The 72,089-nt window shown below is 43.6% G+C and overlaps 2 protein-coding genes across 2 annotated transcripts in view; one reads left to right on the forward strand and one right to left on the reverse strand.

The window, feature by feature from the left end:
• Positions 1-3,838: 3,838 nt before the first annotated feature.
• ESCO1 (establishment of sister chromatid cohesion N-acetyltransferase 1) lies at positions 3,839-27,718 on the forward strand. Its single transcript, XM_066579636.1, has 10 exons — positions 3,839-4,059; positions 5,578-7,310; positions 10,629-10,725; positions 11,172-11,223; positions 14,499-14,622; positions 18,349-18,480; positions 19,613-19,702; positions 22,054-22,197; positions 23,972-24,159; positions 25,246-27,718. The coding sequence occupies exons 2-10, from the start codon at positions 5,580-5,582 to the stop codon at positions 25,394-25,396; spliced, it is 2,709 nt and encodes a 902-aa protein (XP_066435733.1). The 5' UTR covers positions 3,839-4,059; positions 5,578-5,579; the 3' UTR covers positions 25,397-27,718.
• Positions 27,719-41,424: 13,706 nt separating this feature from the next.
• The window catches only part of GREB1L (GREB1 like retinoic acid receptor coactivator), a 134,303-nt gene continuing 103,638 nt past the window's right edge, over positions 41,425-72,089 (reverse strand). The window contains exons 18-33 of the mRNA XM_066579637.1: positions 71,508-71,641; positions 70,420-70,759; positions 67,369-67,484; positions 67,036-67,280; positions 66,271-66,824; positions 65,938-66,040; positions 61,597-61,755; positions 57,633-57,760; positions 56,784-56,945; positions 56,359-56,566; positions 56,105-56,276; positions 55,266-55,493; positions 53,374-53,515; positions 45,341-45,541; positions 45,002-45,140; positions 41,425-44,867 (exon numbers count right to left, since the gene is read on the reverse strand). Coding sequence (XP_066435734.1) covers positions 44,704-44,867; positions 45,002-45,140; positions 45,341-45,541; positions 53,374-53,515; positions 55,266-55,493; positions 56,105-56,276; positions 56,359-56,566; positions 56,784-56,945; positions 57,633-57,760; positions 61,597-61,755; positions 65,938-66,040; positions 66,271-66,824; positions 67,036-67,280; positions 67,369-67,484; positions 70,420-70,759; positions 71,508-71,641 — 3,195 coding nt within the window. The 3' untranslated portion in view covers positions 41,425-44,703. The remainder of the gene's footprint in view (positions 44,868-45,001; positions 45,141-45,340; positions 45,542-53,373; positions 53,516-55,265; positions 55,494-56,104; positions 56,277-56,358; positions 56,567-56,783; positions 56,946-57,632; positions 57,761-61,596; positions 61,756-65,937; positions 66,041-66,270; positions 66,825-67,035; positions 67,281-67,368; positions 67,485-70,419; positions 70,760-71,507; positions 71,642-72,089) is intronic.

A 72,089-nucleotide genomic window follows, 5' to 3' on the forward strand; every position in this document is an offset into this window, starting at 1 on the left:
TTTTCAGAACATTTTTATGCTGAAAAAGCCCCCTCAAGCTAGACTAGACTAGCTAAAAAAAAAAAATCACAGCCGGCGCTCGATCACTCACAGCCATTCAGTAAATGACATCACTGCACGGCTGTAATTGGTTCATCGAGCGCAGGCTCTGATTGGCTGTTGCTTGATCCAATCACAGAGCTTACTTGCTGATGGCTGGGGAATTCAAAACCTCGTTTAGCAGAGAGAAGCCAGCAGGGAGGATTACAGAGCAGCTTGCCACACCGCCGGGGAGACCATCACATGGCGGACAAAGACGCCGGCTGCGAAGTGAGTATTGCATTTTTGTTTTTTTTACCCAGTCTAGCTAGCCTTATACTTGAGGAACCTAATTTTCCCATTTTTGGGGGGTAAAATTAGGTGCCTTGGTTTATACTCGGGTCCACTTATGCTCGAGTATATACAGTAATTAAAAATAGGTTTTAAAATTCTGATTTAGAGGCCATTTTACACTGGGATGGAAAACTACTTCCAGATATTTTGAATAGAGAACGTGTAGAGAAGTTAGCTATTCTCATTAGCTGTGGGGAAGAAGATCAATTGATAGGAGTACCTCAGCTTGAAAATAGTATGGGGATCACTCAAGCCAAAGCTGTATTCTCTGAAGTAGAAGAGTAAGGGGCAGTTGGAAAAATCGAGGCGATGTGTTTTGATACCACTGCTGTAGACACAGGTCGTATCAGAGGAATATGTGCTCTGTTAGGACAAATGTTTGGGAAAAATCTTTTATACCTGTCATGTCATCACCACATTTCAGAAGTCTTCTCAAAGGCAGTATTTGATTGCAAAATTGGCTCTACCACTGGCCCTAAACCAGATATTTTTAAAAAGCTTCAAGCTAAGTGGTCTAAGATAGACAAAAAGAAATACAAAAGTGGTATTGAGGATAAATCTATTAAAAACAAAATAAAAGATCCTGAAGAGATTTCAAGCTTTCTTTTAGAACTAAAACCGCAGCCACCCTGGGATGACTATAAAGAATTTCTCGAATTCGGTTTAATTGTTTCGGGATGTACTACTGAGGAAGACATTTCTTTCAGGGTTCCTGGTGCCATTCATCATGCTAGGTGGATGGCCAAAGCCATTTATTCCCTAAAAATGTATATTTTAAGTGATCAGTTACCTTTGAATGATGTGAAAAAGAATGGAATAGGCCAAATCTGTTTATTATTATTTACGTGAAAGCTTGGTTTAATGCCCCCAACCAAGATTTGAAATTGTAAAAATTGCTTATAAATTCTAAAAAAAAATGATAAAGGGGTATCAGAGAAAGCAATAGGCGAATGTATAAATCACCTGGGGTATCTAAATTCAGAACAAGTGGCATTTGGTTTTTTGGATGAAACTTCTTTTTGGAAGAAGTTAGGAAAAAATGGCTTTGAAATGATTATCTTTTCGAGAGCCGGAGGTTGAAAATAAATGACAGAAATGTAAGAGCACAATTCAGCCTTGAAGAAGCTCATTCGCTGTTGATCATGGAAATACATTTTTTTATTTCTCCTCAAACTTTTGATTTCTTTAAACAGTTCAAAGTTGCAACTTTTTTCTTGGAAAGTGATCCGGGTGTTTGGTTTGAAAACCCTGCTTACTTGAATGATAGTAGACATGGCCTATTCTGGGCATAAGGACGCAATGATTTTTGGTGGATTTTCATCTCCATTATTCAAAACCCATAACTTTTTTTTTTTACATTGACGTGGCCGTATAAGGCTTTATCTACAGTAAGAAATCCTAATGTAAAAACCAAAAATAATAATACATCACCTAAGAAGCGCTGTCCAGCTTCGGCACGGGTCTCTTCTTCACGTCTGGCACTTGTCTTCAGTCTTCTGCTAGCCCTTCCTGGATTGGAGGATCAAAATCCCCGCCTCTAGGAAGGGCTGGCTGTGATTGGTTCACGAACACGGTGGCTCAGCCAATCAAAGCCAGTGCTCGATGAACCAATCAAAGCCAGTGCTCGATGAACCAATCACAGCCATTCAATAAATGAATGACTGGCTGGCTATGATTGGTTCATTGAGCACGGGCTCTGATTGGCTTAACCCCTGTCGCTGATGAACAAATCACAGCCAGCCCTTCCTGAAGGCGGGGATTTTGATCCTCCAATCCAGGAAGGACTAACTGAAAACGAGTGCCAAACGTGAAGAAGAGACCCGCGCCAGAGACGGACAGCACTTCTTAGGTGATGCATTATTTTTTTATTTTTTTTTTACTGCAGCTAGGGCTTACATTTCAACCCCCCCCCCCCCCCCCAAAAAAAAAACAAAACGCGCAGGTGGTGCTATAGGGTCATGCAACTTTGAAGCGCCACAAAATCGCGTTATCGCCACAAGAAAACGCAGCAATATAGCACAAACCACCGTGTGGATGCGGCCTCACATACATGCTTTTGTAGCCCGTGTGAATGAGGCCTAAAATTGGGCGGGTGTCGTCTGAGACTGGGGAATTAGATTGTGTGCTCCACTGGCAACAACCTCTGGAAAGTGCTATGGAATGTGGTGGGGTATGAGAGATGGAAGAGTATTAACCATTTCCAATCAACTGTCTGACCTCTGAAGATATTATGATTTAAGACTGTACAGCTCCGATGTTGGAAGACGTCTGTCGGGATTCTCTTACTGTATATTGCCAGCCTCTCTGCTGTTGGAGCCTATCCAATGTGTCACCTCATGCAGTACTGGCTTTAGCCAGCATATAGCACCATTGAATAATGGCAGAAAAAGACTAAGCCCTCTAGGAAAACCAGAATACAAATTGGATTGGAAAGGGTTAATAAGGCTACATTCACACTAGTGCAAAATTTGCACGAATATGAACCCCATTCTTTTGAACGCAGTGATACACATCAGCGATGCTGCGAGGCAAAGCAAAACTCACGGCATCTCCTATTTTCTCCCCGTTTCCCAGGAACGCATTGCCCATTAATTGCAATGGGGCCGTAAAAATCACTGCACGCCGTATGATACGATATTCCCCATTGAAATCAATAGATAACACTTGTCACTCCTCTGACGCGCGTGAAACAACCGCCGGAGGATCGCAATCTCAGAGACGTGATGCGATGCATTCTTGCCGGAAAAAAAAAACCGCCTTGCATCCGCGGTTAAATCGTATGCTCACGAGTGCAATATGGCGCTGTAGGTAGCGTAAGGCGGGCTTACATGGGTGAATTGGATTCCGGCGGTGACCCTGTGTACCTATCACTGTACCGCGGAGGCTCACAGACGCTCATTCGCAGTACAGTTTTTCTTTTGTATTTCCCGCGCCGTTGCTTAGCGATTGGTACCTGCAGCCCGTACCAATGCTAGTTACATATAGGCTCCAGTAACATCAATGCAGGGCGGCCGTGCAAATTCCATCGCAAAATAAAGCAGGCTGCGATATTTCTTCCGCTCGTGGAATCCGCGAGTGTGGAGGAAAACCTGAAACTACACGCCTGTCAATGCCCGTGTTTTAGCGCAGAATCCGCAATACAAATCGTCTGCTGTGCGCCCGGCCTGACCATGCTGTTCCCTTTCTCCCCACCACACTCCTGTGATAACTGGCGCTGTCCCCCTCCTCCCCACCTGTTGGTGATGGCCTCCTCCCATCTTCCAGGCTCCGCTTACCTCCTATGCCTCCCCCACAAGCTTCTCACTAACTCCCTCCCGTCTTTCCCGCACAATAACAACCTGTAGCGACAACTTGGAAGTCACATCCTGGAGACTGACGTGAAAAATGAGGTCTGAAAACGAGGCTTGGAACGCAATAAGGGGCGGGGACATGCAGCAAGTAGTTCACTACGCATGCGCCACACGGCTTGTCTGACGCTTTACTGCTCCGCCCGGGAAGTTTCTCCCGTGTGCCTGGAGCCGGTGATGGTCCGGTGTGTATAAGTGCTCGCCGTATATCGCTGCTCCGTCGGCACGGCTATCCGGTGCTTCTCTGGCCGTTACAAGTCACGGGGCTGTTACTACAGGCAGGAATAGCGGCCTGATGAGAAAAGAGAACGGACAGCTCGTGCACTCCCCCTTCAGGCCGGTAAGCGTCACTGCTGGCGAGCTGACTGCTCTGCACTAGCTGTATATCCTGGCTGACAAGTTATATATACATGTACCTGCTGTGCGGTGCCTGCTGGGTGCAGAGGGTGGCTAGAGGTCACAGTCAGTGTGGGGGCGCTGTGCAGCCCCTCTATGTGCCCGGGTTACCCATGGGAGCCCTTATCGGACTGCGTGCGCTACTTAGAACTGTCCCATGCAGATTTCCCCTAAATCCGTTCAGCAAGTGCTGAAGTAGGGGCCGCGGATGCAGGGTGGGTGCCGCTCCTCCAGTCATTGCAGTGACAGTAGTTAAAAATTGCCGAATATGAGCCATCTTTGGCGCTGTCATTGAAATGAATGGAGTGGCTGCGCACAGCTGCGGCTGGGGCAGAGGGGATAACTTTTTTTGATACAGTCCCTTTAATAAGTCGGCATCAGGCTTTATACACGGGGGTGATTTTTGTCTCGTTTTGCAGCTGTGAAAATCGCAGCCATAAAATGGGACAAAACTATTGATTTCGATGGTTTCGTTCTCACAAGCTGTAGGTTTTTTTCTACGTACGAGAAAGATGGGGCAGGATCTCTCGTCTGGATTTTTCTTTTTTTTTTTTTTTTTTTTTATTTAAATTGTGATAACTTTTGGTTTTTGGTACAGTCCCTTTAATAAATCAGCATCAGGCCTCACTCTGGGCCCGGAGTTTGTTGTGACAGATGATGTCATCAGGTGCCCGCTGCAGTGTCACTTTCCTGAACTCCTGGCATCATCGTACTATGGATGTCAGCGCCCATGCCAGGGCAATGAGTGGTGACCGTTTCTTATTTTAATACAGGGGTTCCTAATTTAATCCTAGCAAGGCATCTTCTACGTGCCATGAGCAGTAAGGACATGGGAGTGAGGAGCGCCTACTGGACCGCAGATTCCCGCTAGCAGCGCCTCTCATCTGTACAATAGTTTACGGATGTAGAAGAGATGCCGGCAGCTCCTGAAGAGGAGAGGCATGCCTGACCGCTCTGAAGTCTGAGCCCAGCTCGACGCTCCAGAGCTTCTGCGCTCAGCCTCTTGACTGCGTGTCGCACTCTAGAATCTTAGAAACCAATGTAGCTCCGCAGTCATTTAACTCTTTAAAACCTGGAATAAGATTTCTACACTTGGTTGCGAGTTGCAGATTTGTTGGGATCAGGCATTTGGCTGAGCATAGAAATGAGATAGATTTGAGCCCTTTAACACCGGCCGATTTTCTGCCAGGTATAATCACCAATTAATGCTTCTGCAAGTTGCTGAATATGCATATTTTTTCGGTGCTACATACGAAGAAGCATTTGCTCGTTTGTCAGATGATCGGGTGGACAAGCGTTCATTCATTTCATCTTGTTAGTTTGTCATGTTAAACATCTAGCTGTTTTGCTGCAGGCAGCTCCGTAGATTGCGTAGTGGCCCAGATTGGTACTGCAGCTGGTAGTGATATAGCGGCCATATAGGTGATGGTGAACAATAATTGTATTTTTTTTCCTCTTGCAGTAATGACCTCAAAAAAGAGAAAGTCTCCTTTACCAGAAACCCCCGTAAAGCGCCAGAAACTGAACAAAGAAACGAAAGGTGGTCCTGCAACTTCTAAAAAGAGAAATGTGGTTACAAGCAAGTCAGCACAGAGTAAAAAGAAGTCGGCATTGCCTACAAATAAAGCCATAAAGAAATCTCAGTCCTCTCAATCAGAAGTGGGACGACAAAGGAAAAATGCAAATGTGAAAGTCACCAAGAAATGTCATGAGAAGAATGTGCCTGCTAAGCAAAAAGCTCTACCCAAAGTCGTGGCGGCTCCTAAAAGGGGCACCCCAAAATCTCTCAATAATGCTTCAAAAGCCACAAAGAAGAATCCGCCAACAAGTGGGCGCAAAACGGCGGCCAGAGGAACGCCCATACAAAGTAAAACGCGTAAAATAGTGAAATGCTCTGCCAAAAGCCAATCTGCAAAACTTACAAAGAATGAGACTGCAAAGAAAACCTCGAGTAAACAGTCTAAACCAGCAAATAAAGCCGCCAAGAAAATAGACAAAACGGTACAACGCAAGGAGAAGAAACCATCAACACCTTGTAGGAACAAACTAACTGCTGTGAAGCCTAAAAGGACGGCGTCGTCCATAAGAACATCGGAGAAAAACAAAAAAACGGGCAGTAAGACAGACGCAGGTTGTACAACGGAGACGAAGACGTCTAGTACTCGAAGGGCAAATCAAAAGCAATCAGGAGCAGTAAAGCCGAAAACTCCTATACTAGACAGAAAAAAGGCCGGAAGTGCCCAGACCAAGGTCACTAAGTCAGTGTTAAGAACGAGAGTGAAAAAAGAGGTAAAAACTAAGAGTCCTGAAGATGTTGATAGAAACTGCCCGCACCATCAAACGACGCAATCCGAGACGGGCGCCAATGGCACCGTCAAAAACGGAACCCAAGATTGCGATCAATCCGGTGGAGCGCTGCATTCACCACCGGGCAAGAAAATATCCAAGAAACCCACAGGAACTTCTCTTACTGTGCTTTCAAAGCACAAAAAGGATAGCAATAAACCTGTGGTCAAGACGGCAAGTAGAGCGAAAAAGCAAAAGGTCCTCAAAGTAGGGTCGGAGAAGAATAATCTAGATGTCCCAACTGAAAATGATCCAAAGTCCAAGCGGATCAGTATCCTGGATCTGTGCAATGAAATAGCTGGGGAAATAGAATCCGATACGGTAGAAGTTATGAAAGAGGTACCTGCCGCGCCAAATAATCCCATCGGGGACAATGCAGTTGAGAAGAAGGAAGACCGGCCAACGGAGATCCCATCACCCCCTTCTTCTGAGCAGAGCCCCATAAAGCAGTCTAAACGATTCTTTCCGAGTAGAAAACCACTGCAGATTAAATGTAAGATTGACCAGAATAAAAGTCCAATAAGTAAAAAATCCAAATGGAATAAAATAAAGTTAAAAAAGAACTTTGCCCAAAATAATACCCTCAAAAGTCACACTGTACTTCCTAACCTTGAATCCATTAAAGCCAAAGCCCAGCAGCCAGTGACTGATGCTTCAAACGCTCCCAAGGTGATAAATAAGCCTGATGCATTGATGGACATTAAACAAAGTGAACCTGTGTTATCGGAAAACGTCAAAAGTAATCCAGTCCAGTCGGTGGAGGGGGAGAGTGAGTCAAGGAAGCCATCTACAGAAAATGGCCTGCTGGAGAACCATATAAAACATGAGCTCGAAATGGCACTTGATGAGGTAATTTTACAGCCTGTACGCTGCATTCCTGCAGTTTGTCAGATTGGTGTATTATCAGATGTGTGTTAGTCTGAATACCAATCATGTTAACTGCATTTTAACTGATTTGAAAGTTTTAACGATCATTTTGCATAAAGTGTTAATGGACAGTAATGCCCATTAACACTTTTAGCATCTTCATTTGCTTGTAAAAGGGTCTCCAGGAGCTGTTTGCAGAGCCCAGCATTGTTCTCCTTGGGGCTGCCAGCAGCATACAATGTAATCTCCCAGCTCCCACTGAGAACACAGCGTGTGGTCTGTTGAGAGATACTTTATCACTCTGCGGCTGAACGATGGATTTTAAGTTCACCTTAAAATCATTATTCAGATGAAAAGTGCACGATGGTAGAGTTTACACGCAACGATTATCGCTCATTTGCAGTCGCTTGAACGAATTTTGAGCAATAATCTTTGCATGTAAATGGGTCTTTAATTCAAGGTCTGCATACGGCCCCACTATGTCTATGAAGACATGCACATTGACGTTATTTTCTCACAGAGTGGTGGTCCGTGTGAAAATACTCATCGCATGTCCAATTCCAGGACAAGAAATGGCACATTGACGTCCTTAGCATGTCCTATTTCTATGTAAATCAGACAGCTGTCCGTGCGCTGTCCAATATGTGTTGCGTCCAAGACTTTTGCGTGCAACTCACATTCATAGCTCATGTTCACCTAGCCTTATCTACAAGGGCAGAGTGTGGGCAAGCTGCATCTTTTTAAACCCCTATCCTTTTGTGGTAAATAAAACTACCCTAAGGCTGGGTTCCCACGGGACGCTTTCCCACCGAAAATCTTGTTGTTTTGCTGCAGCGAAAAAACTTGAGATTTCTGCGGGATAAGCGCAGCTTCAAAACCAGCCACACTTAGCCGCTGGTTCTGGAGCGGCTTCACCACATGCTTTTCTGTTGCAGCCGGCTCTCCCATAGAGAGGAGCGAGGCCGCAACAGGAAAAAAAAAAAGAATTGACATGCTGCGTCCTGGGAATCCGTGGACTATATTTTGACAAATCTCGTCCACATGGCTGGCTAATCCCGGGATTAGCGGCCGTAGGCGGATCAGCCGCAGCGAAACTCCGCTGGAAGTTCCGTAGCAAATCCACCCTGTATGAACCTAGCCTAAATCTGGCAGTAGCTTCTCCTCCTGTCTCTGCAATGCAAGCTATTATTGGCATGGAAGAGAATGCCATGCTTGAAGGGGTTTTCCAGGGAAAATACCATTGATGACCGATCATCAGGATAGGTCATTATTAGTGGATCGGCTGGGGTCTGTCACTCAGGACCCTGACCGATTATCTGATTGTGCGCCCATTGACAGTGCCGCAATTACACGGGTCGGAGCAGAAGCACGGCTCCCACTGATTTCAATGGGGGCTCTGCATACAGTTACAAGTGCTAGCCGCTACACAGGTTGGATCAGAGACTTCAGCTTCGACCTCTGTGTAATTGTGTGCCAGCTGACAGCGCCACAATCAGCTGATCGGTTGAGGTTCCGAGTGACGGACCCCAGCCGATCAACTATTGATAATCTACCCTGAGGATAGATCACCAATAGTATGTTCCCCCAGAAAACCCCTTTAAAGGGATTGTCTGGGCACAAAATGGGAATTCTGAAAATGATGAAATGTAGGAGGTACAGCTAAGTATCAGTAACCTGTAACTTTTATCTGCCGCTCTGGACCCTCTTCTTCATCCCATGCAGCCGCCGATCTGCCGCTGTGTTCACAGGCATCACTTCCACAGTAAACACAAGTGATCATTACAGCATAGAGCTTGTTTAGCGCCAGCACTGTAGCTCCGCCCACAACTCGCAGGGCCTACAACTTACTAGCGTCAACCTTCCTGTCACTTAGTGTGCCATGGAGCTTGCTGAATCAGGCAGACAGGAACTTCTGGCACTCTGAGCTGCACATGAGCAATACAGCGCAGTCGTTCCCCCCCCCCCCCGTGTCCTCCCATCATGCACTGCTCACAGAAGTAGAAATGTAGACAAGATGTCAGGAAGTGGAAATATTTTTCTGGTGGAGGGTCATGTGACAGATAGAAAATGAAGAAAGTAGCAAGACCGGGTACAGTGAACCCATTACAAAATGACTTAACCCTTTCCAATCCACTGTCTGACATCTTCAGACATTCTGATTGAAGCCTGTACAGCTCTGATGTCGGAAGACGTCCGGCAGGGTATTCTTTCTGTATATTACTGGCCGCTCTGTAGTCGGGGGCCTCTCCAGCTTGTCCCATACTGCAGTACTGGCTCTAGCCAGCAGATGGTGCCATTGTATAATGGCAGAAAGAGAAAACCCCCTAGGAAACCCTGAATCCAAAATTGGATTGCAAAGGGTTAATACGATGATGTACATTAGACTTTATAATGTTAGTCTGTGCCTGGAATACACCTTTTAACAGATTTTCCATGGAGAATGAGTCCTGCAATAAAGACCTGTGTACAAAGCCTATAAAGTATAGAGCGGGCTATGCTGACGCACACTGTTTAGTACTACAATTGGTTACACTAGTGTGTGTGCATGTGTATATAATATATGCCAAACATCCCATACGTTGAGGCTTGCTTGTTAAACATGCAGTGAGTTAAGTTTCACATGCTGCAGTGGTTCCTATGAACAACCGTTCGTGCAAACTAGTTGGCGTTGGTGGTGGGTGGTGGTGGTGGGGGTACATCCGCTACTTGTATGAGTAGATGAAGCCCCAAAAAGATGCCATGAAAAGCAAATGAGTTTAGAACGTGTTCAGTTGCCGGCAGTATTTACAGTGGACGTCGATTGGGAATGAACCTTAGTTTTAAAGGGCCTTTTGCCGTCATCTATAGATATACCGCACTGATGGAGCTTTCAGCTTATCTGCTATGGCGCTTACTTAAAGGCTTTTTATACCTTCACTCACTCTTCTTTTTTTTAATCCATGTATTCATACAGAAATCTAATCTTAGTAATTGGAAGTCATTACAGATTCTTCTCCTTTGCGCTTGCGGTATATTTATATATGCTGGAAGACTCCTTTTCTTGCAAAATCCTGTTGGCACAAATGAATCGGGCATGGAAAACTCAACATGCCCAATGCTTCCTCCAGCTCCTGACATCATCTGTAGGGTGGAAGGGGGATGCAAAGCCCCAATGGACATAAGAGTCCGCCAGTCCTACAGAAGTCGGTGTGTTTGGATGACTTTTCTTGTATGTGTATGAAGGTCTTTTATTCTTTTGCATGTTAGTCTGAACATGGTAGACAAGTCAGTCTTATGTTGATCATCTTTTCTTTGATTTAGGGATTTAGGTTACATTTGGATTCAAGCCCCGAAAATTCCCCAGTGAAGAAGTCCCAGATGTCTTCTCCACCAGTGACCAAAGCATCAGACCAGCAAAGTGAGTAATCAGCAGGTCTGTGAATATGTACAAATGTGGGAAGTTCTCCAGTGTCAGCCCAACTAGGCATAGGGATCATAATATGGAAGGCTGAAAAAAGATATAAGTCCATCCAGCTCAGCTTATAACCCCTCCCACTTCACCCAATGTTCATCCAGAGGAAGGCAAAAAAAAGGACAATGCGGTAGAAGCCAATTTTCCCCATTGAATCTGGCAATTGGAATAATCATCGGCCCTTCTGAAGTAATTAGTGATAATGTATAATATATTGTGTCGCTCAAGAAAGACGAGTGACTGATTCTATATAGTGATAGGAAATTTGGGGGGGTGACTAATATCTGATACTTGGTTTATTGATTCCAAATGGCACTGAATGTTGTTCTGTCTTAACAATAAATATTAAAACGACTGAATTGGTGAACTGCGGCCATTGAAATCTATTTTAGGTAGCGATTCCAAGCAGCTGACACACCAGATGGCGGTATCTGCTGAGAAAGGGTAAGTGCTGAGACTGTGTTTACCATGGATGTGCTGCATTCATGGTGCGCGGGTGTTAACTGCCGGAGTGGCATTGTAGCCGGACGTTGCTCACAGATTCTTCCTACTGAGCACATTATTATTAGCGCTACATCAGAGATAGAAAAATATATATATACACACGCACACTGCAGTGTCAAAAATTATTAGTTTCATGTAAACATGCCTTGTTTTGATCTTTTTTGCAGTTTTTGTTATTGTAAATGTGTTATTGTGAAATGAATTTGTTTTGAAGTAACCTCAGCACTCGGGTGAGCGCTGCGGCAACATCAGTGCATACCAAGCACAGCGCTATACTTTGTATCGTGGCTGTGCTTGGTATTGCAGCTCGATTCCACTCATGGAACTGACCGATAACTGTGATGTCCCATTTCTGAGAAGAGGCCATGACGCTCACACAAGTCCTGTGGTATCTTCAGACAGCTGATCAGTGGGGGTTCTAAAAGGAGACCACCACCAATCTGATATTGGGTCATCAATATCTTAGTCCCAAAAAAAACTTTAAGGTAAGTAGAATGGAGAAACCACCACAGATGCTGCTTGCAAGCTCATAGTCACTTTTTACTGTGTTTGAGCTACAGAAATCACATCTCCACTGCTCACTCTTGCTGTACACTGTACATGAGAGAAAAATGGGGGGAGGGAAATTACAGGATACAAGTTGTAATGGTCAGATATAGTATTCCTCATGTGCATGCATGGCCTGCATTTCATGAGGGGGGGGGGGGGAATTTGGGATTTTTTTTTTTTTTTTTTTGGGCTTTTAATGTGTCAAACAAGTTGGACCTGTGGGGTCCTAGCATGGGCTCTTTACTGATTTCTCAGGCGAGAGGTAGTCCATAACTCATACCCCTTCAGATGGGTATGAGTTATGGAATCCTTCATGTATTCAGAGGTTGTGGTAACCATTTCTTAAGTGGTGAGCAATAGTACATACACTGTTTACCACTCCACTGAGGGGAGGGGATCCTCTTCAAGAACATGATATGTTAAAATATAATTCAAATAATATTTGAAACTTACTGCAACAAATTAATGATGTACTCCCCTCACCCCCCACCTTCTCCACAAACGTGTACACAAACACACACAGCTATCGATAATTTCATTATTTACATTTTTACCAGGGGGTTTCAAAATGTTCCTGCATGGTGGGCCTAATGTAGTTTTGATTTTGAACTAATTTAGACAAAATGGCAATCAAATCCTATCCAATCATTAGCTTCTCTCCAATACAGACCAGAAAACGAGAGCTTGCTGATGGATTGGTGTGTAAATATCCACTACTGCTACTTAAAGAGTAACTGCACTTTTTAAAAACTTAGTCAAAACTTTTAGCTCTGTAGGTGTCCAGGTACTGAAAGCCCACCTGCTAATCGCTGAAATACATAGACTTGCATAGACAGGAGCTGACAGAAAACTAAGACAGCGGAAGGGGCAGAGTGCTCAGATGAGCGCTGCGGCCCCCCTCGTTTCAGCGGTGGTCTTTGAACCTGGACCCAATAATCAAAAATTTTGGCATGTCGCTCTGACATGTCAAAAGCTTTTAAAAAGTGCAGTTATTCTTTATGCAGAGATCGGCGATTAAGAAAGTCTTAAAGTGCCCATACACATTAGATGAAGGCTGGTTGAAGCGGACAGGGTTGGCCATCCTTCTGTTGTATATGTGGATGTCTTCATTCTACCCCAAACGCAGCTTTTAGGGGAAGAAGGCTCAGTCATGCTTATTTCAACAATCCTGATGCTTTTGTTTTCAAGGGAGATAAGCCACTGCCTATCATTTCTGATAGCGTTTTAAATGGCCCAGTTGAAGGTCCCAAATGGCCCCCTGAGATGAGATTATAGGGTGCCGTCCAAGTGTCCTGGCATCCAGGAGCCTTTTGAGGGCCAGGGCATGTCTGCGGCATGTTTCAATACAGTGTTTCCCAACTCTGGTCTTCAAGACCCCCAACAGGTCATGTTTTCAGGATTTCCTCAGTGTTGCACAGGTGATGTAATTATTGTCGATGCCTCAGACATTGCCACAGGTGTTCTTACAATAGGATATCCTAAAAATGTGACCTGTTGGGGTCCGTGAGGACTGGAGTTGAGAAACACTGCCTTAATGGGGAAATGCAAAAGTAAAAAAAAAAAATGTTAAAGGGGTTGTCCCGCGAAAGCAAGTGGGGTTCAGCACTTCTGTATGGCCATATTAATGCACTTTGTAATATACATCGTGCATTAAATATGAGCCAAACAGAAGTTATTCACTTACCTGCTCCGTTGTTAGCGTCCTCGTTTCCATGGAGCCATCTAATTTCAGCGTCTAATCTCCCGATTAGACGCGCTTGCGCAGTCCGGTCTTCTCCCTTCTGAATGGGGCCGCTCGTGCTGGAGAGCTGCTCCTCGTAGCTCCGCCCCGTCACGTGTGCCGATTCCAGCCAATCAGGAGGCTGGCATCGGCAATGGAACGCACAGAGCCCACGGTGCACCATGGGAGAAGACCTGCGGTCCACCGTGGGTGAAGATCCCGGCGGCCATCTTCGCAAGGTAAGTAAGAAGTCACCGGAGCGCGGGGATTCGGGTAAGTACTATCCGTTTTTTTGGGGTTTTTTTAAACCCCTGCATCGGGTTTGTCTCGTGCCGAACGGGGGGGGGCTATTGAAAAAAAAAAAAAAACCTTTTCGGCTCGGGACAACCCCTTTAAGGGAGTTTGAGTGGGTGTTTTGTTTTTTTTTAATAAAGGATATTAAAAGCCTTAAAAATAAAAAATGCCCATCCTTACCAAAAGATGGCACCTTTGCATTTTTTTCATTCCATTTAGAAACTTTTTCAGTACATTAAATATTACCATTGACAGGAGAGTTAATTAAAAATACTGCATAAATTGCTGAGTTTTAGTACAAATTACAACCTATTTGGTTTTGTGCTAATGCTCTTTATTGCAATTGTATGGATATACTGTAAACAGTGTGGTGATGCAGTTTGAATCAAATACTTTGGAACCATAAGTAGTACCATTGAGTAATACAACTCGTCCCGCAAGAGAAGAAGCTCTCGGACAGCTGCGTCTGTAGAAAAATAACAGTTATGATTTGTTGAAAGTGGGGAGGAAAACAAAAAGAAGAAAAAACTGCCATGTTAAGGGGTTAATGTTTTATGGAAATGAGAAATAACTTGTGTTCTAGGGATTTCAGAACACATTTGGTTACTAAACGTGGTGAATGAATTGCTGATAATAAGAATTATTCCCACAGGATTCCAGTAGGAAGCAATGTGACCGCTGAAAAATCAAACCACGTGCCGTCCGATGGCCATGTTCAGAAAGAAATCCGGAAGCTAAAAGAAGCTGAGAAGAATAGTAGTAATCAGCCAATCATAGTGAGTATTCTGATAACCTGAGTGACTGCAGTATCCCGTAGGCCACCCCACCCCATCACATCACTCATCCAGGAAGCTCAGATAGAAGGAAGTCTTCATTGGCTCCTATATTCTTGTCTGTGATATAGAGTGGAAATGGATGTAGGGATGTTTTTGTTTTTTTTTTGTTTTTTTTTGTTTACCATAACAAAATTACATCTTCAAGTAAAATACCATGTTTCTATCTTGTCCCCACATTCTTCCCTTATGTAGGAGGCAGGGACAGCTAAACCTCTTGGCTTCCTGACCATGTGTGATTATGATATGGGATCACCTGTCTGTTCCATGCAATATCCCCATCATTAAAAAAAAGACCCCATACAAATCAATTTCGCAATTTTTGTGCTCATGTGTCCACCGCTGTTTCCTTCAGTAACTTATCTTCGGCGCTGCAGACTGCGTCCACGTAAGTTGGTGTCCTCTGACGACACATCCCACTGAAATGTAAGCATCAGAACCGTGCAGACAGTCGCTTCTGTTGAATACAAGCAGCTTGGTCCGTCCATTGGCAGTGCTTCACAAGATTGAAATACTGTACTTGCTCTTCTCTCCAAGAGTATATAGAGGTCTGTAGGCACATGGAGGCCAGGAAAGGAGTTGGCTAACATGCAGGCATGAGCTATGCATAGACTACATTAAGGGAGATCTACAGAAGGGTTCTGTCCATGTGGGCTTAACCCCTTAAGGACATGGCCTCTTTTGGCTATGAGGACCAAACGCTTTTTAGTATTTTTCAATCTCCATTTTTCAAAAGCCATAAACTTTTTATTTCTCCGTGGACGCGGCCGTATAAGGGCTTGTATTTTGCGTGGCGAGCTGTAGTTTTTATCGGTGCCACTTTTGGGTACATAGACTATATCGTAAAACTTCTATTTTTTTTTTAATGATAACAGGGAGAGAAAACGTATCAATTCTGCCATAGATTTTTTTATTTATTTATTTATTTATTTTTTACAGCATTAATCATGCAGCATACATGACACACAAAAATTTGTCTGCGGGTCAGTACGGTTACAACGATTTTTTAAGGTTTTTACACTTTTTTTCAATAAAAAGCCATTTTATTTTTTTTTGGAAATCATTTTTTTTTTTTTTTTTTCTCTTGTAACTTTTTTTATTTTTCTATGTACGGCGCTCTATAAGGGCTTATTTTTTGCGAAACGAGCTGTAGTTTTTGTTGGTTCCATTTTGGGGAATGTACGGCTTTTTTGATCACTTTTATTGCATTTTTTTGTGAGGCAAAATGCTAAAAATTAGCATTTTGCCTCTGTTTTTTAGCTTTTTTTTTTTTTACGCTTTTTGCCGTACAAAATAAAAAGTGTGTTCAACTATTTGTACACGTCGTTACGGACGCGTCAATACCCAATATGTGGGGTTTTAATTTTTTTTTACGCTAATATTAGAAAAAGCCTAAAAGGGGGTTTTTTCCTTACATTTTTCTCTTTTTTACATTTTTCTTCTTTTTTTTTCTTTTTTTTTACATAATTTGAGTCCCTCTGAGGGACTTACATCACTGTACCGATGATCGCTGTCATAAGGCATGGCAGAGCTACCGACCTCTGTTCAATCTACCTTGAACCGGCTACCTGACCCATGCAGAGATTGAACACTCAACCTGCAGGTCGTGAGTGGGAACTTAGCACTCTGCACCACACGGGACTACAGCTGCTACTTTGATGTCTCTAACCTGTGCCAGTCTGTGCATGCTGTACAGAATACAACTTAAACTCATCACTCTCATCCACAAAGCTCTCCACAGTGCTGCACCTCCCTATATCTCCTCCTCCCTGTCTACTACCCTACCCATGCTCACTGTTCTGTTATTGACCTTAGCTTATAGGGAATCTATCAGCTTCTTTTAGCCCTATGAATTAAGCTTATGGGCTGCAAGTCCGAGCATCTAAGTTTTACACTTGCCTTACCCTTTGTTCCTCCAGGGTCAGCCCTTGAAGCAACTGCTGAATCCATCCAGTGGTGCGCTAAGTACTTTTTCCATTCGGATAGTTGAATGGAAGGACTACTTGGCTCGCTGCTCAATGCACTACAAGCGGTGGCTTTGAATGCTGACATCGGAGAAATGGATGGGAAGGTCAGTATAAAACTTACATCCCTGGCTTCATCGGGTGTTGGCAAACTCCCTTCCTGGCCTCCATGTGCCTACAGACCTCTATATACTCTTGGAGAGAAGAGCAAGTACTGTATTTGGTAGTTGTGAAGCACTGCTGATGGATGGACCAAGCTGCTTGCAGTTAACAGAGGATGATTGTGAGTAAAGCACTGGTTTGGACATAAGTGCAGTGCACTGGATTGTTCTACAGCTGCAGTGGTTAATGTTTCAGAGAGTATACCATGAATCGGGACTGGACACAATGCTTGTCATGGCTATTGCTGCGGCTGAATAGAGGGCTTCTAGATTTGTACAGGCAAATGGATTGTAACCGTACACTTTACAACACATAGATAATCTGCAGCTATATGCGTTTTTTACCCCATCGCTGCACTTGTAAACAAGGTAGTGGGGAGCGGGGTCTTGCAAGAGATTGCAATATTGGGCCAGTTAAAGGTATTAAGGGTGCAATTATTTAAAGGTGCTGTCCAGCTGTAAAACTGTTGATTACCTTCAGTAGTAATTTAACATGGATCGGCTGCTCAGGAACCCTGATGATCAGCTGTTCACTGGGTCAATGCACTTGTGAACTGCGCTGCTTTCTGCAGGGAGCAGTGGCACTGCAGTGGCTAGTTGTGGTATTACAGGCAAAGTTTCCATTAAAGTGAGTGGCCTGCAATACCATCTCCAGCCACTGAAGTAGGAACAGAACTGTCTGCAGAAAATCAACTCTATGCATGAGTGCACCGACCCCTCGAACAGCCGGTCAGCAGGAGTCATGGGTGGCGAAATCCAACGATCTACAGTTGATGGCTTATCCTAAGGATAGACCATCAGTAGTTGAAACCGGACAACCCCTTTAATCCTTCCACTATGCTTTTTTACTTAGAGCTCTGCATTGCTTGTTCCTTTCTTATTTCTCCTGGAAAGGTTCAAATAAACTGACATCAGGGTATTCCCTTGCCAATGGGGTGTGTCCCTTCATGGCACAATGCAGATATCGAAGAAGAGATGCTCCACAATGGGCCTAAGAATGATTCATGGATTTGCTGAGATGGAGAAGCTAGGCGAGCTCACAAGTCTTCTAACTTCCAATTTCACAGTTAACGATGTGGAATACGTAATTCGGGGCCAAATCCTGGGGAGCCTGCTGATCCTGAATAACCTCAAACCAGAAGAATCTATAAATGTAGGCCTTGTTACTGACTGTGAATTAGTAGGCACAATGTACTATTGTGTGGACACTACACTACACCATGTCAGGTCCTGCATCTCCTTCCCATCTGTAGTGGTTGGAACACTTTATTCTTGCAGCACATTTTAGCATTTCCATTATTTATTGTGCTGTTACATTATTCATATATGATACTGCTAACGGCAGAAGTGATTGAGGCTTTCATACCTGCTGGTATTTAATCCTAAATGTCAGTGCAATTAGAGAAGAGCTTGAAGGGGGGGGGGGGTTATGTATGCTTTTAGTTTTAGACTATGATGTGATGTTTTACAGTGGATACACCCATGTTGGATGATGGTAAGAAGGTCGTTGGTTTTTAGTCTCCTCAACCATTTTTCACTTTCAGGATGCCGGACAGAAGCGCTTTGGTGCGATCACCTGTAATGTGTGCGGCATGCTTTACACTGCATCAAATCCCGAAGATGAGACTCAGCACATGCTCTTCCACAACCAGTTTATCAGTGCAGTGAAATATGTGGTAAGATTTGTTTTCCACCCTTTTATGACACGGTAGCTGCCTAACGGTACCTTTTCACGGGCCGATAGTCGCTCAATTAATCGCCCAAACGAGCGATTACGGGTGACTGTCGACTCGTATACACGGCCATCGAGCTAGAATTTGCTCATTAGTGCCTGCAAAGATAGGACATGCGTGTACCACATAAAATGCACGCATTGTCTTCATTGGAGCTTATATTTAAAGCCCTTCCCTAAAAAACAATTACAGGATGCTGGCAGCGAGATCCCCTACTGCAGCTGTCCTCTGTGACAGCTGTGGTAGGGAATTCTTTATTCCCCGCAGGGATGAGGAATTTCTTTGCTGCATCGGTTATAGATTTGGCAGGTGCAGCAGGGAATTCTTTTTTTATCGCGGGGATGAAGGAAACATATGCTGCAGATGTCTTCTTCATCCCTGCGGGGGACACGGCAGTGGCGGGCAGGTAAATATATATAACTTTTTTTTTTTTTTTTTTTTTTTTTACACTAAAATTCTTGTTTTTCAGGGAAGGGCTTATGTGTAAAGCCCTTCCCTGAAAAACAATTCAGGGGTGTCAGCAGACGATTGCCTTCCATGGAGCTGCCGATAGCAGCTGCGGCCCCGTTGAAGGCAATGCACAGGCATGCGTTCATGCGTGTTTGTGCACGTACGTGGGAGCGCAGTTATGTACGCACATGCTTGTGTGAAGTCGCCCTAACAGTTTACCCACATAAGGCATGTTTACCTGAAATGGAGCAGATTTTCCGCAGCGTAAAATTCTGCAGCAAGATCTTCAGAATTTCCACAAAAGACTGTTTCAAAATCAGGTGCGCTTCTGGAGTTGATATCAAAAGATACCGCACACCATATCGCATCCAAAGTCCTTGTACTCTCAGCACCTCTTTTCAGCGGGCGCCTGCCGGCCTCTAGTGAGTGCATGATCAGGTGATGTGGAAGTGACATCCTCTGACCTGCGGCGATGCACTCATTAGAGGCCGCTGGAAATTCTGCAGCATTTCCGCTACGTGTGAACATTCCCGCAACTTAAACATACCCATTTAGAGTGCAAAAGCCCAACATTTTGACAGATGTTAAAGAAAATCCCTATTTAGCTCTGTTTTGATTTTCCAAGGGTTGGAAGAAGGAGCGGATTGTGTCTGAATATCCTGATGGCAGAATAATAATGGTCTTACCAGATGATCCAAAATATGCTCTTAAAAAGGTAATCTCAAGGGTGATACACAGGAGAGAAGAGAAAAAGTACAGTCTTTTAAAAACTTTATGTGTAAATTGAAAGATGAAGTCTTGTAAATGTTATAAGTGTAGAAGTAAATGTGTGTCTGAGACTGAAGCACAAGTGTAATTAAAAAGGTTGCGTTAGATTAGAAAGACATGGCTGCTTTCATTCAGTAACAGCACCTCTATTGTATGTGAGATTTGCTGTGTTGCAACTGAGCCCCAGTCACTTGAATAGAATCATAGAATGGTAGAGTTGGAAGGGACCTCCAGGGTCATCTGGTCCAACCCCCTGCTCAGTGCAAGATTCACTAAATCATCCCAGACAGATGTCTGTCCAGCCTTTGTTTGAACACTTCCATTGAAGGGAAACTCACCACCTCCCATGGTAACCTGTTCCACTCATTGATCACCCTCACTGTAAGAAAGTTTTTTCTAATATCTAATCTGTGCCCCCCCCCCCCCCCCCCTTTCAGTTTCATCCCATTGCTTCTAGTCTTTCCTTGTGAATAGAAATGTAGAAGATTGGTAGCTGAAACAGATAATCTAGACAAGTGGCACGGTTTTTAGAAGACTGCAGTCTTGTTTTAACAATCTCATATAAGCCCTTTTATATTCCATGTTAGGAAATAAACTCCATATTTGTCAGCTAGGAAACTTCTAGAGTTTCATATTTCAAAAATGGCCTGGTGACGGCAACGTGGTTTGTTAGTCTAAAGATATTCTTGAAATTCAGTCTTATAAAAGCATGCACAGAGGTCAGAGCGGGCGCCGAGCTTTGGTCCATCTTGGAACTGTTTCTAGTATTGGATCAGGTCTGCATGATTATTGCACTGATGTGGCTGTGGCAGATGAGACGTTGCTGCTGATAGATTTCTGGGGGGGATTTTATTTATTTATTTTTTTTATACAATAATTGCAATTTTCTTTTTTGTTTTCAGAAGCTGCTTTAAAAATGGTATACAATATTGTACAATCACAATTTAATACATTTTCACAACAAGATTAAAATGTTAACTTCAGGCAGACTTCTTAACCCTAATTTCCATATATTCTATATTTGGCACATGTGCTTTTAAGATGCAAAGACTGCATGGCAGGAGATGGCACACTGTAATTCACAGTGAAGCTCTAGTCTCAATGATCAGCGGTCAGGTACTTAGCAGTTCCCGGTTTGCAGTCATTACAGTATAGTGATGGACAACGCTGATTTCATCAGTCCATCTCCTATGCTGATTGCTTCACGAGTTATGAGAAACTTTCAAAGTTTGCAGTGAGAAGAAAAGAGGAGTTTGTTGCAGCTCATTAGTAATCAAATCTACACCTCACCAACCTGCCACTGATTGACAAGTCTCTGTATTACTGTGCACATGAAGAGACCTGTCAGTCAGCGGTTTGGGGGTGAGCAGTGAATCGATGAATAATGAGCAGTATAAGGCTCATCTTTGTGACTTGCTGCAGAAGTTGAAATGTAATTTTTTTTTTTCTAGACTCCTGAAGTGATTAACGTAAATGACAGACTGCTGAAATCGGCGTGCCTATCACTATGCCGTAGTACCTGCAGCCTGGGACCTCAATGACCGGTATCATGAGCCATGCAACATTGTAACAAAACTGTTACAGACATTTTATATGTTAAAACCACACATAATAAGAATTGTATGTAGGTTCCAGGAAAAGTTGTCAAAGGGCTTCACACACTCTTGGTAAACACTTCTTCTTTTTTTCCTTCATTAAAGAGAACCTGTTATGTACTTTTTTCCTTACTAAGGACATCATAAATTAGTGCAAGATATGCTGGTTTGAGTGCTTTGTCACTTAAAGGGTAAACCTTTCTCATTCAGCGTTTCACATAATGAATGCAAACACTGAACGAGAAGTCGACGAATCTGCTTGTCTAAATGGACTGTACAAGTGTGAATGAGCTGTGGATGACGTCACCAGCTTATTCGCTCGTGCAAACGAGAATCCTACAGTGTAAAAGGAGCTTGATTCATTCAGTCCTGCTAGCTCTGTCCACTCACCATGATTGACCGCTTTATAGCGATTATACTGCATGCTGAGAAAACTGCCAATCTGAGGTTGGATGGGGCTAGCAGCGCCTCATGAATAAGCTGGACTCCTCTCTTGCTGGGAGCTGCAGGAGCTTAAAATCCACTGCACATTGCCCCATAAGTGACTGACCACTGGAATCGGGGTGCTGTCCTCGGTGAACGCAGCATAATGGTCAGGTTCTATTTTAATTGCCCCCCTCCCCTTCATATCATTCAGTATCTCTGCATTTTAGGTGAAATTGCTATTCAGTAGTAAATCATAGATGAATTTATTTTATTGCAGGTTGAGGAGATCCGAGAAATGGTGGATAATGACTTGGGGTTCCAGCAGGTTCCTCTACGACTCCATTCCAGGACAAAGACCCTCATGTTCATTAGCAGTGATAAGAAAATTGTAGGATGTTTAATAGCGGAACATATTCAGTGGGTAATTATTCAAAATGAACTTTGGTGTCTACCATTTATACACCAACCAATAATATCCTTAGGCTATATTTCTATAGGTAGGTAATGTGCCGAATGGTCAAAACTGCAAGACAGTTTTACCGCAATTCACTGCAGTTTTGCTATGCAGTTATTGGCCATGCCATTTTTTTACAAGTGAAACACTTCAAAATTACCAAAGTGTTCCTTTCCATGAGGGTTAAGAATTAGAGATGAGCGAGCGTACTCGCTAATGCAAACTACTCGAGCGAGTAGTGCCTTATGCTAGTATCTGCCCGCTCGTCTCTAAAGATGCTACAGAATATCGCAAATATTAAGGAACCCATAGGAAAGAATGGGCTTCACATGCGCTTTGTAGCATTGTCGCAACGTGCGCAAATCGCACGACTTGGTCGCCCATTTGAACAAGGCTTTAGTGTAATTGCCTACTGTAGGGTAACCCTTCTCTCCCTGCTACAAGGAATTTCCCCACAGTGTGGAGAGACAGCGGGGCTGGGAGGGTTTTCCTGAGGGAATCCCCCCTAATGGAGGAGAGAGGGCGTGGCTAGCAGGGCGAGAGTGAGTGTGAGGCTGGAGGGGACTCCCCAAGGGAATCCCCCAAAGCAGGGAGAGAGGGGCCAGGGCTAGCTTGGAGAGAGCTGGTCTGGAGGGGACTCAAAGGGAGTCCCCCATAGCAAGGAGAGGGAGAGATGGGGTGGTGCACACATGTAGCACCACCCTCTCTATCCCTGCTCTGGGGATTTACCTTGGTGAGTCACCTCTAGCCCCACGGATACCAATTGCTATTTGGGAATTCGGGGCTGCTGCCACAATCTTTCTTGTTCCCGAAATTCCAAACGGCAGCGATTTTAGTACTAATTAACCTCAGAACTTGTGTGCACAAAAATCATTCATTCACGCGTTTTTGTACGCATTTAGCTGCAGTTTTGTGACGCATTGAATTTGGGCGCACGTAGGTCCCTCTTGTGAAAGACCCCTTTATTTCTACTGTCTTTTTGACCCTTTTCATAAAGGAGGCTACTTTTTTCCTTATGTACTAAATGATTGTCAGGAGCCCTGTGTCTGAACAGTCTGAATTACCTGATTTGAGAAACCACTTTTCCTTTGAACAGAATCTAAATTTGAAGATGTGAGACGGGCATGCGAAAACCGTATGCTTATGGGTAGACTTGGCTTCGTAGGAAGTTTCTTCCAGCTGGTATTTGAACCAAGCATTCTTGGACTTCTGAATAATAGTACTTTTGTACTAAATTAAGAAAAGGAAGTGTACTTGCCCATTTCCTGCTGCTGCATTTAGGCACTACTGTGATCTCTGCGTTTGTTGTGACAGATGTGGCTGCAGCGCCACCATTTGTTGTCCTGGCATCAGCTGTCATGTCTTGAGCGCCATGATGCCAGAAGTTTGTGAACTTTATGTCCAGTGGTGGTATTTGGTGTAATAAGCATCGGGACCACAGCAGGTCTGCAGCACTGGATCACGGGGGCAGGGAACAGGTAGGTACGCTTCCTTTTCTTGTGATAGTACAGTAGGCACTAAACAGGGTATGTTGTTCGGTAACCGGACAATCCCTTTGTCTTTTTGAGAGTGCGTTTTCTTCTAACGACATGGATTTATTTTGATTTTTTTTTTTTTTTTTTTTATGCCCTAGTAAGAAAAGAATGACTGTTAACCCTTTTGTGCATGGGACGATACGGGGAAATAAGACTTACAAACCTAGATTATCTGGTAACCCTTTTTTTTTTTTTCTTCCCTGCAGGGGTATAGGGTAATCGAAGATAATATTCCAAGTGAAAAGTGTGAGAAGGATCAAATAATTTCTGAGCGAGTGAAGGCTTGGTGTTGCTCCACCACCCCCGAGTCCGCAATCTGCGGAATCAGCCGTATCTGGGTATTCTCAATGATGCGGCGAAAGAAAATTGCCTCCAGGATGATTGAATGTTTAAGGTAATTATTGGATTCCTCAAAATGGTTGTAGCATGTCAGACATAAGGGTAGAAGCAGTAAGGCTGGGTTCACACGGGGCACATTTGCCGTGGAAATTCCGTGTGGAATTTCGCCGCGGCAAATCCACATGCGGCTGCTAATCCTGGGATTAGCCAGCCATGTGGACAAGATTTCTCAGAAATCTCGTCCACATGGGATGGCAAATCCGCTGCGGCTAAGCCGGCAGGAGCCGCCGCTGTGGCGCGGATTTGCCGACCGCGGCATGTTCATTTTTTTTCCGCTGCGGCCGCGCTCTCCTCTATGGGAGCGCCGGCCGCAGCGGAAGAGTGAGCGGCCAGGCCACTTCAAAACCGCCGCGGGTTTTGAAGCAGCAGTTCTCCCGGCGGAAATCTCGTGGTTTTTCGCTGCGGCCAAACCACGGCATTTCTGTCGGGAATCCGCCCCGTGTGAACCCAGCCTTTAGACACTTATACATATATATATTTCACAGATTTGGTGTTCCTCTGACCATCTTTGCTTCTGAGAGACACTGCCTCTCTAACATGCTCTTTTTATACAGTCATGTGACTTAGTAGAAAACTGACGCTCTAGCTGTCTTTCATTCGTACCACTTATTTTTCCAGCTTTTTGTTACCACTGTACCAAGTTTTTTAATGTGTTGCTGCCATCAATTGATTTTTTTTTTAAGCAAAATGGAAAAATGTTTTTTGCCTTTTTGATCTATTCTATGGTGAACAAAATACATTCATATGAGACTTCCAAATCCTTGCATTATTTTTATTTTTGCTTCTTTACATTTATTTACATTTTACATAGCGGTCCAACTTTTTGGCATTGGGGTGGTACATGAATCCATGTGTGTATATGGTATACTGAGTTCTAAGGGTAGATACAAACATTGTGTGTTGTTCCACATTCTGCTCACAATAGGTCCGTAATGGTCTGACGCTTGCAGTAAGGGCAAGTGATAGGAGACTGCCATAATAATGTTAATTATTAGTTTGGCTTTCTGTTTTGTGTTTTATAAACTCATTTGGCATAATACCTGTATTTTATATTTGTGGTGTGTTTTTTTTCTTCTGACAGAAACCATTTCATATATGGCTCTCACCTGAGCAAAGATGAAATTGCATTCTCCGATCCGACTCCAGATGGCAAGCTGTTTGCAACAAACTATTGTGGCACCAGCCAGTTCCTAGTTTATAACTTTGTCAGTGGGCACCATGCAGTGAGTTAAAGGGTGGACGCCGTCCTTTAGTTTACAGACAGAGCTTGCATCACGCTTTTAGATTCTCTTACAAAGGAACTCAGGATATGAACACCCAACGGAAGGGGTTCACTTTTTTTCGTAAAACTGGAAAAAGATTCAGAAACTGAAAAAAAGCTTAATTTTAAAAGCAACTATTTTGATATCTTTTTCTTCCAAAAGATCATGGTTCTAGTATTTTCTAGACAATACTTAGTCATGTTTACATGCAGCAAATGAATTTGTTCATAGTGGACTATACTAATTAATTGTAAAGAAGGAAGACTTTGTGTGAACTGAAGATCCGTAAGTGGGAGTATATACAGATGGGCACAAGAAGGTCTAATTGGACATCAGCCAATGTAATCTCAGCCGTCACATAGTGTGTGCAAACATTCTCTGCCTGTACCTTGTGCTCCTCGCATTGGATGATACAATGTGGTTGCTACATTGCTATAGATAGTGTGATCTCCATCATACATTCTCCCATAGCCAATATGTATCAGTTTTCACCCCAAATTTGAGGAGTCGTTTTATAAAGATGAAACATGTCTGTATGCCCTATATGGGTGTCGTTGAGGCGGACCTCTCTATAGTGGACACAAGCCTATCCGTGAATTACAAGGACATCATTTCTTTGAATGCTCACTTTGTAATGCGGTATGTTCTCTACTGCGGCCGCTGTAAGTGAAATGTCGGGCCTTTTAATGAAAGCTAAGAATTAGTGATGAGCCTCATCAGCGCTGAGTTCTCAGCAGGCTACCAGCTTGTAACATTCCTTTAGCTAGTATCCCACACAGAGCTCTCAGCGATTAGCTCTGAGAACAGAGCAGCTTCTGTTGTTCTTGGCGCTATCGGCTCAGCGGGACACCAACTGAAAGCTCCGAGAACAAAGCAGCTGTTTGCATATACAAAGCAGCTGCTGTTCTCGGAGCTATCAGCGCAGTATCCCACTCTGCCTGCATTTAACTCTTAAGTAGCTAATTAGCTACTTGGAGTTCTACAAAGATCGCTCAAAACTGTCACTCAAACTTTTTATATTCTACTTTATCATACTACACAATACAGACAGTATTTTTTTTAATTTTTTTTTTGTGTAAGGATCGTGTGATTAATTCTATCAAGCAGTTTGATATAGTGGCGCTGCCTATAATTAGTGCATTGGCTGCAGGGATGATCAGCTGATCACCGGACACATGGGCAAACAGCTGCTTTTCCTGGTAATACTGCAGCCAGCCAGGAATTTCACATGCAGAATGGGAGCAAATTATACAGCATCGCCGAGCAGACGACCAACCTTCCTTATGATGTCTATATGTCTTTTTTTGACAACTCCCTAAAGGGGTGTTCCAAGATCTTAACCGTTGATGACCAATCCACAGGATAGGTTATCGGCACATTGATTATTGGAGCGGGGTGCCGCTTGCGACCCCTACTGATCAGCTGATTGTTCGGTCTGATGTCAGTGCAGCGTGCCAGACATTGTCATTGGGAATCGGCGCCAAACGTGTAATACTCCTATTACACTTCTGGCCTTAATTGCATTGAGGCGCTAGAAGCATAATAGGAGACATCACTCCTATTGATTTCAATGGGAATGCAACCGACTATTGCACTTACGGCGCTGACCACCAATGAAAACATCTGGCATGCTGCACTGACGGTGGGCTGAACGATCAGCTGATTGTAAGCAGTGGACCTCCTGCAGATAGGTCATTAATAGTCAAGTTCCAGACTACCCCTATTAAGTAATGTGACTAAGGCTTAAGACCTGGCTTGACATATACAAGCATGCAAGGGAGAGAGGCTTGTTTACCATAAAATGGGGGCGCTGGCCAGTGCGTCAAGAAATCCGACGGGCATAGTTGTGTTGTCTGCTTCCATGGTTGCTTGTAATTACTTGGTCAGTATGGCATACTCTCATACTGGCACAGGACTCGCTCTCCATTCATTTCACACACACTAAATGAGGTTTTGAGAAATGTAGCAGCGTATGTTACGGATATACTTGATAAAAGTTCTAAAAAGCACATTTAATGAAGATGAAGCAAATGATACCAGAAAAATGTCTTTTAATTAATACAAAGAAGCTTTTGTCTTCTTGTAGAGCCCCTCGCACCACTGAGGACTTCAGAGCGCTACCAGTCTTCTTAGCAGTCACTCTTTTTAAGGGTTTTTATACTGTGTTAATAATCTGCTGTGGCCTTTTCTGTAAATGTGTAGAATAATTAAGTTTTTGTTTTCTCCTTCCCTGGTTTGTTTTTTGCTTGGTTTTTTTTTCTAACTGTTATTAAACTGACCAATTCTATCTTATTTGTGTCGTCGTTTCCTTTGAAAATCTTAGCAGATTGATGGATCCTGCTATTTTATTCAGAACTAGCGTACCCGTCGCGCGTTGCTGCGATATCCGAAGAAATGAAATTCAAGGAAACTCGTTCTGATAACATTGAATTTACATTGTCATTTTTTTAATTAAAACTTATTCATTTTCATATGGAAAACATTTCAAAGTGTCGTTTTAATTCTATTTATTTATTCGAGTGCTTGTGGATCCACGATATTTTTTGGTTTTCCGTCTGGTCCGTAGAGGAATAAATCAGAAGGTTTTCCGAGGCGTGAGCTGGCCACATACAGCTGTCCAGGTGAGAAGCACGAATTCTCCAAATCTAGCCCACACACTTGCAGCGATTGTCCTTGTGATTTGTTGGTTATTCCAAAAAGCAAGTCGCACCGGAAACTGTAAATGTTTGAATTCAAATGGCATATCTGTTGGGCTCATTGGAATCCGTGGCAACAGGACATCTTCCCCCTTGAATTTCCCATTCAAAATTGCAGCTTCGATGACATTGTTCATCTTTTTCACCGAAAGTCTTGTACTGTTGCAAAGTCGTGGTGGATTGATGTTTCGGAGAAGGATAGGCACGCCAATTTCCACTGTTAAAATGTGCGGTGGCATACCTGGAAAATCGAGTGAATTCAAGAATTCTGTTGGGTAATTGACAAATTTGTCTTGATTCATCACAGTATCGATGGACTTATACGTTGTCGCTTTGCCAGAAATTCTGTTTTGAATGCTGAAATTGCTGGCATTAACACCGTTGTTGGTAGCTGCTAATATAGCACGTGCGCTGAGCCACTGATGATTTGTGTAATTCATGTAATATAGCCCGTGCGCTGAGCCACTGATGATTTTTGTAATTCCGCGCGATATTTGGCAAAACCTTTTGAATCAATTCATCTTTGGTTAATGTCATCTTACCAAAGTTGGTCGGCAATGTGATACATTGTATAGATCTGTCGATTGTCATCTTCCCATTCCCAATATCCATCAATTGTTTGGCAAAACGTTTGGCGGATGCATCATTTTGTAGTTGAACATGCATATTGGTTTTTAAAATCAATTTCTTTACATGTTGCCATAAAACTGATGATTTGAGACCTGCATTAAGTTCATCAACAGATGTTGAACTTGGTATAACTGTCAGACTTTGTCGAAAATCACCAGACAATAAAATGAGTGCTCCACCGAAGAGCTGTCCATTTCCCCTCAATCTTGCAGTGTACAATCAAGCGCTCCAATGCTTTTTTGTGAGCCATTGTGTATTCCTCCCATATAAGTTCACATGTTTGGAGAACTTTGCACGCGCGCCACCTATCGTAGGGTAGATGTACTATGCCAGAAACCTTTGCAGAAGTGTACTCTACAACTTCCCAAAGTTTCATGGCGATCGGATGAATGGTGTAGTAATGCATAAAGAACAAACAGACACACAATCGTATTTATTTATTTATATATATTTACTTACTTTTAATAACTTTGAAAGCGTCATTAAAAGTAGTTATTTATGGAGGCAGATTGGGAACCTAAAGTGGCCTGGGGAAAAGCAAATTGGTCTCCTATTGTTGGTGGGCTCAAACCTGCAGGAAGGTGGGTGAAAAACACAAGTAGACAGAAGTCAGCAAACTTACTGCCAATGTGGCTGCGGATGGCGAAGGGGAGTAGCCTATGCAGTGTGACTAGCTTGCGCAACAGATTTTCACCAATGCCCCTACTTGTAACCCATTAAGCCTTCATCACTTAACCCCTTGAGTGGCGGGTTTCCTACCATCCTGTCGTGCCCACCAGGGCAGGTTTTTTAAAATGGTCTAATCATTGAATTTCAACTAATTTTGCAGTTGCGTCTCAAGAGCCATAACTTTTTCATTTTTCCATTGACATGTCCATGTGAGGGCTTGTTTTTTGCAGGACAAGTTGTGATTTTTTTAAACAGGGGGGAGGAAAAAAAAGAAATGGGGGAAAAAAGAAAAAAAGGGGCCTTGTCATTAAGGGGTTAAATAACGCATAACCTTCCTTCTCTGGGTCATTACGATGCATGGATACCACATGTGTGATTGTATTTTTGATTTTTTTTTTACAAAGTAAAGGGAGACAAGTGTTTTATTTTTTTTTTATTATTTTTTTAACTTTTTTTTTTTTTTTTTTGTCCCTTTAGGGGACTTCCACAGGGACCCATCAGGACCCCTGATCACATTCCGGGGGTCCGATGTTGACAACTCTGTTCCCATCAGCCTCCTGTAGATTAAATAGTGGGATGCTGAGGGACAGCCATGACAGCGATATTCCCAAAGAATTTTTAAGTGCCCACATACATTATCCCCCAAACCAAATAAAGATCACGCCTCTCTTAAAAACTATCGCCCAATTTGACTATTAAACCTGGACCATAAAATCCTCACAAATATACTGACCACTTGACTTAACTGCTTTTGTCCCTCTCTGATAACAGAGATCAAGTTGGCCTTATCCCAGCGTGACAAGCTCTAGACAATGTAAGAAAAATCCCCAACCTCAAAGTCATGACCCTAGTTCCCCTTGCTGTATTTTCTAATTTTCCTATTTCTAGTCTATGTGACACACTGTCCCCCACAAGAGACAGAAGATTTTTTTTAAAAATCAAAACCTTGTATGGTTAATTATTCTGTTTTTACTTCAAAATTACATTGCTGCACCACCTGTGAGGGGAATATAAGGCTGATCAGCATGTAATGATTAGCATATTTTTTATTTTCATTAAAAGTATTTAAAATTAAAAATGCTATAGAAGAGCCAAATAATACCGCAGACTGTGACTATATAATGCCACCCCAGTGTTACTGGAAAAAACCCTACACAGACCAAGATTACCCCCATATCGTGGTATAGCACAGCTCGTTAATTTCAATACAACTCCAAATCATCGATTATTTAGGCAACTATTTTGATCACGGCCGAGAAATTTTTTTTAAAGGGAATGTGTAATCAGAAAACTTACCTAATAAGGGGGTATGGCTGCTAAGTGCAGAGCTGCTGATCCACCAAAGCCCAAAAGTGACCTTACAGCGATAATTATAAGGTTCCTTGGGCCTCACCTGTCAGCAGACATCTAGGATGCCATGGAAGAGTTTATTAATTTCTATTTCTCCTAATCACTGGAGCAAGAGCAAGATGTAGCTTGAGGAGCAGCTCTCTAGTATTGAAGCCTGCAGACCAATCTTTGGAGCGCAAGGATTCTACGGGCGGAGGAACAGCCCCGTTCCTTTGAATAGCGCGTATATTACTGATGCTACCATGGAAGCTATGCAACTATCTCAGATAATCCAACCCATTAACTTTATTATTACTGCACCAGAAAAGAGAAATAACCCCATGGATACAAATGACAGTTTGCAGCATCGCACAATTCCCTCATTGATGCACAGTACACCGTAGAATTGGACCTAGATCGGCTTAAAGCCAAAGTAGCGGATCTGGAAGACAGGTCACACTGTAACCACGTAAAATTTTAAGGGATTCAAGAAAATGCCTGCATCTGAAATGATGCAATATCTACAAAGCCTTATGAAAACACTGCTGCCCGAATGTTCATTGCAAGACTTGATCAATAGCGCACATAGACTTCATCGCCCTAAACGCCAGCAGACCATATGCCAAGACCCATCCTGGCTCGGGTCCATTTTCTTCATATAAAGAGAAATTGCTGGAGGCTGCAAAGAAAATAAATCGATTATCTTCATACACAGATCTATCTGCTGCTACTTTTAGCACAAAGGTGACAATTACTCCTTGTTACTACAACACTGGGGAACAACTAAATTGCATACAAGTGGGGAGTTCCAGCACATCCCCTGCTTACCAACAACACCAGCTTTGTAGTCAAATCTTTGGAAGACCGGATTAGCCTTTTACGGCAATGGAATTTAAATGTCTACCTACCAAAGACACCACTCAACTTCCTCAGCAACGACCGAAAAATGGCGCACTGTGAGCCAATACGTAGGCCAATTCAACGTTAACTGATAAGCTTGCCCTGCTGGTGTTACTATGGAACATAACAAGCCCGGAAACTCCGGAGAACTTGTACCCCCAAACAAGTTAGGCAGCTTCGGAAAAGCGCTTACATTTCTTCCCTCAGTCACTGCGCCGTGAAGGACGACTGTTTATCGTTAATGTTACATGTCTCTATTTTTTGTTCTCTTTTCTTGTACACCTATGGGCACATTTGGGACAAGAGAGCCGTGACTAAGATGGCAACTTTATACAACCTTGAATGCTTGAAACGCTACGTAACTATCCTTTGTCATACGACTAATAATGATGATTGAGCTAGTTTTGTTAAAGGTCAAGTGCTAAATAGCCCTCAAAAAATGACATATATGTGGAAAAAAATGTAATAACGCCATTTCCACATATTTTTGGGCACAGGAAACACATGTGGTTTCAAAGGATGCCTTTCGTATAAAACACCCACACTACCCTAACATAATGCCATACCATTACAGCTCTAAGGTCAGAGGAGTATCAGTTGCAATATAAAACTCCATTGCATTTCAGCTTATCCAAGAGACCATAGATACACAAAGCCGATATGTCCTAATAGTCTGCTCTATAAACACTAGCCCCAATCTACGCTCCAAATATGAAACGGTTAAACTTATTATCTGCAGTGATTACGAGTTGTGCTCTGCTAGTATCTGAGACTGCATGCTCCGTCTTTGGCCTCATTAACACGGGCAATGCGTTTTTCGGGCAAAAAAACATATTAAAAATACATAGGAAAGAGCTGCGGAATAAGTTGGCGCCATACAAATAAAGATTCTTATTATAAAAGAAAAAAGGTTGCGCCTGAAATTCACATTTTCTCGACCACACAGCCAGGTGCAGCGTATATATGCTGCAGCCCAGAATGCCTTTCCTGTAGAACTGATAGATCTTTACTATTGCTGTCTCAGAAAGTGACAATTGAGACAATCCTCTGGTCTGACCATAGCGGACAAGATAATGTCCTTCATCCCCTCTTTGCCCGGTTGATGCAGAGGCTGGAAGATTAGTGTTTCCTTCGCACAGCTATCTCCAGAAGTTGACTGTGACCATCTCCTCAGCGTGGGGCAGTGAGAGATAAGTTTGCAGCTGCAAAGTTCTCTTACTGATCTGGCATTGCATCAGCAGCAGGAGGCGGTCAGGGGAGTCTGGCACTGCTTGATCCTCCTGTCTTTGCTTATAGGAAGCACACACTTTTTATCAAGATTATGTTTTGCTAAACGTGCGTTTTTTAGTCCAAAAAATATGGTAAATGTCCTAGCGCACTGTTTGTCACTCCCAGTCCTCAAGGCACCCCAACAGGTCATGTTTTCTGAATTTCCTCAGTGTTGCGCAAGTGACGTAATTATTGACAATGTCTCAGACATTACCACTGGTCTAAGTAAATAGGTCCCATTATTTATAAAAGTGAGAAGAAAATAACCGCACTCACCCACCAGTAACAATTTTCTTGTCACATTAGCTACAAGCAGCACAGACAATAATGGTCATGCTAAAGCTGCACAGTAGAGCGGTTATATTTATCCCAGCAGACAGGGAAGAGCACATCATTCCCTTTGAGTATTGACATTGTGCATCCTTGACATTTCACTCCACATCTGACAGTCTTAATCTAGCTATTGTCATAGTCTGCAATCACTGTTATGGATGTGAACTTGAATGATTGCTGAACATACATAATTCTCTACTGTAAGTACCCAGAACAGCAAATATTTAGGAGTTAAATGGTAAGCAACACACCTGCCCGTCCATACTGTGTAATAATGATTCATCAGACCATCTTCTTCCACTGCCCCCAGGGTCCACTTCTGATACTCATGCGCCAATGGTGGGTACTCCCAGTGGTGGATAGGGTAGACCTCTCTCCCCAAGCACATCAATCAGCCTTGGACACCATTACCAGTACATCATTTGTCCTTTCTTTGACTGAATTAGGGAGGTTTCAACCACTGCATACTGGGAACGGTTTATAAGACAATCTATTTTGGAAATGCTCTAACTCGGGGGGGCGGGAAGAGAGTCAGAGGCAAGTATAGGCTTTTAATTTAGTTCACATAAGGAGCATTAGTATTGCATGGGGTCAAGCGGGGTTATTACCAAATTGGACCAAGAGGCATTATTAATGGAGGCGTAAGGGCCATTATTACAGAGTGAGGGTGAAAGGGGGTATTATTACGGAGTTGGGGCACTTTCACTAAAAGTCACACTTATCGAGTGGGGCCTACAAGGAGTACAAAAAGGGATGTTAGTACTGTGTGTGGTGTTGTTACAATATGGGGCACTATAGATGGGAATTTTGTTTAGAGGAAACTGAAGGTAAGTGGCTAGAAAATTTTGCAGCCAAGGATGGAGCATGCTGCGATTTTCTCCTGCATGTGCGATCCGCACGCCGTGGAAAATAAAAATCACCTTAGCATGCTTTAAATTGTTTTGCGGATGCTAATGCATCCCTATGAGTATCTTGCTTCGCGGATCCCTCTCGCGGGTGCTGCAAATCAAACCTGCCCATGGACATTGGGCCTTAGAGATGGGAATCCCTGAAGAAAAACAGAAAAATTAGGAAAAAAAAATTTTCCTCCTATTTATTTTCCAAAAGAGAAAAAAGTGTGTAGAAGACAGGAATTAGGTTAACCTGTTAATTCCTTTTCTTGATGTCATCCTGACAGCATACACATGGAGGATGTCCGCTGGACCCCTGTTGGGACAGGAAGCGGAAAAACATACAAAAGGCAACTCCCACCACCGGCTCACCAGTGTGTACCAAATAACTACAGTGACCCGGCTTTGCTTAACCAATCATTTTTAATACTGAAATCATAGTACATTACGTAACTTCACGTAAAGAAAATTAACTGAAGGGGAGGGAAAGCCCCTATGCTGTCAGGATGACATCAAGAAAAGGAATTAACAGGTAAACCTAATTCCTGTCTTCCCCTCGTCATCCTGACAGCATACACATGGAGGAATACCAACAACCAAGGGCTTTAGGGAGGGACCACTGCCTGCAGCACCTTCCGCCCAAAGGCCGTGTCACGGCTGGCCCCCACGTCCAGGCGATAGTGTTTTACAAAAGTATGGGTGCTTGACCATGTGGCGGCTCTGCAGATCTGGTCGGTTGTAGCCTGGGCTCTCTCCGCCCAGGAACAGGCGACCGCCCTAGTAGAATGGGCTCTAACTTCGCCCGGGAGTGGGATCCCTTGGGATCTGTATGCCTCTTCTATGGCCCTCCTGACCCACCGCACTAGGGAGTCCTTAGTAGCGGCCCCTCCTCTGCGTGGACCCTGAAATTGAATAAAGAGATTGTTAGATTTCCTGAAGATATGTGAAACCTCTAAATACTTCAGGACTGCCCGTCTCACATCTAGGTTATGGAACCTCTGTTCCGTAGTGTTACGGGGTTCCTGGCAGGAGGGGAGTACTATTGTTTGCTCTCTGAAAGTCTGTGAGGACTTTCGGTTGAAAGAAGGGGTCAGGCCTAAACTCTATTTTGTCCGGGAAGATGGTCATATATGGGGTTTTAATAGAGAGGGCTTGGATTTCCCCGATCCGCCTGGCGGATGTAATGGCCACTAGGAAGGCAACCTTATATGAGAGGGTCTTAACTGAGAGTCCTTCCAGGGGCTCGAAGGGGTGTGCGCAAAGGGCCTGCAAAACAAGGTTCAGGTCCCATGGGGGCATGGTTTTCCTTATAAAGGGGTGGAGTCTGACTGCCCCTTTAAGGTATTTTTTAACTAGCCTATGGTCGCCTAAGGGAAAGTCAAAGAAGGCTCCCAGGGCGGCCACCTGGACCTTAAGGGTACCAGGTTTAAGCCCCATGTCCAATCCATCCTGAAGGAACTCCAGAATCTTATTAATGTCCGGTTGTTGGAGGTCGTGAATACTATGCCCCAACCATCTAGAGAAGGTGTCCCACACCCTGGTGTATATATTCCTGGTGGATTCTTTAAGGCTCTCACATAAGGTGGTGGTCACCCTCCCTGATAGGCCCTGGTTCAGGTATTTTACCCGCTCAGCCTCCAGGCCGCCAGTCTGAACTGTCGGGCTTTTGGGCAAACCAGGGGACCTTGTTGAAGGAGGTCGTCTCTCCGCGGCAGGTAGAGGGTCCTGTGTCGATAGAGCGGCCAGGAGCGGGAACCAAGGTCTCTTGGGCCAGAATGGGGCCACCAGGATAACGGAGCCCGGGGACCCCTGGATCTTCTTTAGCACCCGAGGGATCAGGGGGATTAGTGGGAAGGCGTATGCTAGGTCCCACTCCCACGCTTGGGATAGTGCGTCTATTCCCAGAGAGCCCCCGTCTGCCCCCCTGGAAAAAAACCCGGGACACTTGCTGTTCTCCCGAGAGGCGAACAAGTCCACCTTTGGTGTCCCCCATCTTTCCGTAATTAACTGGAATGCCTCTGGATGTAGCGCCCACTCCCCAGGGTCTATCCTCCTGCGGCTGAGGTAGTGTGCCATGGAATTCTCTGGGCCCCTTAGGTGGAACGCTGATACGGAAGGTGTCCGCTGCTCTATCCACCCGAGCACTTTCACCGCCAGGTCTTGTAGTCGGGGGTTCCGCATGGATCCCTGGTGGCAAATGAGGGACACAGTTGTTATGTTATCTGAAAAAATCTTAATGGGTCTACCCCCGATCTCTGTCTCGAGGCCCCAGATGGCCCTCCAGACAGCGCAAAGCTCTTTGTAATTGGAAGATTGAGTGGCTTCCTTCTGGTTCCAGCCCCCCTTGACGTAGTGACGGCCTAAGTGGGCCCCCCAGCCAGTTGCGCTCGCGTCAGTGAAGATGGATACTGGGAATGCAGGGTCACAAATCGTGGACCTGGCAAGGTTGGAGATAGATGTCCACCACCCCAAGGAGGACTTAACTTTGTGGGTAAGGATGACTTTCTGATCCAGGGAAGCTGGTGATTTGTCCCAGTTGCTCAGGATAAAGTCCTGGAGAGTTCTACAATGTAACTGGGCCCACGGGACTACTCCGATGCAAGCTGTCATGAGGCCGAGAACCCTCATGCCTCTCCTAAGGGAGACTTGGGTGGCTAACGAAAGTGCCCGACTCTCGTCTTGGATCGTCTTTTGCTTTTCTAGAGGAAGGGAAGAGCACTGGTGGTGAGAGTCCAGAATAACTCCCAGGAACTTTTTCCTTTGTTCTGGCCGAAGACTGGATTTGTCGAAGTTGATGATCCAACCTAACGACTCGAACAGGCGGAGTGTGAGGTTGACTCGGCGCTGGAGTTCCGAAGCTGATCCTGCTACGAGCAGGAAATCGTCGAGGTATGGGACAATTAGCACCTTGTCCGTCCTTAGTGCCGCCACCATCTCTAACACTAGTTTGGAGAATACCTGAGGTGCGGAGGAAATCCCGAACGGCAGGCATGAAAACTGGAAATGAGAGACTGACCCCTCTATCACCAGGGCGAATCGCAGAAACTGTTGGGAGTCTGAGTGTATGGGGACATGATAGTAGGCGTCCTTTAAGTCCACCGTGGCCATGACGCTATCTGGTGCGATTAGGGGGATCGCTGACCTCACTGATTCCATTTTAAATCTTTGGTATGATATAGATTTATTCAGGTATTTCAGGTTAATTATGGTTCTATAGGACCCGTTAGGTTTTTTGATGAGAAACAAGCGGGAGTAGCACCCCTTGAACCGTTCTTCTGCGGGAACCGGAGTGATGGCCCCTAGGGACAACAGGTCCCGTACCCCCGACTGGAGGGCCCGGGCCGACGCGGGTGACTGGCAGGGGGTGACCACAAACCTCCGGGGAGGAGGGGAGGAAAATTCAATTTTATAGCCCTCCGAGACCAGGCGTAAGGCCCAGGGATTGGAGGTTATCTCGCTCCATTTACTGGCGAACCCCCTATGTCTACCCCCCACTTGCCGGATCCCGGAGGGCGGATTCTCACCCTTTCCGCCTTTGGGGTAGGACCAGCGTCCGGTTTTCCCCTTCCCCCTGTATGTTCTCGGGGGAACAAAGGGAGGGGGGTAGGAGGAGGAAGGCCGCTTGAAGGGTTTCTCTGATGGTAGTCCCTGACTCTTGTCTGATGCCTTCTCTAGGAGTGTATCCAGGGAAGGCCCGAAGATCCGGCGTCCTTGGAAGGGCAAGGAACAGAGCCTGTTCTTTGAGGCATTGTCCCCCGTCCAGGCCTTTACCCAGACGGCCCTCCTGGCTATGTTCGAGAGCGCTGCTGAACGGGTCCCGAACCTTACAGACTCCATAGAGGCGTCCGCCAGGAAGCCGGTTGCCTGTTGGAGGAGGGGAAGGCAGTTGGAGATGTCTTCCTTCGAGCCCCTTTGAGTAACCAGTGTCTGGAGTTGGTCTAACCAGACCGTCATAAATCTTGCTACCGACGTGGCCGTGATGTTGGCTTTCATGGTGAGGGCAGCAGACTCCCAGGCCTTTTTCATTGCCGAATCCACTTGTGTATCCAGTGGATCCCGCAATTGGGAGATGTCCTCAAAGGGGAGGGCAGCCTTCTTTGAGACCCTGGCGACCGCCAAATCCACTTTCGGGACAGTTTCCAGGAACTCAATGTCTTCCGGGGTGAAGACCATGCAGTCTTTAAATTCTTTAGACAGGAAAAACTTGTGTTCTGCCTGTTTCCACTCGGTCAAGATTAGCTGTTTCAAGATATCGTTGACCGAAAATGACGGTTTGGGCTGCGGTAGGAGTCCCCGGAACAGACTATCCTGGAAGGATGGCTGCTGCGGCGTCTCTTCCTCCACCTGCATGGTGCGTCGGACCGCTGTTAATAGTTGCCCCAGGTCCGCCGATGAGAAAAAGTACTTCTTTGCGTCCTCCATGGGCGGCATGGATTCTGAGGGGGAATCTTCTAAGAGCCCTTCCTCAGAGTCCGACTCTTCCATCCGTGACCGCCTTACCCTTTTCGAGGGGGGCGGAAAGGATAGAGATGAGAGAGAGGCCTCGATCTCCTCGCGGATCATAGATCGGATACCAGATATGCCCGAGGAGCCCTCCTCACGGACCACTTTCTCCGTGCAGTCTGCGCATAAGGGTTTGGTGTGGCCCTCGTCTAGTCGCCGCAGGCAGATTGGACACTTGCGCACTTGCTTCTTGGCCTCTCTGACCTTTTGTGCTTCTCTGTCCTAAGAGACGGAGACAGCAAAAAGGGGGATTTCCAGCACCTGATATTGTTTTCTTCCCCCTGGTGCGAGACCCCAGGAGGTCTACTCACCAGCAGGCTGCTCTCCGCGTCCTCTCTGGCCGACATCTTTTCCTTAAGGTGCAGACCGTAGACATGCGGGGAAAATCCAGCTTTCTTCTCCCCTTTTTTTTTTTTTTGAATTTTCAAATTTTGGCGCTTTTTTACGAGGCCCTGCCCCCCCGTGACGCGGCCGCGCTGACGTCATGCCGCCGCGCCAGACCCGGAGGATACCCCATACGTCGGGACGCTTCTGAAGAGGACGCACTGCTGTTTGGAGACGCCGGCTCGAGCGCGCCGGTCGGCCCACGCCGCGCGCTCTCCCCCCCGCTGGCATACCTGCTCAGACGCTCTGCTCGAAGGAGGATCCTCACGTGGAGGCGCCGGCGTTTCGGAGGGCGCTTCCAAGCCCTGCAGGTACAGGGCTGTATCTTCCCAGTGCGACACCACCACTGGGCAGCGCACTGGGGAAGGATTTCCCCGCAGTGAACGTGGTGCTGGTTGGATCCTGCGGGTGAGGGTCCCCACGTAGGGTCTCACCCGCGCAAGCCCTGCCAGCCCGACCAGAGAGTCGTCCCCCCACGGGCGGGCAGGCTGCCTAGGAGTTTCCTCTGCTTCCTTTTTCCTGCCTCCAGCATACACCTGGAGGCTTCCGCTTGGACTGTCCTGTAGGGACAGGAAGACACTGGTGAGCCGGTGGTGGGAGTTGCCTTTTGTATGTTTTTCCGCTTCCTGTCCCAACAGGGGTCCAGCGGACATCCTCCATGTGTATGCTGTCAGGATGACGAGGGGAATGTTCTTTTCCAATGCTAAATAATATATCTATGACATAGTATTCAAACTATATGACATGAAGAACTTAATGAAAGATTGAGACTTTTTGTAAAGTCTTAAATTATTGAAAGTTCTCTCAGCTAAAGACAAGCACATCCTGGAATTGAAGTCAAACAACACTGTACTTCTCAATGCAGTTCTCAAACAGGAGAAATATGTATTTGTGCCACTAGAGGGCACTTCAGGGAAAAGCCTCCGGTTAAGTTTACTTGTGTACCTGCTCAGACCTCCTATAGTTGAATAATCGTTGGTATAGAGATAGTGTTTCCCTGAAAATAAGACAGTCTTTTATATTACATTTTTGCCTCAAGAGGCACAGTGTCTTATTTTTGGGGTTGTCTAATGCTACTCATCACCGGCATTCCGCTCCGTCGCTGCTACAGGCTGCCGTGTCCTCCTTCAAGCTGACACAGCAGTTCTTCCTGGAAGCAGGGCTTGAATACCCTACCTCCAGCAAGCTAATGCTCTGATTGGTTAATCGAGTGCCGCGTCAGCCAATCACAGCCATTGAATGCTGTCATTCAATGAATGGCTGTGATTGGTTAATAGAGCGCTGGCTCAGAGTGGCTGACGCAGAGCTCGTTCAACCAATTAGAGCATTAGCTTGCTGGAGGCGGGGTATTCAAGCCCCACTTCCAGGAAGAACTGCTCCGTCATATAAATTGCACTGTGAAAATGTTTCCAAACTCTAGATGTTGGTCTCACCGTTTTACTGAGAGGAGGAAAAGAAAAACCTATTTACTGACCAGACTATAGGTTAACGTTATGCGGTGATGGTAGGGAATATTAATAGGAATCATTTAATGGTTACAAAAGAGAAACTCATTTGTCAGACAAATTCACCCTCTTACCTGTCAGTTAAGGCCTAAGAGGGGGACAGAACCTACCGTGTTTTCCCGATAAGCCCTACCCTGATTTCCGGGGGGAGTGGGGGGGGGGGGTGTAGTGAGATGATAACTAAATATTTTCTATGCCAATCATTTTTTTTATGCCATTAGTATTCTCTTTAATTTGCTCCTTACCCACAGCTAATACTTCATCAGTGGACAGCGGTTGCATACATAATGACAGCTAATCAGCAATATGTGCATCTTACATCCTTTTCCCTTGTATCCGGCACTTCAGAATAGGAGGAGCCAGAGTGCTAGACACGGGTGCAGGTTGCAAGATGTATACAGTGCCCGCCATGATGTATGAGGGAGACTGTCACTAAGTACTAATCCATTGCAGACGCGGAGCTCATTAAAGAACAGAAGCAATCAGACTCCCGTTTACCTACCAAACCTGTCGCATGTCCTGACTTTCACCAAACAGATAATGCTGCTAGAACGTAGTATTAGGCATGTTGAATTTCAGCACCTGATCTTTTTGCTCTTCCTGGAGATACACCACCGTTAAAGGGTCTGACTAGGGTTGTTTTCCATTCTCTCCATTGAAAGCATGAATGTTCAGTTGAACTGAGAGTTCATTTGTTTGGGCAAGTCGGAAGAAATAGCTGCCAGTTGAACAAGCCTTCTGCCAACAGCTATTGAAGATGTACGGGCACCTTATGGATTGATGGGTTTCTGAGAAGCCAGGCAGGAAATACCCCTTCATTTTTCATAGTACTTTAAAAGCTTATCAATACAAAAAAAATCATTGCACTGAAATGTCAAGTGTTCCTGTAAACAACTTTAATACAGTCAAAAACCTTTCAATTAAATGATAAAATTAACAAATCTGCACACGTTAAAAAAGCATGAGGTAGACTGACTAGTGAAGCCAAATTCACCATGTTTTTGGTCAATAAACTATCTTTTTAAACATAGCATATTTAAGACCTCCACTCAAAATCAATGGCAGAAGCTGCAATACAATATTAGGCATGAGTGATGCAACGGACCTTCAGCTTACATTCATTACTGATACTTCTCTTAGGCAACGTTGGCACAAGTTCTGCCTTAATTACAAAGAAACATATATTTTAATTCATGTTCTTTTGTGCTAGCAACACAAAGTCTAACAAACCGCTTGAGGGAATGTTTCAAATGCTGCAGGAATGCCATTTTAAACCCCGTACAATGTGCCCCGCAGAACAGACGAATTTCCAAACCTGCAAATTTAGTGCAAATCAAAGTAGGACAACAGGTTGACAGAAAAACGTACAGATCAGCACACCTAATAGTTGCAACGTGTTTGCCGACCGCGCCTTTTAGAGGTTGAATCCAAAAATGTTTTACAACTTTGATTTTGCATTCAATCCCATTTTTTTAAAAATGTAGGCGGCAAAGCTGATAGAGCTGCAGTGTGCGTGGACCCAACGTAAGGACACTCCAATACATAAGCACATTGCAAACATTACAATATAATCATTGTCACAATACAGATTAGAGATCATTCGTCTATGCAAAGACTGTTCCATTTAGTGCCGACTTCGCCTTGGAAAATCTCAGCACTAAAATAGACTCCTTTATCTAACTAAACCACATGGTGACCCCTTTGTTCCTGTCCAGGGAAAGAACATTAAGGAGCACAGCCAAACAAAGGCAAGATCATTGTGCAGAATAAACGAAAAACTCCTAGAATAGATATGAACTCATAAAATGTGCAACAAAATCGGTGTAGTGTAGGATACAAGCTTGAAAACTTTTTTTTCTAATATATTAAATATTTTGTTCTAATTTGTAAACAATTTGTTAACACTATTTTTTTAAGACCCTAAAAAGAACTCTCTTACAAAAATGGGAAAGGACAAAAAAAAGTTCAAATATAGTAATACGGTACAGTTATACAAGTTTGGTTCTGTCTGTGCACAAAGTGTCATGATAAAAGGTGATCAAAGATAAGACAAAAATTGGATGATAAATGTGAAGGCTACTTTGTGCCCCATATTCAAAAATTTAATTTGCATGCCTGTCAATGCTCATAAATACAGCCATTATTCAATGCCCCAAGCTGATCTACCAGCCTTCAGCCCAACTACAGGGGATCTATAGCTGACCACCACTTTTGGCCTGTCACTCAAGTTGTTTTTGACATCGGTGGATATTTAGTGACAGTGGTATATACACTGGTGGAAAGTGAATGTTACACCCAGACATTGTTGCAGAAAGTTTATGAAATTTGGACTCTTTTCATGTAAAGGGTATTGAACAATTAAAAATGGATGACATGCGTGTATTAGGATGCAAATTAAGGGACCCTTTATGCAAAATGCTACATTGTTTTAGTTAAGTCATGAAAGTGTTTTATGGAAGAAGGTCCTTTTTTGTCCACAGATGGTCGGTGACCAAGTATGCCATACACCCAAATGTCTGACTTTGACAGAAGTCGGATAATTGGCATGTTCCAAATGATCTCATTATATCGTGAAATTCCCCCAAGAGCCTGTCCATACAGAGAGGGGTTACTCAGCATGGAAAAGCTCCATAACTCGCACACCTGGCACAGGTCCATGCAAAAAGTCAACGCCACATGTACAGATGGAAGTTGCTAATATATGGGTGACTGCAGCACAGATTTGAGCAGTGGCTGGTGTCTGAGTCAACCCATAAACAATTGTAAACCATGGCTTGAATCTGGGTTACATTCTCAGACCCCCGTGCAGTGTGTTCTGTTAACCTGATTTCACGACCAGCAACTACTAATCTGGTGTACTGCTAAACTCAACTGGACATATGAATGGAGAACAGTTGTCTAGTGACGAGTCCAGATTCGATCTGGGAAAAAAAGTGATAATCAGCATTTTTGGGAAAAGAAATCCCTGGAGTCATTGTTTGGGGTAATTCTGTTATGATAGCAGGACTCAGTTGGTGGTTGTTGAAAGCGCAATGACTGCCCACCAGTATGTGGATTAAGTGGTGAACCCGGTTGTCATACCCTTTTTGATGGTGGTCATGAAGGGCATCTTCCAACAGGCTAATGGCCAACCTCATACTGCAGTCCTCACAAGAGATACTTTAAAGGTGTCACGATCATGGATTGGCCCGCACGGTCCCCAAATTTATCCCCAATAGAGCATGTCTGGGATGCCATAGGTAGAAGCAGGCATGACATGCAGGCATGGGGAGGCCTGACAAGATATCGGAACACTTATTGATTCAATGCCTGTAAGAATCCAAGAGTGTATAGGTGCTCATGGTGGGAACACTTATTACTGAAACATGAACCAAACAGTAATAAACTTTCTGGGTAGGACTCTACGTATTTAGCTACCATGTAACGCTTTCAATTTCCATCAGTGTATATCAAAGCTTGAACTAGGAGGAGATGTAAACAAGGCAATTCTAGAAGCCATACGATGCAGGTCTGATGTTCTAATGGTTACCAGCAGAATAACTATCTTGAGCTAATAAGCATTCCTGCATGGCATTCACCCTTTGGTTTTACCAATTTCCCAATGGATAGAGGCAAGCATTAAACAAGGCTTTTCTAAATATAATCAGATTTTTTTTTTGTATATTAAATTTTACTTCCCGACATGTGATATTCGAGCGCAACATAAGGGAGAATTATTTGGGACACAAACTTCATGTTGGCTTCTTTGGAAAGTGTGGCCAAAATGTGAGAATTCTAGACCACCTACTTGTGACAACCTCAGAACTTTTGCATGGTTGATTGAAAAATATTGTTCACAATATAAAAATATCAACACCCTGACACAGGAAGAGATTGTGCCGCTACCCATCATTTGGTAATAATGAACCCCTGAGAAAAAGTCTGCAAGAGATCCATTGATCCAGTACATTCAATAAAGTCCACAGCATATTAGAAGTAGTCCATCAAAGCCAGTTGGGGGTCAAAGCTCTGTAGACTTCAATGGTCCATAAATATCTGTGTCAAGAAAAAAAGCCTCTTTTTAAATAGGCAAGTGTTTCTCTAGAATCCCCAGCTCATTTGCACATGATCCATTTCAACTCTGTCAAGTCTTTATCTTGCCACATTATAAAAGGATTTCTCCTCGAAGTTCAAATGTGGCGCCCAGTGAGGAAATAGAGTGGTTTATCATCAATACTGTTAGCAGTCTGAAATTCATCCCGCAGTCTGAACTGCCATTCGTCTTCAAGCTCCAATCGTACAATTGTCTGCCTGAGGGAGCTTCTGTCTTGACAAATGACGCAAAGAGTGGCACCTTTAAGAGTAACGGAAAAACAGTTCGTTACCATTAACACCAGTCGGCCGATGGAGGAAACAAACATTTTCACAGCACTGATTTATAACCAATTTCCAGTAGTGCCATGCCTGGGAGAATTAGATAGCACATACCTTTAAGAAACTTGTACTTCTTAAGCATTGCTGCACACACAAAGGAGTCACACAAGTAGAGAAGGAGGCCACTGAAATCTACTCCCTCGGTGTTCACATTCACAGAGTGCGGTCTGGAGCTCACATAACAGAGCGATACCTGGGATGGAGGGCAAGACATTATTACACCCCTTGGGTAAATATAAAACGGTTTCTAAGCTTATCGATATATTAAAATACAAGGTAGTATTCAATGAGAGGAACAGTTAGCAAGTTCTTCAAATGAAAGTAGTTATAAGAGTAAAGATAGAGAGGGGTTATGTAAACAGACTGTGCGCCATTTGTGTCGGGAGTTTTTACCTCGGGTCCTAGATTTAAGTAGCAGTCCACAGCCAGTAATGGGTTCCTTGGATTATTAAGAGCCTTTGGGAACAGCTTGTGAGAACTGTACTGAAGAAACTTCTCAAGGAGAAACTGTGCAGGTGCGGCCAAGAGCGTCTGCTCGCTGTCCGGGGCACAAACATACTGCACGGGGGAAATGGGAGCCGAGCCTTCTGTGATCTAGAGAGAAGAAACGTACCGGCTATTAACCATGTAACCCTTACCACGACTTAATGCCCATCTAGTCCAGCAAAACAGAAATCAGCAAAAGAAAAGTTCAAGGCACTTTTCATGAAGTTAATACAGGTTTCATGTGTTGGAAACAAGCAATACCAAAGTAATAAAAAAGAGCAAAGCAATAAAAAAAAAAAACGTGTTCGCTGTGTCATGATACATTGTAGGGCCGGGCACACAAGGGTGTAATTTTATTGTGTACTCTGCACACATACTATGCAGTGAATGGAGTCAATGAAAGTATAGATTTTCATTTATTCACTCACACTTACGTATATTCATTGTATAAAATGTGCACATAAAAAATGACCGCAGCACGTTCTATTTTACCGTGTATTATGGGCGATTGGGCACGTATAAAACCGCTGTACATATGCAATTGTATGTGCTGCATTGTATACACATGTTGCTAGGAAACAACATTCTTTTTCTTCCAGTATTTTCAGTCAGCTCTGCGGAGGAATCTCCGGTTGGAGGTTATGTCGCAGATATGAAACCACCCCAAAAGCAACACAAGTATCAGTTAATATTTGTCACAGTAGGGTTCTGTAATGTCTCTAAAACATAACTTTTAATCAAAACTAAAATAAAAAGGAATTTGTACCACAAAGTCCTAAATTCTAGACACACAATTACATAAAAAAGCTGCACCCCTATATTTTAGAAGGGGAAAGCAGTGTATGAGACGCCTAGGAAACCAATAATTTTATACCAACGGTATCCAAATTTCTATCTCTGTATTCGTTGGTATACGTCCTAGAACTAGAAAGATTAGAAATTGGGTCGGCTCACTAAAGATGGTGTTCCCGGCTTATTAAGACAACTGCAGCTATTCAGTAGATGGAGGACATATATCCGTTTTATAGAGCACAAACGTTAATCCTCCCATAAAGAAAAAGCTGCCTTTAATGTCACAAAAAATGCCGTAAGTGTGATAATGATCACACTAATTAAGCTAGTTCCAAAAGGAATCAGGCATAAAGCTGGCATAAAGGCAATATGGCTCACCGGAAAAAAATATTTTTTGTGAGCTATAGCCTATCAAAGAGCCATGCAGTACGCCAAACTGCCAATTCAATTACTTCGTAGGTTCAAAAATAGTTGGTTTGTTCAAACATAGTTGGTTCAACGCGTTTCGGCTAAAAATGGCGTAGCCTCATCAGGAACCATCAAAGACTTTTTAACCAAAGAAACAGCTTCTGGCTAATAGGTTAATCCCGAGGTCGGGAAATAAAAACAGCTTCTGGCTAATAGGTTAATCCCAAGATCGGGAAAAAGTAACCTCTAAGAAGAGGGAGGTAGTCAATCCTAACACTAGGTAGATCAAAAATAAAGTAAACCCAGTTTCCCCCCTGGTAAGAATGCAGGAACAAAATAACAAAGTATCAGCACCAGCCTCAGTGGTAGGCTGGCAGCTATGAATGAGCTCTGTGTCTGCTGGGGTTTATATAGTCATGCAGATCCTCCCATACTGGGGGTGTGTAACATTTGGGCCAATCAGACATGCTTGTTATTATAACCCCACCCACTTTTCGGTGGAGCCTCTCCCATAGAGGAAGAATGTGAGAGCAAACTACAAAGAGTCACTCAGATGTTTAATTTCACAGTGGAACGTTGCTTATACTTAAATATAGTCATCTCAGTCTTCTTTTACAAACACGATCTCTTACCAAAACAAACGCACTATAGATCGTAGGGTTCTAGTGCCGGTCACATGATCCCGATCGGTCATGTGACCCAACCAAAACGTTAAGGAAAGCTAACTAATGCTAGAAAAGAGAGGGTTGCATTCGGAGATAAAGTGCTACGCTCTCCACAGTATCTGAAATGAGCGCGTCCCCGAGAATCGCCTAGGATAGTGTTCATATGCGATCAAACCATCTATTGATATTAGGAGGCGTGTCTTACTTAGGTGACGTACCCGGTCACATGGGTAACTCCCGATCATGTGATAACGTAATGACGTCAGTCCGTCTGACGTACAGTTGTAGTTTATGAGGCTATTGAAGCTTCCTATTGAGGTAGGGAGGCGTGACTTCTTCAATGGCAAACCAGGTCACGTGGACATCTACAGGTCATGTGTCCACGTCATGACGTCATTCCGTCTGACGTACTGTTGTAGTTTTTCGCAATTGTTGTAAGGATACTGGCGTAAAGAATAACTAGATAGAGGATGTATTTGGCCAATAGGTGGATGCCTTCCATATGACGTAGGACCGACGGGCGGAGCTATGCTAACAAGATTGAGCCATAGTTACGTAGGTAAGAGATTAACTATTAGAAGAATATGGACATTAAATAATATTCAAGATGGTAAGAGGGCATCATAGCTCATGAACTTAATCAATCTATGATGCCCTCATGATAAAAATACTCCTAATTTGTGTATTTATTTAACATGCAGCCTTAAAGCAGTATCATGAAAGAGAACCATCATTGGGCAAATGCTGGCATTCAGTGCTTGAATGCCTAATGCCTAGATGTCAATTTGTATAGGGCCTCTAGTAAATAATGCGTCAGGTAGGTACATGTATCTTTGAAGAAGAATTCAGCAACGTTCCTCCAATGGTCAAACGCAAAGTATCTGAAAGGGTTACAGAAATGAGAGGGGGAGGGGAGACTTGCGGGGGGCCGAGGACTTAAGAGATACATAATGTTATGTGTTTTGGAAATAGAGAAACGAATCCCCGAAGGGTCAGTTCCTTGAGAGAAATAGAAATCCCATACTACTACTAGATGAAACTAGAGAAGGACAGCGTTTCATTCAGACCTTTAGGTTGCACACAGTCTATCCGAAATGTCCATTGCGCTTCTTTTTGGAGTAACCTTTTATCGAGGTCACCACGCCTTCCAAAGCTCTTTATTGATTCAACTCCCTGGAAAGTTAGTAGGTCAGGGTCCCCTTGGTGGAAATCCCTCATGTGGTTTGCGACGGGGGTTTTTTCCCCCCGCCTGATGTTTCCCACATGGCCCATTATACGGCACCTAAATTCCTGTTTCGTCTTGCCGATATAGTTCTTTTTACATGGGCAAGTTGCCATGTAAACCAGGTAGGAAGTTCGGCAATTGAAAAATTCCCTCAGATCATATGATTTCTGTGTACTAGCACTGATGATTTTATTGCCTTTCTGAATATTCCTACAGGCCTGACAGTGTGAGCAAGGGAAGGTGCCAGTATGTTTAAATCCATTAAGCCACATTTCTGGTTGCAGGGTTTTTAGATGGCTTTTTACTAATCTGTCCCTGATATTTCTACCCCTCCGGAATGTTAATAGGGGTACCACGGGTAGAATGGCCTTGAGGTCTGGATCATCCTGAAGTATACTCCAATGTTTTGAGAGGAGTTCTCGCATAAAGGGGACTCCTGAATCAAACGTGGAAATAATGCGCATTTGGTCATCCGTTTTCTTATTCTTAGGTATCAGTAAGGATGATCTATTTTGTTCAGTTGAGAACTGATACGCCCTCTCAATGGGATTAGTAGGATAGCCTCTGTCAGCAAATCTTTTCTTAAGATTGTTGCTTTGAAGTTGGAAGTCGCTTTCATCCGAACAATTCCGTCGGAGTCTCAAGAACTGACCCTTGGGGATTCCATTTCTTAATGATAAGGGATGAGCACTTTCCCATGCAAGTAGACTATTTGAGGAAGTGGGTTTCCTAAATAGGCTAGATTGTAGGGATCCATTAGATGTCTTAGATATTCGAATGTCTAAAAATGTAATCGATTCAGATTGAATTTCCATCGTAAGTTTTAAATTTATGGAGTTACGATTTAATATATGTTGACAAATTCGGTAAAGGACTCCCTAGAGCCTGACCACAACACGAGAACGTCATCTATATATCTCAACCACATGATGACTTTCTCGGTCCAATGTGAATGTTGATCTGTGAATACCATCTGAGCCTCCCACCAGCCCAGGAACAAATTTGCGTAAGATGGGGCGCATGGGCTCCCCATCGCGGTGCCCCTGAGCTGGTGGAAGAGATGGCCGTTGAAAAGAAAATAGTTCTTTGTGAGAACAAATGTTAGCAGATCGATCACGAATTGGTTGTGGCGATTGAAGGCTGTGCCTTTTTGTCTAAGAAAGTAGCCCACTGCCTTAATCCCTATTTCATGGGGTATCGAGCTATATAGACCCTCAACGTCTAAGCTTGCAAGTAAGGTGTTCGGTTCGATGTGTATCCCTTCTATTAATCTTAAGACGTCCGTGGTGTCACGGACATACGAAGGCAAAGCAGTGACAAAAGGGCGTAAAATCTGATCGATATAGATCCCACTGTTTTGGGTCATGTTTTCTAGACCCGACACTATAGGCCTGCCTTTTAAGGGTGATAACCCCTTATGAACCTTTGGCAGGCTGTAGAAAGTGGAGATCTTTGGGTGGATGGGTAACAAATATTCAAATTCTCTGGAATCAATGCCACCCCACGTCTTTGCTGTGATTAAAATTCTTTTGAGATCATTATAGAACAGGTCTGTCGGATCCGAGGATAATTTCCGATATGTTGTATTATCATTTAGGATGTTTTCACACATCAGAACGTATTGTTGTCTCTCAAGTACAACAACGTTACCCCCCTTATCGGAGGGTTTTATGATTAGGTCACCTAAGTAAGACACGCCTCCTAATATCAATAGATGGTTTGATCGCATATGAACACTATCCTAGGCGATTCTCGGGGACGCGCTCATTTCAGATACTGTGGAGAGCGTAGCACTTTATCTCCGAATGCAACCCTCTCTTTTCTAGCATTAGTTAGCTTTCCTTAACGTTTTGGTTGGGTCACATGACCGATCGGGATCATGTGACCGGCACTAGAACCCTACGATCTATAGTGCGTTTGTTTTGGTAAGAGATCGTGTTTGTAAAAGAAGACTGAGATGACTATATTTAAGTATAAGCAACGTTCCACTGTGAAATTAAACATCTGAGTGACTCTTTGTAGTTTGCTCTCACATTCTTCCTCTATGGGAGAGGCTCCACCGAAAAGTGGGTGGGGTTATAATAACAAGCATGTCTGATTGGCCCAAATGTTACACACCCCCAGTATGGGAGGATCTGCATGACTATATAAACCCCAGCAGACACAGAGCTCATTCATAGCTGCCAGCCTACCACTGAGGCTGGTGCTGATACTTTGTTATTTTGTTCCTGCATTCTTACCAGGGGGGAAACTGGGTTTACTTTATTTTTGATCTACCTAGTGTTAGGATTGACTACCTCCCTCTTCTTAGAGGTTACTTTTTCCCGATCTTGGGATTAACCTATTAGCCAGAAGCTGTTTTTATTTCCCGACCTCGGGATTAACCTATTAGCCAGAAGCTGTTTCTTTGGTTAAAAAGTCTTTGATGGTTCCTGATGAGGCTACGCCATTTTTAGCCGAAACGCGTTGAACCAACTATGTTTGAACAAACCAACTATTTTTGAACCTACGAAGTAATTGAATTGGCAGTTTGGCGTACTGCATGGCTCTTTGATAGGCTATAGCTCACAAAAAATATTTTTTTCCGGTGAGCCATATTGCCTTTATGCCAGCTTTATGCCTGATTCCTTTTGGAACTAGCTTAATTAGTGTGATCATTATCACACTTACGGCATTTTTTGTGACATTAAAGGCAGCTTTTTCTTTATGGGAGGATTAACGTTTGTGCTCTATAAAACGGATATATGTCCTCCATCTACTGAATAGCTGCAGTTGTCTTAATAAGCCGGGAACACCATCTTTAGTGAGCCGACCCAATTTCTAATCTTTCTAGTTCTAGGACGTATACCAACGAATACAGAGATAGAAATTTGGATACCGTTGGTATAAAATTATTGGTTTCCTAGGCGTCTCATACACTGCTTTCCCCTTCTAAAATATAGGGGTGCAGCTTTTTTATGTAATTGTGTGTCTAGAATTTAGGACTTTGTGGTACAAATTCCTTTTTATTTTAGTTTTGATTAAAAGTTATGTTTTAGAGACATTACAGAACCCTACTGTGACAAATTTACCTTTCATCTAGGTGTTCTTCCTGCAACTGTGAAACCAAGTATCAGTTAATATATGTAGAATTTAATAAACTGCAACAGTGCACATTACTATAAATACTTCCCCTATGAGATGTATACAGAACAGCTTGACAGCAAAAGCAAGTAACACACATACTGTGTTTGCCCAAAAATAAGACACGATTATAATTTTTGCCCAAAAGAGGCACAGTGTCTTATTTTCAAAGGGGGAGGCTTAAACTCTTCTGGTCCGTGGCATCCCAGTGCCTCACAATGGTTTCCGACGACGCTGCGGCAAACTGCAGTGTCCTCTGCGCTGACATAGGAGTTTCTTTCTGGTAAACGAGGCTTTGAATATCCCGCCTCCAGCAAAGCGGACGCTGTGATTGGATCGAGCGCCAGCCAATGATAGCCGGCGCCCGATGAGCCAATCACAGCCATTCAGTAATGTCATTCACTAAATGGCTATGAATGATCGAGCGCCGGCTGTGATTGGCTGGCCCTCGATTTAATCACAGTGCTCGCTTTGCTGGAGGTGGGGTAGTCAAAGCCCCGGTTACTAGAAAGAAACTGATATGTCAGCGCGAAAGACACTGCAGCTTGCCGCAGCACCACCAGAGACCATCACGAGGCACCGGGATTCCGTGGACCAGGTGAGTATTGATTTTTTTTCCCTTTCATGTAGGCTACATAGGGCTTATTTTCAGGGGGTTTATATTTCAAGCCTCCCCCAAAACCAGGGTATTATTATTGGGGAAAACTGTAGAAACTCACTGTCAAAAGGTTTGATTTGATTTGATTCGGACAACACTTTCTAGGGGATGAATATTTCCACATGTGACTAACGTTGACATAAGTAAGGGATTACAATATCAGTGCAAAAGGAAAAACTAAAAACTTGCAGAGCAGCTCTAGTTCGCAGTTGTACCACCTCTAGCTTGGATACAACATGTGAAACGGGCAGGCATGAAGGCTCTAGTACCCTGTTGTACCACCTCTAGTTTGGATACAAGATGTGATACAGGTGGGTATGGAGGCTGCAGTACCCTATTGTACCACCTCTAGCTTGGATACAAGATGAGATACAGGGGAGAATGGAGGTTCTTGTACCCTGTTGTACCACCTCTAGCTTGGATACAAGATATGATATGGGCAGGCATGAAGGCTCTAGTACCCTGTTGTACCACCTTAGCTTGGATACAAAATGTGATATAGGCGGGTATGGAGGCTGTAGTACCCTGTTGTACCATCTTTAGCTTGGATATAAGATGTGATACGGGTGGGCATGGAGGCATACAGTTTCCGTATGGTATCCTACAGCATATCATTCAATATTTGCTGCAACTGAGCCTCTAGATCATGCTAACTTGTAGGCTTTTGAAGTTGAATCTTCTCTACTAGTGTCTGTCGAGGGTGCCCTGAGCCCAGTCACCTTATATGTGTGCCCTCATGGAACCACAGGTTCCAACACCTGCAAACAGTCCAATCAGAACGACCCAGGTGGCGGCAATTTGTTGATACAACCATCCAGCATCTCACATCCCAATAATGCGCCCCTCTCAGACTCTGGTAATGGGGTGACATCTCTTCAATTGCATCGTAGAGGCGTCTAGTGGTCAACAAGCTCCACACAAGGGGCACAAGAGGTCACTACACATGCTTGTCTTGTATATGGTATGTAGTAGAACTGTAGTTCACGCTTCTTTTCTGTCTTTGTTTGTACTTTAACAGACATAATTTTTTTAATTATTACGATCTCTAAGTAATCAGTCTCATTCATACCATAATCTTGGGTTTAACTATGAAGTCCTTGTGTCCTCCCACTTGAATGTGCTTTTTCATGAGGCTGAAGTTGTTGAAGCGGCAGATCAGCAGATTCCCACTGTTGGCTCGAAGGTTGAAGTCTATATCCTCACAGAAGTATCTGAAATAAATAAGATGGCCATTTAACAATGCAGATACTAAGACCGAAGGCGTAGCTGCAGCACTTGTTCCAGATGGAGATTTGGACCACAGGTGGAAATCCTGCTATTTCCATTTATTTTCTGCAGAATGCTACAACAGCCAGAGTTTCTTGATCCAGATAGTAGAAGGAGTGCAGAGAGCAGTGCAGTCAGGTAGCGGGCTCTGCTCCTTCTCCACCGCTGGGATCGGACAGCTCTGCAGAATAGGCATGTGTTCCTATAGGTGTACATAGGTGTGTAGGGTCATGCTCGCTAACGTTTCAGAAGAAATATAAAGGAAATTCCAAAAGGAGGAAACAAAGTGGCAGTATAATTTTCTTAATGCCTGCCCATTAATATAAGAGACACCACCTACATTTGAATCACATGTAGTACACATAACCCCCTTCAGCATACTGCTAAAGAAATACAGACCCCCATACTAGACCACCTAGACAAATACAGAATATACATCAGACTCTAAGATACAGCCCCAGGTGAGACCTCCCTTGTATGTACAGACCCATCCATTACAGATAACAAAGAGATCAAGACTAGACCATGCTAGCTACCAACAGACCCCAAACTACCCTTTCCACTTCTCGGACCAGACATTCATCTACTCAACCTCTCCCAGCCTATGGAATTTCCTCAGCTCCCGAGCACCACAAATATTGGATATTTCCAGCGACGTGGCTAGTATATCATTGTGGCACCTCAAAAATCTGTAGAAGCATGCAATACATACATGTTCTCCTTGCTCACCTCCACAATAAAAGGAGGTACAAGTGTTCTACTAGCTTCCAGTAAACCAAACCACTAGAATAAAAGTAAAATCAGGCGATGAGTGAATTTGTGAACACCTGTCTATCCTCACCAGCCCGCAGGACCAGGGAGTAGAGGACAGAGAGGACTTGTGTGGGAAGAACTGAGGAACATGTGGACCCAGAAGATTCCATACAAATACAGGTTCACAATGCATCATGTATTGGCTACCTGCTTCTTCATCACCTCCCCCAAAGTTTGGAGATAATGGCAGACATACTAAATGGCACACATACTAACTCTCAGCAATCGCCCACAGCTTCACCTCCCTTACAAAACCATGTTGGTTCCTGCAAGCGACCCTCAAAGAGCCAGGCTCGGCCAACAAGTCTAGACTAGAAAAGACACACCTGTGCTATGGATGACGAACACACAACAGCTGGCAACCTACCGAATGGCCAACCCCAAATAGGCATACATCAGACCCCAACATCTCACTTCGTGCCGTTTTTGGCTTCTACAATGCCAGCTGTGTGAGGTCATTCACCGCTGATGTGCAGAGGTTCCCATCAGTACTCCATCCATAGGAAATGCTGCCTGGTGACTATATTCAATCTGTATAGTAAACCCCTGTGGCGGGATGGGTGCAAGGGGGTTAAGAACTAGCAACACCCATCCACTAGGAAAGGCACTAACAAGGTTAGGAAATATAGATAATAGCTTGTTCTATAGGATACATTTTCTGTAGTGTTGCCTAAGAATGCCTGGAAGGTTTATATGCACACACATTATATACATATACACACACACACACACACACACACACACACACACACATACATACATACACACTATAAAATATATATTATATACACACACACAATATATATATATATATATATCCATCCACACACATACAGTGTCCCCTCTCCCTGCCCTCTACATTGTAAGGCTACATCTACTAACCTGTTGAGGTCATATTGCACGTTCTGGGTGAGGTCTACGTTGAGCATTATGAAATCGTGAATATGGCACCTGGAAAATGGATGTTTAGGGGTGGTGGAATTTAACTTGCTGTTCCATTTCTGAATCCCAAGCATTGCATAGCTGGTAATTTTTGGTGTAGCTTCCATGTGTTGTATTACATATTTTAGGGACACATTCCTAGTACCATTGTCTGCCTCTATCGATTGGCTGGGGGATAGATAACACATACGAACATATTACAAATGTCATCCATAACCATATACATTTTGACAATATCTCATACATGCGCAATAGACAAGCCCCTCCTTATGGAAGACCAGCACTTTACAAGCAATTACAGAATATATATTTTTTTGAACATTTTCGGTAAGTCAGGCACCTGACATTCATCAGCTTGGCAGGCCCGAAAAGGCACACGACAAAGAATGAGGATCCTTATTAGCAGAATAAGGCTATAGCTGTAGTGCAACTTTTATTGCTAAGAGCGGCGTAGCACGGTGACCTCGCAATCTAATAATCACAAGTAGCCGCGACATGCAGATTGCAAGAAATATATATTTTAATTTCCTGCAATTTGGGGGAAAAGGGAAAGAGGCAGTGTGACAGCTACTTGCAAGCCGTAATGCATGAAGAGAAAAAAAAAAACACATGCCAAAAAGTTTACCAAAAAGGCAACAAAAAAATATTTTATTTTTTAAAACAAGCCTGAAAAAACTTCTACAAAGAGGTCCTAAAAGTATTACAAATGCGTTCTCTTACCCAAGAATGTACAAAATGTGGTTGGACAATCTACAAACGCACAACATATAGCGACTAACCTCGTCTGTTCCGGAACATTGCTGTGGGCATTCCATAAAACACACGAATCATCCATTATTACAATGAACGGCCACACACACTGCCGTTTCACCCCTAGTTCTTCCATCCGATTTCTTTCCAACTCCAAGTTATTGTAAGACAGTTCTTTAATAAGGAATCTGGAAGCTCCTACTTTATAGCAGAATTTGATATTGAAAAACACAAAAATTAAACCCACCAAAGACACAATGTGATGAAGGACGGCCTTACTTACCGGCTCCGGCATTGTTAAACACACTAGGAAGCACTAGCATGATGTGGTTGGACCAGTACTTTCTGTACAGCGGCATTTCATACTCTTTTACCACCATAATATGTAAATGATTGATGCCTTCCATTGCATGGTAAAGGTTTAATAAACCGTGCTCATGACGTCCACTGGAGGGGGTGAAAATTGGGCTCTTAACCGTGTTTGAGCTTTGCTAGAGAAAGGAAGAAGGTGTGTGTTCTGCATTAGTTTTGCTTCATCCAACTTATATTTCAGTTAAACATACTTTCATAGCAACGCTCACATATCGTACCCCCCAAAAGCTTGGAAACCCCTTATATTAGCTTGTGAAGGGTACTGTACATAACATACAGCCGGGACTCACACCTACAAGTCAGCTCCATAGTACAAACTTCATTAAAAACACTTACAGCATCAGACACCAGGGGGAGCCGCATGCTCTCCAAATGCTTGCCCTGTTTGCTGAATATAAAATGATGTTCTTTAGATTTCGGAATGATGAAGTGAAGCTGAACCTCTTCTCCAAGCATTGACGATGAGAATGTGAAGGCATGTATGGTAGATTCAGGTGTCTACAGAAGGAAGAAAATGCAGAAACACTGAATTCTATACTTCTCGATTCAAAAATGCTAACTATTTGTTTGGGACTTCCCTATATGAGCCGGAACAAAGAGCTGCCATCAGGCGGCTGCAGGAATAAAGATTGCAGCAGTGGTCCCCATATTTATTGAAGGGATTATCCCCCTTTTAAAAGGAGATTTCTTCAATACATTAAGGATGCACTAAATGCTGTCTCGGGTTACTTTTGAGCTGAACCGCACCACTCTTGAGTTCCTAACATGCTCTGCATCTCATATTAACCCCTTCAGTGGAAGGTTTATTATTACTATGTCAGCGCAGCAAGCCCTGGAGATTTTCCTGAGGTAGTTCGCAGTGGCAAACGTGCATAGTGGCACAATAACTGTGTCCTGGTCATCATTTCAGCACTAGAGCTGTCCGCGGAAATCTTCCGGGGGTTTAACTGCATGGCCAGTGCAGCAAGGGCCGGAGATTTTCTGGGTGTGCCACTAAAGGGGTTAATGGACTGCTTGGCTGCCCATAGGCTTATCCAATGCTCCCTCTACTACGACCTTTTAAGAGTGATACGTCAAAGTTGAGGTTGCTGCACGTCTTGCACAAGCGCTCAGGCGGCAGGTCACCATTCCAACGAGACAGTGTGGCCAGCAGACATTATCTAGTAATGCATTTAGGCTCTTTACCTGAGAGGTGGCGCTGACATCCATATACTGGTGACATTGCTCACAGTGATGGAAAGTGTTGTATGATGCATATTTTGTGAGCATCATGGAGACAGTTTCACGTTTCCTGGCATCATCAGGACACACTCCTGTACAAAGAAACAAAAGGAATATGAAAGACAGGAAGGTTTAGCTTCTGAAAATGGTTGTTTTTTTTTGCCTTTAGCCACCTTAGTGAGACGTGCCAGACCTCACAACACCCAGATCACCTTTGATTGTGCGACTAAGGATCTGAGTAAAACTGGCTTTTCGTACACCAGTCTGAATGTATAGCTCCAATGTTGTACGATGTGCATGCCTCTTAGTACACGGGGTGTATCTCAAAAACGAAAAGCACCAAAACTGATTTTTGATGCCAGAATTCTGGTGTAACTGCATTAATAGATTGTCTTTAAGGCCGCTTTCTCACATGTGTTCAGAAAATGCTGCTCCAAATAACTGCATTTTTACAGCGATTTTGCATGTGTGGTGCAACATCTGACAGCGCTTTTTAACGCACTCCATCATGGTGATGGGTGATGAGGTGCATTAAAAAGATCTAAAAAGCGCAAAAATAAGACAGTGCCCAAAAATTGAGGGTTTTAGAAACACCACGTTCGAGTGCAGGTCTGAGATGCCCCAATAAAATCAATGGGGGTATTGTACTGCGGTTAGCGCGGCGCTCGGGACGACGAGCTAATTATGGCAAAAAGCTATGTGTGAGAGCGACCTAAGTGTGCAGCTTTTCCCTGCAAATTGTTAAAAAAATAAATAAAATCAAAATCTATCATCTCTTCTGAGCTTCCGGAGTACATTTCCATGGTCCTAACCACTGCCTATAGAAATACAACATAAATATGGTCACTTTTTAACAGTTTATTGCAAGTTTTTCCAGGTGCAGTAATAAAAACAAGCATGTAGACACTTCAGTCTATAACAAGCACATAATAGAAGTACTAAAAACATTAGGGGAATGCAACTGTACCAAAGTAACAAAATTCAGATACAATAAATCACTCCTGTGTCTTATATAGACAGACTTGGGTCGTCAGGCAAATCTTTTTAGACAGACCCCTGATTTTTTTTTCCTTTTACACCCAAATCAGACAAGAATAAAAAGTTAGGTGGAGATCCAACTTCCACTGCTGCTGAGAACAAAGGGCCCCAAACCCTTCTTCTCTGCCTCCACTGAGAGCATCTGGAAAAAAGCGGAATCTACTTATTTGGCGATTTCTGATGGTGCCATTTAGCTTTAGGGAGTGTATGTGTGTCATGCTGCATCCAAAGAACTAAGATGTGTGGGGATCCCTCACTGTAATAAATGGTGGACTCCCATCAGTCAACTGAATGGGCAGCCATGTAACTAGTGGTCACATCAAGTTCTTCAGAGCTCTAGCCAATACAGGGGGTACCAAGCAGAAGATTGTCCCGATTGTCTATTTGTCTCAACATACCCCAGGTATTTGTGTTAACTGGTGAAAAATCACAGGTATGAACTTGGCAACAAAAACCTGTACTATTGTGAATGCCCTGTAAATAATTTACATTCATATGAAATAAATCCGCAGAACATGAATTAAGCACTGCGCTTTGGAAAAAAAAAGACATGGCGTTTGCTAATATCTTTTGTTCAACCTGCAAAAACTAATAAATTTACGGAACAAGCAGCAGGATCTATTCTGTACAAGAGCCGAGCAGCCGTGTCACCATGCCCTGCATTTACATGGCCTGCTGAGCACAGTCCCTATATAGAGCCGTGAATTACGGCTGCGCTAATAGACAAGGACCTGGATTTAAAAGGAAAGCTATAAAAATACTCAATTTTGTTTGCTGGCAAGAAAGACTCCAATGTTGAGCTCAAAACTCCTTACAAGGTCTTCACAAAGACCATTCTAAAAAAAAATGCATAAGCCTGCTATTTTAGAACTTTTAATGAGAAATACTGTTGCTTCATCCTGTAAGAACGGATTATACCTGCTTAGGGGGAGAGCAAAGAAAGTCGTAACATGACAGCACAGATATCGGTTGTGTTTGACCAATCTCGGACTGTGGATAGCGATATACCAAGGAGTCCTGGGCCACACAGTGCTGTGAAAAAGTATTTACCCCCAATATACGATAATTGGTGATGAGAACAGCTCTTCAATCTATACAGTGCCAGGCGAGCCTCTGATCCCTTCTACTGCATCCATCTAGACAATCGACTACTACTTGCATCTGCATTGTACTGTTCGAGGCGGGAAATGCAAAGTAGTGACCCATGAAATCATCATAAGGCATGTATATAAGTATATCTGGTTGATGGTTTCTAACGTGTGCTATTGTATTTGTACATTATATAATGATATAGAGTTGTTGGATATGGATGGGGGATGGGTAAACTACAGCGTTCACTGAAGTCTGGATTGAGATCATTGAAAGTACAACTGACTGTTCTTAAAGGGACAAAGTTAAAGAGATAATCTGAAAGGATGGAAAATTCTGTGGACTCATTTTCCTGCTGTTTACTCAGGATGCTGGACGATCTATATACTGGATATTTGAGAGAGACTCAAGGGAGGATGAGGCTGCTTTTTGTTTATGTTTTTGCTAAATAATAAAGTAATGAAAATCCAAAAAAAAAATATTTTTTATATTTTTTTTTTAAAAAGCAGTGGAGGACAAAAAAAAAAAACAAAACACAGCATGCAGCACCATTTTTCTATGGTAAAATACTACATACCATAGCATAAACACAACATTATATAGTCACTGGAGTCTTTTGGACTTCATTGAAGTTTGGATATGCTGGATATGACAGTCCTGTTATTTTCTTGGACTGACTGTTCCTACTATAATAACAGCAGAATGGAAAAGTGTAATGGCGTGCAAATGCCGATGTGACATTACTGGCAATCAATGATGCACATCTTCCGGGAGCTAAGATACGTGCCCTGCTCATACACTGCATTGGGCCAGAAAGCCAGCAAGTCTTTTATATACTTCCTTCAGCAGATGACAAAGCACTAAGGAATCAAAAAGTCTTTTAAATGCTGTAAGAGCCAAAGTTTAATGCAATGTGAATGTTAAATGCTATAAGATACGCGGGTGCGGGCAGATCATGGCGAATCTACGGCAAGTGAAACGTTCGGAGACCAGTTCACAGATATAAAATCTCTCACATCAGGGAATGCCTGACATAGCCTGAACCAGCCTGACACTTACTACTACCAAGCAATCCCTGTCCAGTGATTAAAAAAAAAATGGAGCCTTTGTCAAATGGACATCAAAACTGTCACCAAAGTTTCATTAATAGTCAATGTTTCCATTTGGGGGTTTCATTACAATGCTGCTTTTAGCACTTGTGACGGTAACCCCCCAGACAGAATCCTATGGTGTAGTGAAAAGCTCCATGGGAACGCTCCCTAACAAATGCAGGCCTCAGCAGTATGTAAAAACATAGTAGTTGTACCAGAATTACAAGTTCTCTTCTATCAACAGCATAGGGAATAACTTGCCAAATGGTGGAGTCTCGCCGAGGAAACCACCACCAATTCCAAGAACGGAAGCTCCGTTTTTCCCGTTCTCAATAGGGGCTCACAGCACTGCCTGCAATAGGAGGGATTGAATGGAGCAACAGTTGCGTAAGCATGCTACCGCTTCAATTCAATTTCTACGGGACTGCAGAGATTGCTGAGCAGCAAGAGCTCAGGTAATTCTGTCAGCCCCATGGAAATGAATACAGCGCCGACTGCACATGTTTAGCCTGCACCCTATTTACGGCGACATCAATGTGGCAGAGAGGAGAAGAGGGTAACACAGGACCCCTGTTCTCAAGATCAGTGTAGGTCTCAGTGAGGAGACCCCCACCAATCAGCAAGTTATACCCTTCCCTGTAGAGGACGACTTGTACTTTTGGCACAACCCCTTTAATGTTTTTTAAAAAAGTATTCCCAACTGCACGCACCTTGTTTAGCTAGTAAATTCTTCTCAGTGTAAAGAGGGCTGATGTGCCGGTATTTTGGATCATGCACAGTGATGTCAAAGGGCATTTTACTGAAGACTTCGATGTCCGGCCAAAGATCTTTCTCTGTTCCAGGTTCTTGGTCTTCCTCCTTTTCCACATCTGCAAGAGGAAACAAATTTAAAAGAAAACTTCATTTTGCTTTCTGTGATGTTTCACTCAAACAGGAACACAAAAAGCGCATCTACACGGTGGCTTCCAGACAATGGGTTGTACTACCATAGTGGCTCAGGAGGCTAGTAATCGAATTGTGTATTACCGCCTGCACATGGCTATAATATGGCTGCATGCTAGTATCTGGATTACAACCTTGACACCCAAACTACTTGATAGGGGTTAGCTCACCGTGGGGTCCTTTGGTAATCTACTTTAAATTCAGTTGTGTAGAAGGACTACCAACTCCGTAAATTCCTAGAAAGTCTGTAAATCTATGGAAATTTTTTTCTCTAATATCTGTGAATTTTTCAAGTTGTAGAAACTTCCACAGGTCATAGCTGTAATTTTCACATTTTGGTTTTCTTTGGTAACAGGCTTGATAGCTCTAGACCCCTTGTCTTTCTTATGACTATTAGAGCTTATTTATACGAGCATACACTACCGTTCAAAAGTTTGGGGTCACATTGAAATGTCCTTATTTTTGAAGGAAAAGCACTGTACTTTTCAATTAAGATAACTTTAAACTAGTCCTAACTTTAAACAAATGCACTCTATACATTGCTAATGTGGTAAATGACTATTCTAGCTGCAAATGCCTGGTTTTTTGTGCAATATCTACAAAGGTGATTAGAGGCCCATTTCCAGCAACTATCACTCCAGTGTTCTAATGGTACAATGTGTTTGCTCATTGGCTCAGAAGGCTAATTGATGATTAGAAAACCCTTGTGCAATCATGTTCACACATCTGAAAACAGTCTAGCTCGTTACAGAAGCTACAAAACTGACCTTCCTGTGAGCAGATTGAGTTTCTGGAGCATCACATTTGTGGGGTCAATTAAACGCTCAAAATGGCCAGAAAAAGAGAACTTTCATCTGAAACTCGACAGTCTATTCTTGTTCTTAGAAATGAAGGCTATTCCATGCGAGAAATTGCTAAGAAATTGAAGATTTCCTACAACGGTGTGTACTACTCCCTTCAGAGGACAGCACAAACAGGCTCTAACCAGAGTAGAAAAAGAAGTGGGAGGCCGCGTTGCACAACTAAGCAAGAAGATAAGCACATTAGAGTCTCTAGTTTGAGAAACAGACACCTCACAGGTACCCAACTGGCATCTTCATTAAATAGTACCCGCAAAACACTAGTGTCAACATCTACAGTGAAGAGGCGGCTGCGGGATTTTGGGCTTCAGGGCAGAGTGGCAAAGAAAAAGCCATATCTGAAACTGGCCAATAAAAGAAAAAGATTAAGATGGGCAAAAGAACACAGACATTGGACAGAGGAAGACTGGAAAAAAGTGTTGTGGACGGATGAATCCAAGTTTGAGGTGTTTGGATCACAAAGAACGACGTTTGTGAGACGCAGAACAAATGAAAAGATGCTGGAAGAATGCCTGACGCCATCTGTTAAGCATGGTGGAGGTAATGTGATGGTCTGGGGTTGCTTTGGTGCTGGTAAGGTGGGAGATTTGTACAGGGTAAAAGGGATTCTGAATAAGGAAGGCTATCACTCCATTTTGCAACGCCATGCCATACCCAGTGGACAGCGCTTGATTGGAACCAATTTCATCCTACAACAGGACAATGACCCTAAACACACCTCCAAATTGTGCAAGAACTATTTACAGCAGAAGCAGGCAGCTGGTATTCTATCGGTAATGGAGTGGCCAGCGCAGTCACCAGATCTGAACCCCATTGAGCTGTTGTGGGAGCAGCTTGACCGTATGGTACGCCAGAAGTGCCCATCCAACCAATCCAACTTGTGGGAGATGCTTCTAGAAGCGTGGGGTGCAATTTCACAAGCTTACCTCAACAAATTAACAGCTAGAATGTCAAAGGTGTGCAATGCTGTAATTGCTGCAAAAGGAGGATTCTTTGACGAAAGCAAAGTTTGATGTAAAAACAATGTTATTTCAAATACAAATCATTATTTCTAACCTTGTCAATGTCTTGACTCTATTTTCTATTCATTTCACAACGCATGGTGGTGAATAAGTGTGACTTTTCATGGAAAACACAAAATTGTTTGGGTGACCCCAAACTTTTGAACGGTAGTGTATATCGTCCGGCATACGCTTCCATCTCAGCAGTCCCCCCCTTCCCTTCCCCTCCCCTCCTCTCTTCCCTCCGAGCGGTTTGCAATGGGAGTGGGCGAGATGGGGGCAGAGCTAAGCTCTCACCCCTCCCCTTTTCCATAGCCAGCAATGGAAGTGGGTGGGGCAGAGCAGAGCTTAGCTGCACCCATCATGCCCCTCCCTTTGCAAACGCTGGAGGGGAGGAGACGAGAGAAGCAGAGAGATGGAAAGGGGGGGCTGCTCAGATAGAAGCTGCTCACACTGCTCATGTAAATAAGCCCTTAGATTGTTCACAGTGCATCAGCTCCATTGAGGAACAAGTGCAATGTGAAGAGAAGCTGTCTGTAGTATAGGGTGGCTTCTCCTTGCACAGCGCCAGGGGACACAGGAAAAAGTAGAGTTATACAAAACAGATGACAGCAGCATTATAAAACCATAGGAAAAATATATGTATATAAGTCAACAAAATAAAAGGCAGACATTTACTAATAAGCTCTTCTATGTAAGCTGCTGTGCCTGCACTACAGATAACCATGCCGTCATAGTGAAGGGACTTCAGCATTCAGCTACGCAGCTAGCTGAACACGAATTCTGCTAGCTGAATAGGATTTTTCAGGTTAAAACAAAGAAAAGAAAAAAAAAAGTACAGAACAGCCTCAATAAACATATTGCAAAAATGCTTATAAACACCTCCTCTATACACTTACAATAATAGCTTAAGCTATGTTCACATCTATGTTTGGGGATTCTGTTTTCCTGCTCCATTATTAGAGCAGGGAAGAGGAATCCTCTAGCCGATCAGTCTCCTCACAAAACATGTCCTAACAGTGCCAAAAGAACCCCATTAAATATAATGTGTTCCATGTGGTCATCCAGCATGAAAAAGTTGATCATGCAGGACCTGTGAATAGAGGCTCTTAACACAGATGTTAACATAGCCTAATATATTAACCTCTTAATGCTACAGGGTGTAGTGTTACGTCCTGCAGGTTCGGGGTGTGTATGAAGGGGGATCGCGGGGCAATCTCGTTCCATACAATGCTGGTGCCGGTTGTTTCTTACAGCCATTATCCACCTGGCTCATCTGAGCTGTTAACCCTTTAAATCTCCTGACCGATGTTCTGGGGTCCCGTATCACGATGAGATTGCAGGTTGCCGAGCGGGTGTCATGGCAGTCTTCTGAAAGGATCCAGGGCTATCATAGCAGAATGTCTATCTATAGATTATACCGCAATCTGACAGGCAATGTAATGCTATGGCATTTGGAACCTGTTGCCGGCCTGGATAACAGGTTGGTAACAGTTTGGATGCCTAATTCCTCATGACTGTAGTGGATCTTTTTGTTTCATTGTTACATTAATGGCAGGAATCCCCAGTGACGCAGACACTTGTTAAGCAGCACAATTCGATTTACCCAGTGGGAAAAAGTAACATCAGGGAATATGCTTTTGTAGGGCAAACCCTACTGTATCATGTAATCTAAAGAGCCAATTGGAGGCACAACTACTTTAAAGAAAGGACTGCCTGGTTATTTACGGTTTACAGACCGATAGCCAACCTAGATGTCAGCAATTCCTGGGCATGTTTTTCTTGTGTGTCAAGGGGTTACTCAGGTTTTAAAAATTAGTAGCCCATTCTCAGATTAGGCCATAAGTGCTGACTGATGTTGGTCCAACTGTAGGCAGACAATCAGCCATCTGAAGAGGAACCGAAGTGAATGGGACAAAAAATTGCAACACTCAGAAAAGTTGCTATGAAAAGTACAGTATTTGGAGTACAAACAGGATTGTACTCTGATATAAACCTCAAATAAGCCACAGTGTTTGCACTTGACATAGCTGAATGGCGGGGATGTCAGGAGTTGGACCACCACCAATCAGAAATAGAAGGCCTATCCTGAGGCTAGACCATCAATATTTAAAACCTGGATGAACACTTATAATATTAATGTTTCTTTCTTTAAATCTATTTATATATTTTAAAAAGCAAAACTGATCTGAATAGCAATTCCTTCCTAAATCACAAAAGTCTGATTTACTCATAATTAAATCCCTACCTGCATTTATTTCCTCTTCATCATAGACATCTACCTCCAGAAGCCGAATCAACATACGGTATAGGATCCTGAGAAATTGTAAATAGGCACCCGTCTTACCAACCTTAAAGAAACAAAACACTTATTTGATATTGTAAAGTTTAGTAAACTCTACATCTACAGCAACTTTACAATGCAGTGCACAAACCCATATGGTACCAATATTCATCAGATAAAGTGAGTGTTTCAGACACCAGATGTGAACACATCCTTGCAAATGTTAGGACGTTACAAGCTGGTACCAATTTTAAAGACACAGAACAGCATCAAAATCTTATACGTGCAAGCAATAACCTGTGGTGGTCCAATCAGGAGTAGACGACGTGGATGAACAGTCCTTGTTCCTGTGGCCTCGCTTGAGTTTACAAAATCAGCATGGTGCTGCCTGGCCATTGTCCACTGCCTGTAATAAAGTGATTGTTCTTCACTGCTCAACTCTGGAGAAATTATAGGTCTTAGTGATCTCGACCAGCCTACATCAGCATGGGGCAAAAGACAAATTGTGGATGGAGTTTTTCCATTTCTATGAGAAGCCAAAAAGTTATAAGTAGCCCTTGAAAGAACTACAATTCGGGGTAACACCAAGTTGCTCATCCTCTTCTTGCTTTCAGACTGGGGACTCCACTGGTAAGCTTGTGATGACGAGGAGGAGAGTTTGGATGTTGTACTGCTGGCCAACTGTGTCCCAAGAGAATCACATTCTTGTTTGAAATCACTGGCGGTGGAATTTGGGTAAGTGCCTTCATCCACAGAGCTGTTTGCCATATTTTGAAAGTCAAGGTTTGCTGGCTGCCTCTGAACTTCTTCAGCTGCACTTGAGGAACTAACTCCATTCTCTGCAATCGAACCTGTATTGAAATCAAGAAAATACTTCACAGCTAAAGATAGAAAGTTTCAAAGTACCATGCTAAAGGTTTTCCATCCAACCGAACAGAAAGCAAAGCATTTCCAAAAATTATGTTACCGGTCAACTTTTTAAAAGTTGGATGGACATTTTAATTACCACAAAGTCATGTAAAAATTTAAATTTAGAACCCACGAAGGCTAAAATAATCTAACCTGAAGTTCCTGTGACTTCACTGCCATTACTCTGAGGTCTGTCCAGGTCTATAAACAGCTCGTCCGAGTCATTTTCCATGGAATTGGCTTTATCAACATCTTTATCACTTAAATCCAGAACAGTTGTGGGCTCTCGGATGACTTCTCTGGAAACATAGCAACAAGCCAGGCCAATTTCCTGTTCCAATGTCGTTCGGGTTAAAAAACTGGAGTCAATCAGTCGGAGATCACAGTATTTCAGAGATCTGAAGCACAAAATTAACAGCATGTTTACTAAACAAAACAGAACATGTATTCCCATTTGTAAATGATAGAAAAACCCAATTCACCTACCTTGGGAACGTTTCTCCAAGGGGATCCTTACCAGTGAGAAATAAAATACAAGGTAAGCCTTCAAGATCCTTATATGTTCTAGGAACCCAGTCTTCTTGATGACATCCCCTCCATACCTTACAACAAAAATGGATTGCATAAGAAAACCAAAATAAACCATAAAATCTAGAACGGCCGCAAAAAAACCAAACACTTTATGCTATATTGTAGTGCTAAAGACGGAACAAAAACTTTCAAAGAAGCATCAACAAAGTTGCAATCTATCATATACCTCGTTCGGTGAGAAGTCATAGAGACTCACACAAAATTCAATTACTCTGTTTTTTTCTAAAGCTGGAAAAAAAACGACACTAAGGCCGAATTTCCACAGCGGAAAACCTGCAATCATTCGTGCAAAGGAAATGGAATGCGAATGTTTTTCCGCACGTATATACGCTATGCACAGTGCATCAACCGAGCGGGAACAAAAAGATCTCTCTCCCGTCCAGCCGACATTCCTATCTATTCTCCTCTGAAGCTGTGAGCGTTTCTGACGCTCATAAGCAATACTATGGGCAATGGAATACTCGCCATCCATCGACTTCAAGGGTGGCTGTTCACGCTAAAATAGAGCATGCTGCGATTCTTCTTCAGTTTGCAGAATATGCAATTCGTACCCACGAGTGTGAATGAAAAATCGAAAATACATGCCTTTCAGAAAATACATGCATTGAGAATACAGTAAGGAGTATCAGAAAAAGCTTAAAACAAAAATACAAAGAAGACATTCTAGCAGTGTGATCCAATACTGAGGCAAAAGTAAATTAGGGGGCATTAACCATTTGTGGTGGTGGACCGGGGACGCCACGCGAGAAGTGGACCAGGCGTTCTACAAGTTCGTGAACTTCTCTAGGTCCCCTTCTCGTCTGGCCTTGACTTTCTCAAAGGAATAGATAGTATTCACCTTGTTATACCATTCTGAAATGGAGGGCGCTGTGCTGTCTCAAAAAGTGTCTGGGGATTAAGATTTTTAAGCTTGCCCTATGAGAAACAGTAAAATAGACTTGTGCTCAATTAAAAAGGCCTGGAACGTCCATGTTTAGGAGGATCATCTCAGGTGTGAGGGTAATATGAATTTTGAAGATAAGCCCCAGTTTCCTTTGAATCTCCTCCCAAAATGGTCGTAAGAGCGAACATGAGAACCAGATATTGGTGTATGTGTCAATATTACTTGAGTGGCTTTTTTAAGGGCTAATGCCCATGGCCGGAAATCCGCAACGTTATGCCAAAGCTTCTATGTTATATTGAACCTAACAGCTCAATGTTTACGGTGCAGAATTCCACCGCGGAATTCTGCAGCATGAAAGAAACGGCGGTATGATCTAATTGCCACGGGAATTTGCACTGCTGGCTTCTATTGCAGCACAGTGGAAGTATTGCGTGAATACGGGTCCCCGCCCACGCCGTGCACGTCATGCGCTGTACTGCGCATGTGCGCCGGCTCGAGGGACGGGAATAACGTGGCGGATCTAAGAGGCGAGTATGAGGGTCTTGGGGGGGTGCCGTGGCCGACTCCACTGCGATATTCCGCTAGAAGAGTCCGCCACGGCTGTGGGCATGAAGCGTAACAGGTGCTTTTTATGCCATTTTTTCAAGTCCTATAGAGAAGCCTAAAGGTAAATGCCAGAAAACAAATAAATCTCAGATCATGCTGGGTTTTAAAAAACCAGGACCAGTGCAGCTAATCACCAGCCTCAGTGGTCACATGCCTCACATGCTAGCATCAATGCTGAAACCAGTGATTGGCTGCAGCGCTCACATGTGTGGTGGTGGTTTGCTTTTCACAATGGTGGACCTCCAGCACTGGATTAGTGGCGTTTTACCAGGAGTAAGCCTGTTTTTAGGTTTTGAAAACTAAGCTAACTGCCGTAAGTTTCCTAACTTTTCAGCCTTTCAAATTATGATGAGTCGCTATAGAGGTCTCCTTCAGTCGTACCATGCACTGGATGTAATAAATATCATTTTAGTTGCAACTAAAAAGTAGAAAAAGGGGTATCCGTGCTTTGTGTATAACCATCCAATATGTCACACAGGTCTGCAACCTTCTACTGTTCAGGTAAGCTGTGCTGCAAGACAGGTAGAGGATGAAAAGACCGTTGCTACAGGGTTGTGGTGTTGGCAAGCCAACCTTCTGACTCCCTATTTTCCCAAAGGATCTGAAATGACAAATGGCCCCAGGACCCTCTAAGTCAGTGTTTCTCAACTCCAGTCCTCAGGACCCCCCAACAGGTCAGGTTTTCAGGATTTCCTCAGTATTGCACAGGTGATGTAATTATTGTCAGCGCCTCAGACATTGCCACAGGTGTTCTTACTATAGGAGATCCTGAAAACATGACCTGTTGGGGGGTCCTGAGGACTGGAGTTGAGAAACACTGCTCTAAGTGAACGCCTTTACCCCAGGAGACATACGCCAGATTCAATCTGTGAGATAGGAAATTGGACAGCTGAGGGGGATTATAAATACTGCTAAAAGACTAATAGTTGTAGGGGGGCGAAGTATGTTTTGTGGGAATTGGAATCTCCTCGCACTTAGCTAAATGGAATTTGCTACATTAAAAGAGGGTGTGCAGGATTGGGGGCTTTTTTTTTTTTTTATTGATGACCCATCTGTCAGGACCAATAAGATGATAGGCAGGCGTCAGGCGCTTGGGATTCCTGCCAATCAGCTTACTCCTGGCACTGTTGTCAGTGCAGACCAGCAGGAAGCAGACTGTGCCGTCCATACTGCAGGGGCCTGGGTTGGTAGTGCAGCTGCAGCTCCCACTAAATTCAATAAAAGCTGCACCACCGAACAGGGCCGCTGCGGTATAGATGTCACAATCTGCTTTCAGCACTGTCCATATTGACTGCAGTGCTGTGAAACACCTGATTGGCAAAGGTCCCAAGTGTCCGATCCCTGCAGATCATTTATGACCGATCCATAAAAAAGGAGCCAGACAACCCCTTTAACCATTATTCTCAGTGACTAATTACAGCCAATATCTTACCGCCTTAGTACAAAACTTTTCTCACCTTTAATCTGGTAACAAAATGCTTAGCAACACAGAGTTCGGACGCAGGATTACCCAACAGCACTTCAAAACGATACTGCAGCCCTAGCTTATCTCTCACTTCCTGTAGTCTTTCCTTCGCCAACATCGCCAGCTGTACCGAAGGAACCCGGATAAGGACCATGTGACCCCGTCCGCTTTTGTCCTTTCCAGGGGAGCTGAGGAGGTCATCCATGATGTTGAGGGTCTCCAATGTAGTGTGATCTCGGAGCGAGCTCATGGTAGTTAGAGCCATAAGGGCTTCAGTATACTGCTGAATGAGAAGGTAGCATCGTATCACCATGCTGTGTAACCTCGGGTACCTACAATAAAAGATTTACATTTACTTGACCGTCTTAGCAATGCAGGTAATAAGGATAAATTGGTCTGGGTTGTGTATGTATTACATGTATATATAATTTATATAATCTTACTTCATTTTTTGTTTCTTCTTCTCACTTTCAAAAACTCATAAATCTTATTGTTCTGTCAACGTAGCTGTCTGAGGGTGCGTGTTTTGCATGACAAGTTGTGTTTTTCATTTGGATTATTTAATGTACCAGATAATGTACTGAAAAACTTTTAAAGATTTCTAAGTGAATTTTGGTCAATCATTTGGTCGCTTATACCATTGCTTCAGTATTGCAGTATACCATTGCTTTAGTATTGCAGTATATGGTATTTCTGCAGGAATTGTATTACAACATGCCACAAGCAAGTCTTAATAGGCAGGAATGAATGGCAACCCTGGGGAACTTCAGAAGGCACCGATTGCCATAACACCAGGATAAAACCTCACAATCTCATCAAGCAAGGGTGCATGCTCGGGACCTCTGATAGGGTGATTTAAATGCCACGGTCATAACTGACCATGGCATTTAAAAAGTTAGTAACCGCAATCAGCGTGAATACTGTTGGCAGCTGTTGCAGCCAGGTGTCAGCAATCAAAGAGAACTGACACTGGTTGTGCACAGCGCAGGCTCTGCTTCAGAGTCCACATCACGTTAACCCTGTGCAGCTAGGATGTACATATACGCCCTAGGGTGTGAAATGGCTAAGTTGTTGCATCACCTTTCCAAAATGGTATTCACCATCTTCTCATAGGTTTCATCACATCTCAGAAGTGGACTTGTCATGCCCCACTGAAGAGATTTACTGTATTCACTGATGCCGAAGTAAAGTTGGTCTTCGTTGGCTACATCCTCCTAAAAGACAGGATATAGGTGAGATTAAAAACAGAATTTAAAGGGCTACTTAAGCAAAAACACATTTTTCCATGCCTGCTTCCCTCACCTGATTGCCTGTCATGTTACAGTGAACACACAAAGGGCTATTCCTTACCCCTATATTATGCAAAAAGTCTGCCGTACAATATACTCTATGTATCAAATATATTTGTGACAGTCTAGGTGATTCGCTTAGGGACAACTTGGGGGTATTCTGCAAGATTTCATCCCAATGCGAGTCCTCTATGGGACCAATATCTGCCTCCCATTTATTCTTAATCGAGGATTGAGTCTATAGGTTTAAATGTCCTTGTATAACTTTGATATCTTCCCTGCTGTAGTAGATGCCGTACCTATAACATCAGCCAATATAAAATTTGCAGTCTTCATTTCCCTAGAGATCCCCCTCCGCCTGCTGTGCATGTCT

This window comes from Eleutherodactylus coqui, chromosome 9 (genome assembly GCF_035609145.1).
Source record: "Eleutherodactylus coqui strain aEleCoq1 chromosome 9, aEleCoq1.hap1, whole genome shotgun sequence".
NCBI lineage: Eukaryota > Metazoa > Chordata > Amphibia > Anura > Eleutherodactylidae > Eleutherodactylus > Eleutherodactylus coqui.

What these genes read in the sequence shown, in the direction of transcription:
- ESCO1 (XM_066579636.1), top strand. Translation starts at nt 5,580, where the DNA reads ATGACCTCAAAAAAGAGAAAGTCTCCTTTACCAGAAACCCCCGTAAAG. An exon ending in GCGGTATCTGCTGAGAAAGG is followed by an intron (nt 11,224 to 14,498) that starts GTAAGTGCTGAG and finishes TTATTCCCACAG; the next exon opens with GATTCCAGTAGGAAGCAATG. An exon ending in AGGATGATTGAATGTTTAAG is followed by an intron (nt 24,160 to 25,245) that starts GTAATTATTGGA and finishes TTCTTCTGACAG; the next exon opens with AAACCATTTCATATATGGCT.